General features: G+C 37.7%; 8 protein-coding genes and 1 long non-coding RNA gene across 12 annotated transcripts; 3 read left to right on the top strand and 6 right to left on the bottom strand.

The window, feature by feature from the left end:
* Positions 1 to 1170: 1170 nt before the first annotated feature.
* On the bottom strand, positions 1171 to 2137 carry LOC126624014 (uncharacterized). Its single transcript, XM_050293010.1, has one exon. It carries the CDS (start codon positions 2070 to 2072, stop codon positions 1323 to 1325), a length of 750 nt encoding a protein of 249 aa, XP_050148967.1. The 5' UTR covers positions 2073 to 2137; the 3' UTR covers positions 1171 to 1322.
* A 10168-nt stretch (positions 2138 to 12305) lies between these two features.
* LOC126621572 (uncharacterized) lies at positions 12306 to 13828 on the bottom strand. Its single transcript, XR_007623092.1, has 3 exons — positions 13355 to 13828; positions 13174 to 13271; positions 12306 to 12998 (listed from the first exon to the last, which is right to left on the bottom strand). It is a non-coding gene; the product is annotated as an uncharacterized LOC126621572 (long non-coding RNA).
* Positions 13829 to 17242: 3414 nt separating this feature from the next.
* Positions 17243 to 19228, top strand: LOC126621264 (receptor like protein 29-like). The gene has a single exon (XM_050289662.1). The coding sequence runs from the start codon at positions 17761 to 17763 to the stop codon at positions 19183 to 19185; it is 1425 nt and encodes a 474-aa protein (XP_050145619.1). The 5' UTR covers positions 17243 to 17760; the 3' UTR covers positions 19186 to 19228.
* Positions 19229 to 20628: 1400 nt separating this feature from the next.
* LOC126624026 (glycolate oxidase 1) lies at positions 20629 to 24651 on the top strand. 4 transcript variants are annotated; one of them, XM_050293022.1, is made up of 12 exons: positions 20629 to 20860; positions 21676 to 21836; positions 21980 to 22104; positions 22307 to 22353; positions 22475 to 22552; positions 22947 to 23071; positions 23179 to 23245; positions 23343 to 23405; positions 23490 to 23559; positions 23670 to 23770; positions 23966 to 24070; positions 24283 to 24651. In XM_050293022.1, the coding sequence occupies exons 2-12, from the start codon at positions 21700 to 21702 to the stop codon at positions 24466 to 24468; spliced, it is 1104 nt and encodes a 367-aa protein (XP_050148979.1). In that variant the 5' UTR covers positions 20629 to 20860; positions 21676 to 21699; the 3' UTR covers positions 24469 to 24651. The 4 variants fall into 4 exon arrangements, with proteins under 4 accessions (XP_050148979.1, XP_050148981.1, XP_050148980.1 ...); XM_050293024.1 differs by having other exon boundaries at positions 21682 to 21836; XM_050293023.1 differs by having other exon boundaries at positions 20630 to 20860; positions 21698 to 21836.
* A 994-nt stretch (positions 24652 to 25645) lies between these two features.
* Positions 25646 to 27108, bottom strand: LOC126624789 (protein TIFY 5A-like). The gene is made up of 2 exons (XM_050293898.1): positions 26536 to 27108; positions 25646 to 26117 (listed from the first exon to the last, which is right to left on the bottom strand). The coding sequence occupies exons 1-2, from the start codon at positions 26680 to 26682 to the stop codon at positions 25905 to 25907; spliced, it is 360 nt and encodes a 119-aa protein (XP_050149855.1). The 5' UTR covers positions 26683 to 27108; the 3' UTR covers positions 25646 to 25904.
* Positions 27109 to 27257: 149 nt separating this feature from the next.
* Positions 27258 to 28516, bottom strand: LOC126624791 (protein TIFY 5B-like). Its single transcript, XM_050293899.1, has 2 exons — positions 28263 to 28516; positions 27258 to 27660 (listed from the first exon to the last, which is right to left on the bottom strand). Exons 1-2 carry the CDS (start codon positions 28404 to 28406, stop codon positions 27448 to 27450), a joined length of 357 nt encoding a protein of 118 aa, XP_050149856.1. The 5' UTR covers positions 28407 to 28516; the 3' UTR covers positions 27258 to 27447.
* Positions 28517 to 41098: 12582 nt separating this feature from the next.
* Positions 41099 to 44329, bottom strand: LOC126624822 (uncharacterized). The gene is made up of 5 exons (XM_050293933.1): positions 44000 to 44329; positions 43796 to 43901; positions 43562 to 43654; positions 42205 to 42405; positions 41099 to 41978 (listed from the first exon to the last, which is right to left on the bottom strand). The coding sequence occupies exons 1-5, from the start codon at positions 44293 to 44295 to the stop codon at positions 41748 to 41750; spliced, it is 927 nt and encodes a 308-aa protein (XP_050149890.1). The 5' UTR covers positions 44296 to 44329; the 3' UTR covers positions 41099 to 41747.
* A 687-nt stretch (positions 44330 to 45016) lies between these two features.
* Positions 45017 to 47769, top strand: LOC126623214 (pyruvate dehydrogenase E1 component subunit beta-3, chloroplastic-like). Its single transcript, XM_050292011.1, has 4 exons — positions 45017 to 45320; positions 45420 to 45523; positions 45643 to 45686; positions 46517 to 47769. Exons 1-4 carry the CDS (start codon positions 45221 to 45223, stop codon positions 47487 to 47489), a joined length of 1221 nt encoding a protein of 406 aa, XP_050147968.1. The 5' UTR covers positions 45017 to 45220; the 3' UTR covers positions 47490 to 47769.
* A 14940-nt stretch (positions 47770 to 62709) lies between these two features.
* LOC126624421 (9-cis-epoxycarotenoid dioxygenase NCED2, chloroplastic-like) lies at positions 62710 to 65021 on the bottom strand. Its single transcript, XM_050293483.1, has one exon. It carries the CDS (start codon positions 64884 to 64886, stop codon positions 63066 to 63068), a length of 1821 nt encoding a protein of 606 aa, XP_050149440.1. The 5' UTR covers positions 64887 to 65021; the 3' UTR covers positions 62710 to 63065.
* Between the last annotated feature and the right edge of the window lie 5830 nt (positions 65022 to 70851).

Raw genomic sequence — 70851 nt, forward strand, 5'->3', positions numbered from 1 at the left:
AGAAACACCTTAATCTTAAGGAGCTACGCTCTTCTTTAAAAAAAAAAAAGGAAATTAAGTTGGATTTTTTTTTTCTGTATAAAAAAATCACTTTACCCTTCAATTTGATGGGAAACAAAGGCAAATTTGACAGAATGATTATTTATACAATGCTAAGTTAAGTTGAAAGATGAAAGAAACTAATATAAAAGTTTAAAGACGAAAACTAAACATAAGGTAAACTTGAGTGACCTTTACTGTCATGCACCTAGTAAGCAAAGTAAATCCATATATTGTTGATGTGCTTTGTCTTTTCTTTTCTTTCCGTTAGTGGTCGGACAGAAAATTAGTGGGAGCGGCGCCACACGCATATAACTGAGTAAAGATGAGATCTTATTTGATTTGGTGCTTATAAAGTCAAAAACAATATGGATTTGGAAGGAGGAAATATTATAAAATTCTAACCGACGAACTCAGTTCATTATGATCTTATCATGGCAAAAGTTCATGAAATTAAGATCAGTAAATCATATCATGTCTTAGTCTTTCTCGATTAACAATGTGCTCTGATGAGTAAGAATCATGCCAATCTCAATTCACAAAGGTGTGAAATACTAATCCGAGAGATTTTTCAGTATGTACAGCTTGAAAAGAGATTTTTTATATTTGTGGAATTGTATTCAATGAAAGTCGTATGTACGGTTTGGAGGGAGATCTTTCATATCTTTTGAGATCCATCCGTAACACGGAGTGCTAAACCACATGTAATTGTAAAATTGGAGGGACACTTGAAAAAAAAAATTCTACTAATTATATGATAGCATGTGGTATACCACTTCGTATTTTGAGCATCCTGAAAAATCTCTTTACTAATCGAAAAACAATTGTTGCAATTTTTTCCCTTGTCCCTCGTTCTGATGTTCCAAAACAAAAAATTACTGTTGCAATTTGTTATGTTTTTACTACCAACACAGTGATTAGTTGATGAGTGTTACATAACAAGTGATGTAATATCAATTGAGAAGTGGTATAAAAACAAGTGATGTATTTATATAAGTCCGTTGTTTCATAGCAGTTTTTATTTATCTCATTAGAAGGTTACATGGACAGTCATGTGATGAGAGAAAGAAAAATAAAAAAACGTATGAAGCAAGAGATATGAGACCAAAAGTAAATACATATATGTATTCATACTAAAGTCCAAAGCATTTACATATTATTGAATATTGACAGACGAACTAAAAAAGACAAAAAAAAAGTTGAAGAAAGAAGGCAGCAAAGTTTTGGAAGATCTACTTATACTCTCTTTGATATTCCATATATGCATGGAACAATTTCTAGACTTAGGGGAAGGTTGTAGCTGCTGATTGAAGCCTAATTTGTCTATTGAACCTCTGAATAAACTCTTCAACTCTTCTGTTCAGTTCTTCATCCGACATGGTCGAAAATTCATTGTCTTCATCAGCAGTTCGTTTGCGCTTCTGATCAGTTGTCTCTGACCTCCTTAGAGTGTTCTTGCTCTCATTGATCATCCCTCCTTTCGCTTTTGCAGACTTACTTCGTTGATAAGTTTTTGCGTGAACATTTTCTCTGCCAGTTCCACAACCTTTATTCTGATCATCGCCTTTTGATACGTGGATTACCCTCTTTTCTTGGATAACTTCTGTATTTTGAGCTACGAGGATTACTTCTTCAATCTTTGTTTTCATATTGTTTCCCGCCTCTAATTGCCTTGGACTGCTTTTGTTGACAGTTTGAGGGTATTGAGAAACAAATGAGGAAGCACTTCGAGCTTGGCTATGCATCATGTACTCTTGGTAACATTGGTCTTGTTGGTCTTTGGAAGCCGAAGAGAATGCGCCGTAGTCGGCGGCGATGATGAGGATGAGGGTGTTGGATATGGCAAACCAAAACTTGGAGTTCTTAAAGAGAGTTGAGAGGGAGAGGTTAAAAATATAGAAGATGCAAATATAAATAAGTATAGAGAAGAAAAAGGCTAAGAAGGATATTCCTTTGGCTTTGTGAGGATAATATTCTCTGGAATTGTAGGGTTTCACTAAATCTTGCTGTAGATTTGTTTGAAGTTTGGCCATCTTATGTGGAGGAGGAGAAGTGGTAATGCTTGAGATGCTTGTGGGGTTTATAAAGAAGTGTGGGATTTTATATGGGAACTTTTAGTCTACATCCAGTCAATGACATGGTATTTGAATAAAACCCACCCTGAAATATAATCCACGGAGAAAATTTTCACTGTGTTCGGAATGGGGTTGTACACCACATATCATTATATGATTAGAGGAATTTTTTATTTTTTTTTTCAACTGTCCCTCCAATTTTATAGTAACATATAGCGTATTATCATGTGTTCTGCGCATACTGAAAACTCTACCGCATGTTGTAAGTTACGTATACCATTACAGAAGTAACCCTATTTAGCTAGCTAGCTTGTGGTCTCTTGTACTTATGAGCAATTGATTGGAAATGTAACAAGGAGAGATAGAGAGAGTAGTTTAAACTCTCAAAGTGTTTCCATTCACAGTAGGATACTGAAATCAAGAACATGAAGTTCAGATTACTCATCTTTTACGAAAGTCTACAAATTCTTCGTATCTTAGGCATGCTATGGTGGGTGTGGGCCAATGCTTGACACCTCAGCTTTTTGATAAATAATGGTCCTGAGTTAATTACTTGGCATTTTAAGTTTTGAACTAAGCATGATTAATCATAGTATCACAATGGCAATATAGATCTCACCAACAATGATTACCTACGTTAGATACATTTAACGATAAATTTAATTAAAAATAGTAATATCCTAACATATCTTACTTGAGCTTGCATTGCACTTTTCTGCCCACAAAATTTTCTGGTCTTTGTGAATTGCTTTATTTTAATTAAAATCTGGGGAACAAACACTCATGGAGACCCTAGCATGTCATTTGCTGATTGGTTACTTCAACATCTCTCTCTTTCGTAATCGAATCCATATAATCATACTTTATGTACGTAATTAGATTTTGTAGTGACGAGAGGAACACTCCAAGAACAGAAAAACAAAACGAGTTCGGTTTTGTTTAGTTAAAATATATACTGCGTTCATCTTACGAAAAAAATATATTTATATACTGCTTCGATCACGGAATAAATACCATGATTTGCGGTGCATGCATCTTCTGGAGTTTAACTAGTCAATTTTAAGGGGCTTGCTGATGTTCTCTATGATCGAAGAACGTTACGACGAACTCATGATTTGTGTTGACATGCATACAGAAAATTTAATTAATTTTCATAATTTTTTCTTGAAATTAATACGACCAATTAAACCAGTATGATTGGCTTTGAAACTTTGTTTTTTTTCTCTAATTTATTCAAATCTACAGCCAGCCCTAGCTCACCCCTCTTGAATGCACCCAGGTTCACATTTTTTTTATTCTGCAGGTTGTTTCAAGAAAAAGAAAATCAAGCATAAATGGAGAAACAATGAGTGGACTTGAACGGCTGAGATTTCATTAGAATCCATATTTTCCTCCACACTCAACGACCAAGTATAAATAATACAATGATGGGATGTTTTGAAATAAGTCCAATTTTATAACCTACTTTTAAAACAGGTCTAATTTTTGTGTGATGTTAACTTTTGAAATAGGTCCAATTTTTAGTCCAATTGGACCTGTTTCAAAAGACCCCTACAATGATTAATTGTCAAATATATATATATATATATATATATATATATATATCAATGATTATCAATTTTTTTTTTTGAAAACATTGATTACGGAATTTACCTCTCGGACTTATATAGAGGTGCCAATTTCTCCTGAACTTTAATTTTAGCCGATTACCCTCCTGAACTTTTATAATTAGCCAATTTCCCCTTGAACTTTAATTTTAATCGATTACCCATTGAACTTTAATAAATATCCAATTTTCCCCTTGACGCTAGATTTTAAAAAATTTCATCCATCCAATTTTTTATCTATTTTGATCACATGGACAACACATGACGATGTATTGGGGCAAAAAAAAAATGAAAAATTGGATGGATGAAAAATTTTAAATCTAGCGCCGGGGGGTAAATTGTCTATTTATAATATATTAGGGGGTAATCGGCTAAAGTTAAAGTTCATGGGGGAAATTGGCTAATTATAAAAGTTTAGGGGGTAATCAGCTAAAATTATAGTTTAGGAAGAAAATTGACACATTTATACAAGTTCAAAGGGCAAATCGACAACTATCTCTTTAATTTAAGGGAAATAATTTATTGGCTTCGTGAATCCCGATCCTGTTACCTAATGATTGATTGGTTCTAGTCCAGCCACAATTTATACTAAGATGCGGTCCAAATATAGTAAAGCAGTTGTCATGTAGATTATGGAAGGGGGTTTAGGGTTGTTAATATGTACCCAACACGCCACTACTCCCAAACTGCAAGCACCAAAACCCGGACAAACGTTACAATTTCGCATATATATATATATATATATATATATATATATATATTTTTTTTTTTTTTTTTTTTTTTTTTATTTTTAAATATATTATTATTAATGAGAGAGGGAAGGTTCGAAACTATTACAATAATTTCGCATCACCGTTTGTCAATCTTGAGCCGTTGTTGTTTGAACTATCGCAGTTTTCTTGATTTTTGGGACTTGTCATGCATGAACTGATTCTATATGCTATGATGTATTCACTGGGATTTGCAAATTAAGTCTATAGATTCGTCTGTTAATCACTGATCATATAGACCTTTTGTATATTTCTCTTATTAGTGAAAACTAGGCTTCTGGTTTGGTATATCAGATGAATGAATCTGATACGTAGGTTCAACGTTCAAGTGAACCTGATGAGATAGTGAGCCATCAAGTACTGGACTCTTCATGAGGAGTTATCAATCGACTAATGCCTTTGTAGCTGAAATGATTGCTCCGAGCACTAGAACGGCGTAACAAAAATGGTGTAAGTTCTAATTTGTAATGTCAATGTAATGCGTGTATAATATTTGATGCAAAGGTATATGATTACTTGATGGAAAGTTGAGAAGAACCAGAACGAAAGCAATCAACGTGAAACTCAAAAGGCCATATATAACAAGTAATTGCAGCAACAAAACAGGTCATTAAATCAGATAACGGTATGTTGAACCATTTATTTCAAAAATATACTCTTAAAATTAGGCGGACTCATCGTCACAAAATAGAAATGTTGCTTAGTTGGATTAAAAGTTAATAGACCTAAATTGATAATTAAGATCTTTAAGATTTGTTTGTACCATACTTGACCAATCCCGAAACTACCGAGCACCGGTCAACGCTATACTGTCAAGGACCCAGAAGAGTTCCCCTCCGACCAGGAGACCAATCACTACTCGACACGTGTCAAGATTAGAAGCCAATCAGAGCGCAGCACGTGTCGACATCAAGAACCAATCATAACATGACACATGTCAATGTGACAAAGCTACAAGTTTTTCTATAAATAGGGGTCATTCCCCCACAATATTGCCTAATGCCATTTGTGTTAAATCATTCACAAGAACTCACTAAATTGAGAGCTTGATCCTTTGTACTTATGTAAGCCCTTCACTACTAATAAGAATTCATCTACTCCGTGGACGTAGCCAATCTGGGTGAACCACGTACATCCTGTGTTTGCTTCTCTGTCTCTATTTATTTACGTACTTATCCTCACTAGTGACCGAAGCAACCAAGCGAAGGTCACAAAACCTGACACTTTCTGTTGTACCAAAGTCTTCGCTGATTTTGTGCATCAACATTTGGCGCCGTCTGTGGGAAACGACACTTATTCCTACTCTCTTCAGCTGTGTCAAGCTGGTTTCTATCATTCGTACACTTTCTTTTGACCAGGCATCCCTCTCCAACATGGGAAGCGAAGGAAGCCACAGCACACAGAATGACACCCCCCTTGCACATAGTGCGAAACAACGAAAGAAGGAAGGAAAACGAGTTCTTCTTCAAGCTAAAGTCGATGAGTTGGAAGCTCAGAACAACAAGATAGCAATGAGGAATGAGGTCCTCCAGGAGCAATATGAGAAGCTCTTCGAGACACTCCACGAAGCTAGGCAAGCTCAGACACGCGAGCTTGTTGCCCCCGTGGAAGTCAACCATCAACTGGGTGCCCTCCAACATGGAGGGTCACATGCATTCGACATAGATATCCCTGATAGGGAACAGATTACCCCTCGACTTGATAATCAACATGAGGCTTCTCTTAACCCAGTTGCTTCGACCCGAACCATGAGAAGTGGAGGGAGACACCTCTTTGCTGAAGGGGCAGAAGGATCGAAAGCCGTCTTTCGCCATTGTCGGGATTTCCTGAAGCAACGTCGAGAGAATTCCATCCATATAAGCTCAAAGATTAATGACCCAAGGATTTCTGAGAGACTCGGTCCCCTGCCACGGCCCAAGCCGGCCACCAATTTAGGGAAGGGGCAACAAGTCCTAGAGAGACATGAGGGTACAGGGGACTCAGAGGTGTTCCGACAGACATACCCTGGAAGCCAGTACAGCGAGTCCAGGGAAAAATCACATGCCCTTGATCAAACCTTCCTAATTCCAAGAGGAGATGGAGATTTACGAAAGAAAGCTCCAGTGGCACATAACTCCGCTCAGGACCCCCTTGTCCTACAACTTCTTGAGGAAGTAAACAAGTTGAAGGCTGAACGTCAGGCTGAAATACCTGACTGGAACCAACCCAGGCCTGGCCCTCTTACAAGGAGGATCCTCAACACCCCCCTTCAAGCAAAGACAAAGCAGAAGCTTGGCTTGCAACTTTATACTGGAAAAGAGGACCCGATTGAGCACCTTAACCTCTTTGAGTCCACCATGGCATACCGGATGCACACCGACGAAGAGCGATGTCTTCTCTTCCCCTCCACCCTCTCTGGCGGAGCTCTAAATTGGTATTGTCGTCTTACACCTGAGACGGTAGACTCATTTGAGGAATTGAGGAAACTATTTGTTTCCCAACACATTTTCCAAACCGATCGCTTGCACTCTGCAGATGACCTGTACACTATCCGCCAGAAGCCAGACGAGTCATTACGTATGTATGCTGGCCGCTTCAGCCATGAATACTCCCGGTGTGCCGAGGCAGACGACAAGACTGCCCTCAAAGCCTTCACGGCAGGCCTACGTGATTGTTTCTTTAAATACATGATCAATGCCAATACTTGGAAGACTTACTCTGAGGTGATGGCGCAGGCTTATAACCATGCCTCCGCCGAGGCAAAGACATATCAGGAGAAACCCCCTACAACCATCCTTTATCAACAAGTGGGAGGTGGAAGCCAGACTCACCTAAATGAGAAGACCTCGACTTTCCAAACAGCAGTGGCACCTCCCCATGCCTTGCATAATGCTTCACCGAATCAACAGACATATCAATTTCAAGGCAAGAGGAAGGATTTCCATCCTCACCACTCTCCTTTCAGTAAAAAGAGTAAGGGACACTATCCCGATAACCAAGGGTATCGCCACAATAATGCTCGCCCCCAGGCAGTCAATGCAGTGGGTCAAACCCGCGTCAAGATACCCCCTACCCCAAGGTATGAGACATACACGCCCTTGAATGCCACATGCGCGGCCATTTACCCCAGCATAGCTCACCTGATACCAAAGCCAAAGCCGAGGCACCCAGATTACACGCCCCCGAATAACGCGGGCATGTTTTGTTGCTACCATGAGCATAACGGCCATGATAGCGAGAAATGTATCATCCTCCGTGATCGTATTGAAGCTTTGGCACAAGAAGGAAAAATTGATCAATTCCTCCTTCACCCTCAAAGGGATAACCGTAACCAACGCCAGGTGAATGTCATATATTCCATAAGCGGCGGCACACCCATATCTGAATCTTCCAATAGGGCCATGAAAAACAGTGAACGAATTCTGAGGCCTGGTCACCAAGTGTTTCACGTGGAAGACATCAGGGGAGGGAAGTATCAAAAGCCTAACTGGGATCCGATATGTTTCTACCCTGAGGAAGAAAGAGGCATCATCTACCCTCATAACGACCCATTGATCGTGGAGGCTCACATAGCCAACTTTGATGTTCGACGAATCCTCGTAGACACAGGGGCTTCGGTCAATATCATGTTTGCCGAAGCTTTCAGGGCACTCAGTGTAGCTGAACACTTGCTCGATCGCTCGATTTCTCCTCTGATAAGCTTCTCCGGTGATATCGTGCAACCCTTAGGGAGCATACATTTACCCTTTACTATTGGTACAGGCCCTTACACGGCTACCATTACCACTAACTTCCTAGTGGTTGACTGCCCAACGGCATACAATGTCATCTTTGGGCGCACATGCATCAATGATCTCAAGGCTATGGTATCCACGCATATGCTGTTGATGAAATTTCCAACCCCCCATGGCAACGGCTACATCAGAGGAGATCAGCTTAGTGCACGATCATGTTACAACACTTCAGTTAAGCAACAACACTTGCCCGGACCCAAGGAAACCCTGTCTGTACATGACCAAGTCACAAAGACCAGCCTAGATGAAGCGAACTTGGATCTTCCTGATAGCAACAATCAACCCGATGATCCTCGAGATGACTCTTTCACCCAGCAAGCCCAACCTGCTGAAGAGTTGGAGAAGGTACCTATCTCAAGAGATTATCCAGATCGCATGGTGAAGATTGGCACCACATTGTCACCACCCCTTCGGTTAGCATTGATATCTTTTTTGAAAGAGAACACTGAAGTCTTCGCCTGGTCATACGAGGACATGCCAGGCATCTCTCCCGATGTCATCTGTCATCGTTTGAGTATTGACCCCAAGATCAAGCCGGTGAGACAGAAGCGAAGATCTTATGACGCTGAACGATACGAGGCAATGAAAGCAGAAGTTGAAAAACTCAAAGGCATAGGCTTTGTCCGCGAAGTCAATTACCCGACATGGGTAGCAAATGTGGTCCTTGTTAAGAAAAATCCGACCAAAGAAAGTCTTTTGCTTCAAAAGGTCTTGTGGAGAATGTGTGTTGACTACACCAACCTAAACAAAGGGTGTCCGAAAGATAGCTTCCCTCTTCCTCTTATTGACAGACTTATAGACTCTACGGCCGGGTGTGAACTCCTGAGCTTCATGGATGCTTACTCAGGATACAACCAAATCCTCATGAACCCTTCGGATCAAGAACACACAGCCTTCACTACCGACAGATGACTATACTGCTATAAAGTCATGCCTTTCGGCCTAAAGAATGCAGGAGCGACTTATCAGAGACTAGTAAACTCAATGTTCGCCGAGCAGATTGGGAAGAGCATGGAAGTTTACGTTGATGATATGTTAGTCAAGAGCAAACATGCTGACCAACACATCACCAACCTATCTGAAACTTTCACTATTTTGAAGAGGTATCGAATGAGGTTAAACCCCAACAAATGTGCCTTCGGCGTAGGCTCTGGCAAATTCTTAGGTTTCATGATTAGCCAACGAGGCATTGAAGCTAATCCCGAGAAGATCAAAGCAATCCTCGACATGAAGGAACCGGTAACTTCAAAGGACATCCAGAGCCTTACTGGCAAGGTGGCAGCCTTAACCAGGTTCATTTCTAAGGCCACAGACAAATGTGCTCCCTTTTTTAAAGCACTTAAGGGAAGTAAGAAGTACATTACATGGACTGATGAATGTGCCGAGGCATTCAAAAACCTCAAGGAGTACATGAGTAAAGCCCCTCTACTCTCCAAGCCCGAGGTAGGAGACATTCTCATTATCTACCTATCGGTATCAGCTTCAGCCGTAAGTTCCGTTCTCATTCGAAAGGATGGGAATATTGAGCGACCTGTCTACTACGCTAGCAAAGCCTTACAAGATGCGGAGACACGGTACTCTAACATTGAGAAATTGGCTCTGGCATTGGTCATGTCTGCTCGAAAACTCCGCCCTTACTTCCAAGCGCACTCCATCATCGTGCTTACCAATTATCCTCTTCGACAGATACTCCAAAGTCCTGACACTTCAGGGCGAATGATCAAATGGGCAATAGCGTTGGGTGAGTTTGACATCTCCTACCAACCAAAGCCAGCTGAGAAGGGCCAAGCAGTGGCAGACTTCATTGCCGACTTCACATATCCGGTTGCCATTGCTTCTACACCTGAAGCAGTGGCTTCATTACCCCCGGAAGCTCAGAAGATAGAACCAACAACCCCAGCATGGAGTCTGTATGTTGATGGCTCATCCAACCAACAGGGCTGTGGAGCGGGACTAGTCTTGACTACACCCGACAAAGTAGCAATGGAGTATGCTCTTCGTTTCAAATTCAAGGCATCAAATAATGAGGCCGAGTATGAAGCCCTTCTAGCAGGATTACGTTTGGCCAAACACCTCGGGGTTAAACAAATTGATATTTTCAGTGACTCCCAATTGGTGGTCAACCAGGTTACCAACAACTTTGATGCTAAGGACAGCTCCATAGCAGCATATCTTGCGCAAACACAACTTTTGCTCAAGCACTTCCACTACCAGATCACCCAAGTTCCTCGAGCGGAAAACAGTCATGCAGACGTCCTGGCTCGCCTCGCCTCGGCTGTGGAAGACAAGATTGGAAGAAAAATTCATGTCGAACTGTTGGCAACACCAAGCACCATGGCCGCAGAAGTATGCAACTTACAACAGGGGGATAGTTGGATCACCCCGATCTATAATTTCCTTGCTCATGGCATCCTCCCAAATGATAAAGTCCAGGCTAAGCAAATTCGATACAAGTCTACCCGCTACCTGATCATCAATGATCAACTCTATAAGCGAGGTTTTAGCCTGCCATACTTAAGGTGTCTTACGCCTGCCGAGGCGGAAATCGTCCTTCGGGAAATACATGAGGGAGTCTGTGGAGATCATGCTGGATCTCGGTCCCCAGCACACAAGACTTTTCGCCAAGGATATTACTGGCCAACACTCCACCAGGATGCCATCAAAGTATCCCGCTCATGTGACAAATGTCAACGATATGCGACTATTCCTCATTCCCCTCCAGAGCCTCTTACTCCTATGATCAGCCCTTGGCCCTTCGCCCAGTGGGGACTTGATTTGATCGGCCCAATGCCGGCAGGGAAGGGCAAAGTCTGTTACGCAGTCGTTGCAGTGGACTACTTCACAAAGTGGGCCGAAGTAGAACCCTTGGCAACCATTACTGAGGCAAAGATAGAAGACTTCGTGTGGAAGAACATCCTTTGTAGATTCGGCATTCCCAATGCGATAGTCACTGACAATGGGCGACAGTTTGACAACAAGAGGTTCAGGTTGTTCTGCTCTAAGTTCAACATCAACTTATGTTTTGCCTCTCCAGCTCATCCCCAGTCTAATGGACAAGTTGAGGCCATCAACAAAATAATCAAGCGCACTTTGAAAACCAACTTGGACAAAGCTAAAGGCTGTTGGCCAGAATTTGTACCCCAAGTTCTTTGGTCATATCGGACTTCAACAGGAGAAACTCCATTCTCACTTGCCTTTGGCACAGAGGCGGTTGTCCCTGTTGAGCTCGAGCAAGCAACATTCCGAGTCCAGAACTACATTCAAAGTGAAAATGACAAACAACTCACCCTCAACTTGGATTTAGTCGAGGAACACAGAAACCAAGCTCACTTGAGGAATGTCGCCTACAAGCAGCGCATCTCCAACTATTATGACTCTAGGGTCAAGCCTCGTTCTTTCAAAATAGGAGACTGGGTCTTAAAGAAAAGATTACTCTGCGACAGAGTCCCGAGTGAAGGCACACTTAGTCCAAACTGGGATGGACCGTATGAAGTCATTGGCATCAGTCGCCCTGGCTCTTACACACTTAGAAGCTCCGATGGCAAGACCCTTGGCCATCCATGGAACGCTGATCACTTGAAGTACTACTACAAATAGACTCACGATGTACAAGTGTTGAGCTATAGCCGTTCGGCATCCTATGTAATGAAGGCCATTTGGCAATGAATTCAATAAAGAGGTAATTTAGCCAACTCAGCCCTCACTCTTTTACATTCATAGCAAGCGATGCCGGAACCCTTCTCAATCAGAAAGCAATCCGTCTTCCACAGTCACTACAAAACAAGCAAATGAAGACCGTGTCAAGCGCCAAAAAAAAAAAAAAAAAAAAAAAAAAAACAGCTTCATCCAAAAAGCTTCACCTCCAAAGCTTCACCCACAAAGCTTCACCTAAAAAGCTTCACCCAAAAAGCTTCACCCGAAAAGCTTCACCTCCAAAGCTTCACCCACAAAGCTTCACCTAAAAAGCTTCACCCACAAAGCTTCACCTAAAAAAAAAAACTTCACCCGAAAAGCTTCACTTAAAAAAGCTTCACCTACAAAGCTTCACCTAAAAAAGCTTCACCTAGAAAGCTCCCTCTACATACTTTCACCATCAAAGCTTCACCATCAAAGCTTCACCTAGAAAGCTTCATCTACAAAGCTTCATCTACAAAGCTTCACCATCAAAGCTTCACCTAGAAAGCTTCAACACCAAAGCTTCACCTACAAAGCTTCAACACAAAACCTTGCTCCAAATAAACAAATTTTGTTCACAAAACCCAAGATGCCCTTGAACTTGTACAAAAACACTTGGGTAAACATAAACATTTTTTGTTTTACACCCACAAGGGCCCAAAATTTTCCTTCTTCTTTATTCACTTATATCTGTTCCCAAACATATTATAATAGATCCAACACCAAGCCAAAGTCCCAAGTTTCATAATGGACAAAGGTACAAGCAATTCATCAATAATGAAGGTGCTACAAAAATTGGAATCTGCCCCAAAATAGAAATCCAACCCAAGAGACTTTTTCTCTCTCTCCCTCTTCCGCCTCCTTTCATCTATCAAATTTCTGCAACCTCTGCTCTTCTCCAATGGAGCTGAATTTTAGACACCCTATAGTTCTTGAGCATATGAACAACTTTCAAGAAGGAACCATTTCTGTTTGAGCGACGGAAATTACAGTGTTGAAGCTCCACACATGATAGTCGGCTTCTTGCAGATTTCGAAGCTGTTGTGATGTTTCGAAGATCTGGAAATATTTAACCGTTAGTTCATCCTGAATTTTTGATATGTTATGAAAGAGTCGATGAGGAACAACTTCAATGCAGAAAGCATACCGATCTGAACAAGAGAAAATGGAGTTTCGAAGCTCACAACAAATCTGACGGGTTGACAGAAAAATAATAACCAGTCATTCATCATACCTGGATTTCTGGAGTTATACTGCTCCGAGGGATCTCAAATTTGGATATGTTGTAGTTCACAAGCTGAGGAACAACTTCAATGAAGAAAGCATGCTGATCTGAGCAAGAGAACATAGAGTTTCAAAGCTCACAACAAATCTGACGGGTTGACAGACAAATGATAAACAGTCACTCATCATACCTGAATTTCTGGAGTTATACTGCTCCGAGGGACCTCAAATTTGGATATGTTGTAGTTCACAAGTTAAGGAACAACTTCGATGAAGAAAGTATGTTGATCTGAACAAGAGAAAATGGAGTTTCGAAGCTCACAACAAGTCTGACGGATTAACAGAACATTGATGAACAGTTACTCATCATACTTGAATTTCTGAAGTTGTACTACTCCGATGGATCTCAAATTTGGATATGTTGTAGCTCACAAGATAAGGAAAAACTTTCATGAAGACGACTTTGCAATCTGAGCTATAGAGAAAGGTGTTATCTTGCATCCACTCAGGCTGATTAGTGGAAACGAAAAGCAATTCCACCAAAGAAAAGATGAAAAAGAGAGAAAAGCTACTAATTGCACTTGATCTTGTCTAGTCAATAGCATGTAGCATCAAACACACAAAAGTTGGAAATATTTTTAGATAAAGCATATACGAATGTGTGACATCGAAACAAGGATTCGTTACTTTGACAAATTAGTAACACGCGAGACACCTCTTTCGGCAGATCTCCTAGCTCGGCGACTTGGGGGACTCCTACTATAGGGTTTGTATCACACTTGACTAAGCCCGAAACTACAACTAAGCTTCAAGTGAAATTGATACATTACCTTGTGCGTCAACATCAGCTAAATACACCATTCCCGGATGGAGGAAAGGTACTTCCAGAGAAGGGCAGATGAAGATCAGACCACACTTCGGTACTTAGAAGTTTCGTGATTACTTAAGGGATTGGATCTTGCAAGTCCCCAACCGAGGAGTTTCCCTCACTCGGGAACTTAGGGGAGCACTGTTTGTACCATACTTGACCAATCCCGAAACTACCGAGCACCGGCCAACGCTATACTGTCAAGGACCCAGAAGAGTTCCCCTCCGACCAGGAGACCAATCACTACTCGACACGTGTCAAGATTAGAAGCCAATCAGAGCGCAGCACGTGTCGACATCAAGAACCAATCATAACATGACACATGTCAATGTGACAAAGCTACAAGTTTTTCTATAAATAGGGGTCATTCCCCCACAATATTGCCTAATGCCATTTGTGTTAAATCATTCACAAGAACTCACTAAATTGAGAGCTTGATCCTTTGTACTTATGTAAGCCCTTCACTACTAATAAGAATTCCTCTACTCCGTGGACGTAGCCAATCTGGGTGAACCACGTACATCCTGTGTTTGCTTCTCTGTCTCTATTTATTTACGTACTTATCCTCACTAGTGACCGAAGCAACCAAGCGAAGGTCACAAAACCTGACACTTTCTGTTGTACCAAAGTCTTCGCTGATTTTGTGCATCAACAAGATTAACCTAATAATTGGCTACATATTGGTCTTATATTTAATTATCTCTAGATTAAACCTAATAATCGGCTACCTAAATTGATAATAAAGATCTTTAGGATCAATAACTAATCGATGTTGAAGGAGTTTTTATATGACATCGATGGAGTTTTATACATGTAGGGTGCATTGAGTTTTAAAGAGATTGACACTGATGGAGTTTTAAGAAATTGGCGATCGATGTCATGCCCCAGGTTGTTTAAGCTAATTCTACTCTTTTTCTTTACTACCCTTTGTGTTTTTACCAAATACTTTGTATCCATATTCTTGTTTCCGTAGGCGATTGCACAACTAACTCGTATTTCTACTTCATGCTTTCCTAACTTGAAACTTTGGCAACAAAAGATTTAATAAAAATTTGCTTGGTCGATTAGTCAATCTTTCGTTTCGGATCTTTGGCTGTGACAACTGATGACTGAGAAATCTGTTTGGCTGATTAACTATTCTCAAGCTTCAAATATTTCACCAAAATACCTTTCCCAATTCCAAATACAATGTCAATATATACATGTACATAACCCACCGGCATGAGTTACTTGTCTTCAAGCAACATTTCTAGCATTTTTCAAGTTCTAAACACATCAACACTTGACAGTCCTTAGCTTTCCCCTTTGTATAAACGTGTACGCACATCTTCTAGGTTTAACCTGCCTATTGAGTTGAGATAGACCCTAAAGTCTATACCGTGTCACCAAAATGACGTTATTAGGAGAGATTCTTGTGACTAGCTGTTGACCAAAATATATGAGGTTTTGCGTGTGTTAACAGATGGCTATGTGTTCCAAAAGGACGGACCTAAAATTTTCTACATACATATAACAGCACAAGGATCACTTTTGCTTTCATATGCCCTGCTATGTCTCTCACAGGGTCACCTAGTGTGAGAGGGAGAGAGAGAAAGGAATAAATCACCAATTGCACGAATACCAATGGTCTGCTAATTCAGCAGACTCACGTGAAATATGAATTTGGTTGTCCATAAAAAATGAAAGACAAAGGAAGAATAATGATGGTGTGATGGTCGGTACGTAAAAAAAGAATCAAGCGTTTAGGATTGTGGTATGTTTGGTAACCAAATTGAAAATGCCAAATTAAAAATCGAACCGAAATTTCTGTTAACTAAAATATTAAACAAAAATAACAAATATGCTTTTATTCAGTTTTTGGTTTTGGTGAAACCAAACCTACCAGTTTTGTTGATGAAAACTGAACCGAAAACTTTGGTACTTTTCAGTTTCGGTAAATTTCAGCTTGGTCATTCTCGGTTCGATTTCGGTAATTGGATTCAGAAAATGTCAGCCTTAGTAAGAGTAGTACTTCTAAATATGAAATCAACATATTAGCTTTGATGCGAATCCGAAAATGACAATTTGTTCAAACGAATGTCTAGATGTACATTTTTATCGTTTAATTTTGTGTTCTTTTGGGTTACATTAAAGCAAATTAAACTCTTAACCTTCAATTTGCCTCGCGGGGTCAGGTGTTCCCATGACCCTAGCTAGTTGTGTTCCATTTCTTGTATATTTTCTACGTAGCTCACTTGCGTATCTATGTGAATTCGATATTTGACCTTTTTTTAATGTATAGGTTCATTGGACTTCTATACTTATTGTATCCTAAAACTAAGACAAAAACATCACTCTTATTCGATTATTGAAGTGCACTCAGCCAATACCCCACCATTACCATTTGAAAGGCTTAAATCTGTATATTCTTTATACTAGTATATGAATTTTAACTAACCAATTTACTTTGGTGGACTAGGAGTTTTGTCCATCTTAGAGCATTTACAATGGGAGGGACTTCCACCACCAATTTTAAAGACTCATTTAGAGACTCTAAGGGATTATTCGGGTCTCTAAAGGAATATTGTTTGCAATAGGAGGTCCTTATAGTATAGTCCCTAAATGTAGGGATTAAAATACTAAAAACTTATTGTTTATTCTGTTGGAGTATTGTGGCTGTTGATAAAAACTGAAAAGCTATCTCTACCTTTAGAAGAGAAAGTTCAAAGAAAAAGAAGAAAAGATAAAGAGAAGTTGTTGTGTAGCATTTACCAAAAAGAGAAGGCATTCTCACGTGGGTGAGATTGTTCCTCACTCAAAATCAACAATGAGCCAATTCTTTGAGTCCTTATAAGTTATATACAATCCTAACGTTTGAGGATCTTTTTAAGGTATCGGGTGAATTCCTATATATTGAGATACTTTGAGAATTTATATTCCGACCTATTGAAAACCTTTTCTGTCTATATTTAAAGGTTGTACAGTTGTAAAAACTCCATTTAAGATCCCATTAGAGATACTCTAAAAGTCTAATGTACTTAGTAGATTCGTAACATTTTCGGACAATTGTCGAGTACCAATCGGTATTTAAGTGTCTTATTCAGCAAACATACACAATTAATCACTAACTAGAATCTTTCCTAGAACAACAATTCTTGTCCAACACACACAAATCGATTCCCACGCATGGATTCCCAATCGTATCAAAAGGAGAGAGGGAGACCAGTCACCTGCAAAAGCATGAGAGCCCTTGATCTGTCGGCTTCCTACTGAGATGGATAGACAGATTATAGAAAGAAAGAGCTTAAGTCCCATCGTGTAATTACAATTCTTCCTTTGAGATTCATCAACTCTTCTGACATCTTCTTCTACTTCTAGTGACTGTTTTGCCTTCGCCCATCGCACTCTCACTTTTCCATGCAAAAACCAACACTGTCAGCCTCAAACTTGCACAATGTGGGAAGCAAAGCTGACAACTTTTTTTTTTTATTTCCCAGCAGGCCTCTGCAAGTCCTGCCACTAAAGATCATGATTTTGAATTTTGATAAATATTTGGGAAGTATTTTCTTTACTTTCTCTATCCTTTTTGTCATCGATGCAGTTCGAGAAAAAGTGAAATAAAAAGCAAAGAAAAAACCTTTAGCCAGTACTTTTTTGTTCTAATTAAAAAGCCACATTTTCCTCTGTTTTTCTTCATTTTTCACTTGTGGGTTTTCTTATTTACTTCCAATTGCTCTCCTCTGAACTTTCATGGCTTCTTTGCCTCTTTTCCTTGTTGTGTTTCTTGTTTTGGGAGGGGGGTTGATTTCAGGGCAGCAAAACTCAGATGGGATTATGGAAAGGGAGGAGCTTTTGGGACTTTTTGAAGTTTTGGGTGGCCTTCTGGAGGACCCCAGCTGGGCCCAAGAGCACCCACAGCCATGTGATGAGACTCCATGGCCTGGTATTCAATGTGAAATTGGTGATGAAAATCCTCCAAGTTTTCATGTCACAAAGATTCACATTGGCCCTGATATTCTCACCCCTCCTTGCAAATCCTCTGCTTCCCTTTCAAGTTCCCTCCTCAAATTACCCTACTTGAAAACCCTCTCAATTTTCAATTGCTTTTTAACTACACCGGTCACTCTCTCTCCATCACTATTTGGTGCATTGTCTTCCTTGGAAACCCTAGCCCTTGTTTCCAATCCAGCTCTCTCAGGAGAAATCCCCCCAGAATTGTCAAAAATTACAAACTTAAGGGTCCTCAGCCTCTCACAGAACAACCTACTAGGAAACATCCCTAGGGAAATTGGTGGGCTGGTGAGACTAGAGCAGCTTGACCTAAGCTACAACAACCTAAGTGGTGAAATCCCACAGGAAATTGGAGGGTTGGGGAGTTTGACAATCTTGGATTTGAGCTGGAATGTTCTAGAAGGTCAGGTGCCTAGCTCTGTAGGGCAGCTTCAAGTCCTCCAAAAGATTGATATGAGCTGCAACATGCTCAGAGGATTGATCCCTCCAAATGTAGGGCAGCTCAAGAGGTTGGTGTTGTTTGATCTGAGTCATAACTTGATCAATGGGCCAATCCCAGAAACCCTTTCAGGTTTGGAGAATTTAGAGTATTGGGTAGCTGATAAAAACCCAATCAATTCAGAAATTCCTCAGTTTGTAGGGAAACTTAAGAATCTCATATCTCTGAGCTTTTCAGGGTGTGGGTTGATTGGCAAATTACCCAACTCCCTATCTTCCTTGAAAAATCTCAGTTCCCTCTCCCTAGACAACAACAGTCTCAATGGGACAGTCCCTACAAGTTTAGGGACACTCCCAAAATTGGATCAGCTGAATCTGAGCAACAACCAGCTGAGTGGGGCCCTGTCACTTCCAGAGGATTTCATTGGGAGGCTTGGGAAGAGGTTGGATGTGAGAGGAAATAATGGGCTGTGTGCAATCAATCCATTGTACAAGAAGGGGGGCATCTCTGCAAATCTGATAAGTGCCCCTGTTTGTTTGAATGCAAGTGGAGCAACAAATGACACGGCCTTGGCCGGTGAAGACAAAGAACCAAAAGTGTCCGAGAGAATGAAGCCATTTGGTCAGTACCCTGTTGAGAACAATAGTTCCGGTTCTCCATCGAATTCAAATGCAAAGATGGTTTCTTTTGGTTTTGTTGTGTGTTTCTTGTGCCTCTTGTTGTAAAAACCCACTTCGTTTTTGTTCAATTTTAAGGCAACTTGATGAACTTGTTTTGATTTGAATTAGCTCATTGATAAAACTATCCAAAATTTGCATAATGCGTAATTTGTCCGCATCAAATGCATCTCCTCGTAAATTAATGTAGTTTAAAGTAAAATATTGCCTTTGAGGAAAAACAAAAGATCAAAATAAAGTTTGTCACACATGACTTTTTGTAGCCTATTTTCTTTTTGGATTTTACTGGACTTTATGGTATTTACCATCGAAAGCCGATCAGTCCTGCATGGATGAGAAAAGAAAAGAAGAAAAGCCGATGAGTGTTTGTCAACTTTGTCTAGTCTCAGGTCTCACCACTGAGAGCTGCCTATAATCTGTATATGCTGCAGGCGTTTGCTAAGGAAGCAAAGAGATGCCTTGATTATTTAACGGGATGAGGATTCTCTCTCTTCTTCTTTCCATTCTCTTTCATACCATTCTTTCACATTTTTTATTTTATCCTTCTTTTTTTATAAAAAAAATTAATATAAGATGTTGACGTAGCTTAATCGTGACCGTTCAAATAGGAGAAGAGGAAATATAAAAAAAAAAAAAAAAGAGAGAGAAACGCAAAATAATATACATCGGGTTACAATGGAACTTTGTAATGCAGTTGGGCCCGAATCTGAAAATTATAAGCAATTAAGAAAGGCTTCCCTTTTCTTTTGATAAATTTTGATTAAACATCCAAATCCAAAATCCAAATGTTTAAAATTGTCCAAAAGCTGCAGATATATTCCCTTCCTTATGCAGCTCCTTGTTTCTCATACATGCATCAAAGAAATTAATAAGAACAAGTGGAAAAAAGGAAACAAAAATAGTTCAGTACATGAACCTAATGTGGGCCCACAAAAGAAGAAGAAAATTAATGGTAATTAGAATGATCATCAATGAAATCAATGCAATCTCAAATTCTGATAGTACAGCTGCACAATCATCATCCTAATTAGCAATACTTTTCTTTTAATTAAGGAATAATAATATTATTAGACATGTTTAATCCCACATCCAAAAAATAATAATTTGCCAATGTACTTCTCCACCCCTTAATTTTGTAAAGCAAAATTCTTTTTAGTTACTAATCACATCCTTACGCTGAAAATTTATTTATATTACATTGTGATCAAAATTTGCATAAAATAGAGAATCAAGTTCACTTAATTTAAATCAACGGAAATTGCTTAAAATGCAATTTACGGACGAAAAACCAACCAAAACATGACTTAGGCACACAATTAAACACTTGACGCAAAATAAACACAGTGACGTTTTAAAATTATACGTTGACACCCCTTATTAAGATAAGAGGGTGTCGGGTGTCGTTGATTATTAACCCAGGATAATATTAGGACATTAAATGGGATGAGCATGGAGGAATGATAGATTTGACAATTGCTCTCGCCTTGAGAAACCAAATCCACTCACGTTTCTTCATTTTCTTATCTGGATGCTTACCTCTTTTGTCTTCACCCCTTCCCCATCATTGTTTAATGATTTTTTCTCGAATCACTCCTGTCACTCTGTTTGTTAGCTGAAAAATTGTATATAAGTATCCAAGTGGGACCTTGAGTGTTCATTTTTCTCTCTTTTCTCTTTAGGCACCCTCTTCTGCAGCTCCTCTTTGTTCCTGCAATCAAAAAAGGTGTGTTCTTTGCACTCTTTGATGATTTGTTTAGATTATTTGGTTGAATTTCGACTTGGGTTTTGATCAAAATCATGTATGATGTAATGAAAATGAAATCTTTTCTGATTGTTGTATCGAAATCAATGTTTTTCTTTCTTTTTTGCCAATCATGTGTTTGATTTTTTTTTCTTCTGAAGTGATATGGTAGAATTTGAGACATGAGTGCAACAAAGTTTGATTTTTTGAATCCGATATTGTCTTTGGATTGTTGGGTTATTGTTAGATTTGTTCAAGCTTAATCCTGATTTTTTTTAGACTAATCAGAAGTTTAATGAACATAACAAGCCCCATCAGTCTAGTCTCAGGATATGGATCGCTAGTCATAGCTTATGAGTTTGATCGTTCATAGCCCTACTGCTTTACATCTGTTATTGTAAATGCTTGGGATACCGTCACCTTGGCTTCCCGTTAAATGTAAGTTCCTCTCCAATTTAAGATGTCCCCAGAATGTATTGAAACTGGGGATCAAACCCTGCCGTTAAAATTTCGAGACTTGGAAACTTGGAAGCCACCGGTTTCCGGCTTGACTAGTGCGGGCTTTGGGTTTAAGGGAAATAAGGAATGACGATCCATCCGAGAGTTGATAACTCAAAGCCCAATTATGCAGGGTTTTTTTTTTTCTTAGTCTCCTTTACTAGGTTGCTTTTGTTGGTTCATAGTTTCTATAACTTCAAAATTAGGATTACTTTTTCGGTCAATTGCTTGATTCTCTGAATTCGAAAGAATCCGACATAACATGATATTCAACTGATTTTCATTCACTAATACTGCAGAGATAGCATAAACAAATTGCAGAGATGGAGATAACCAATGTTTCTGAGTATGAAGCAATTGCGAAGGAGAAATTGCCAAAGATGGTTTATGACTACTATGCATCAGGTGCGGAAGATGAATGGACTCTCAAGGAGAACGAACGCGCATTTTCGCGGATTTTGTAAGCCTTATCTTGCTTTTGGGTTTGGCCAATCATCTCAAAAGTAGTTCTTTTTGTTTTTTGATTTTTTCAGGTTAGATTTCATTCATCATAAGAAAATTTTCAATTGAAGCTATGTACTGAACTTGTGTATTTCTGTTCAGATTTCGACCTCGTATTCTTGTAGATGTAAGCAAGATAGACTTGAGAACAACTGTTTTGGGCTTCAATATTTCGATGCCAATTATGATTGCGCCTACAGCCATGCAGAAGATGGCTCATCCTGAAGGTATAAACCCCTTTTGTAAAAGGGTACTCTTCTGTGACATGCAACTATATACGTTGCAACATTTATAATTCAAACAGCAATTGGAATTACCATCAATATCTTTCAGTTTTTGAATCGGCTCAAAGCTCGTTAAAGTTTCTCTTTGTCAAGTTTTTCTTATTAAGCAGAGATTGGTTAAATTTAATTTGTAATTCTCAATCAGGAGAGTTTGCAACGGCAAGAGCAGCGTCTGCAGCTGACACAATTATGGTATGGCTTAGAACCATCCAGTTATTTTTCTAAAACTGAATTCTGTTTTCCTATAACAGTTTCTTTAATATTAGATTGTATCAACAATTTCAACTTATGTATGCAATTTTGGTTGTTGTAGACACTGTCGTCTTGGTCCACTTCCAGTGTCGAAGAGGTTGCCTCAACAGGACCTGGCATTCGCTTTTTCCAACTCTATGTGAGTTTAAAATTTATCCCTCTATTTTTTTCTGCGACTTTCTTTCTTATTCTTTTATTTTCTATTTGGCTAAATTCACTCATTTAACATGCGGTGTTAGATAAGCTCTAGTGCTGAGAGAAATTTGTTTCAGGAAGAAATTTAATTCACGTAACGTTTTTGTTGAAAGCTTGGTTACAATTTAACATACTAAACTTGTTCCTCAAACAGACTTCCTAATAATTTCAAGGTGACTTTAAAAGTTTAAGAGAGTTCTTTGTCCTCCAATTAAGTGACCTCTGTCTCTAATTCGCTATATAGAAGTTAATTAAGGCCTGAAACAAATATTTACTTTCAAGGTTCTCATTTGTCATGTGTTGTTAATCTTATCAGTGATTGATGTGCTTCTTTTTAGGTGTACAAAGACAGAAATATGGTTGCACAGCTTGTAAAAAGAGCTGAGAGGGCCGGTTTTAAGGCAATAGTTCTTACTGTGGACACTCCGAGGCTTGGACGCCGAGAGGCTGATATTAAGAACAGGTGGGCATTGATTCAAGAATGGTATTTGTAAAACTAAGAAAGATAGTTACTAGAAACATTTAGGTTGTTTCATTGCGAATTGAAATCTCATTTAAGGTCTTCAACAGATTTGTATTGCCACCAAACTTAACATTGAAGAACTTTGAGGATTTGGTTCTCGGAAAGATGGATAAGGTGGGTGACTAACCAATAAGACTTTCAATATCAGACAAATACAGGTAACTTCATTTTAACGCATACATTTCTTAATTTTTTGGTGGTCAAATTTTAGACCAATGATTCTGGACTTGCATCATATGTTGCTGGACAAACTGACCAGTCTCTCAGCTGGAAGGTAAGATGGTTGCTTCAATATATGATTATTCAAACAATAAATCTGAAGTAAGATTTCACACGGTTTTCTTCGCCACATTCACAGGATATACAGTGGCTTCAGACAATCACCAAATTACCAATTCTGGTTAAGGGTGTAATTACTGCTGAGGATGGTAAGCAACCATATCCCTTACTCCGCGTTCCAATAGAAATCCAACTCCCCAGCTTGGTCTATTATTGAAAGTTTATGACAAATTAATTATATATGTGCTGAAAACTGTAGCACGACTAGCCATACAATATGGAGCTGCAGGAATTATCGTCTCCAACCATGGAGCTCGTCAACTTGATTATCTCCCTGCAACTATTATGGCTCTGGAAGAGGTACATTTGCTTCATATATTCTGCTTTTTTCAATTTGTTAAATGCTTCCGAGTGTTCTAAAATTGTTGAGTATTCTCTTCAACAGTTCATATTCTTGAAACTTTAGTCATTCTAAATTCCTAGTCACTTTCTTTGGTGTATAGAGCTGTAACTTGTAATTTTCTGAAATTATGGTTTTGTTGTAACGGCTTATAGGTCGTCCAAGCTGCACAAGGCCAAATTCCTGTGTTTATGGATGGTGGAGTAAGGCGAGGAACAGATGTTTTTAAAGCTCTGGCTCTTGGTGCATCCGGCGTATTTGTGAGTAAAGCTTATGTTACTTGACACTAAATAAGATACTGCAACTGTAATTCATTCAGTTGCCTTCAGCCTTTAATATCTGTTTATATTAAAGCAACGAATCTAAAACAATGCCCTTAACCTACAAGCTCTAATCTGATACTTAAGAACCTCAATTTTGCTTATAAGTATTTATTCATTTTGTTTTTGTATTCCCTATGTTCAAATTTCAGATTGGTAGACCGGTGGTGTTCTCATTAGCGGCAGATGGCGAGGCTGGTGTAAGGAAAGTTCTTCAAATGCTTCGTGACGAATTTGAGCTAACCATGGCATTAAGTGGTTGCCGTTCGCTGAAGGAGATCACACGCAACCACATTGTAACTGAATGGGATCGTCCTCGTGTTGCACCTAGATTATAAGAAGGCTGCGATTCTTTTTCGCGGATTGATACGATGAACTACTAAAAGTTTCCTGTCTTGAACGTTTAGGAAAATAATATTTGAGAACTCAAACTTCTGTATTCTTTCAGAAAAATATATCTGAGAACTCAACGTCTGTATTGGGGATCAAATGGTAGTCAATAAAGAGCTTCTACTTGGTTATCTTCAAGCCAATATTAATTGGTTTAAATTCTGCTCCTGAACCGAATCTATCATGCTTGGTCATGTGTTTTATTTCTCTGCTTCCACATGACACCGTGTGATTAGTTTCAGTTCTTTGCTTCCACATGACATTGCATGGTTGATTTGAGATTTCCCGTCATTAACATGAAATATCCTGTCATTAACATTTGAGTTGCATGTAAGTTTGTCTACTTTCCTCTTCTTTTTGCCGTGATGGTATTATAAGTAAAAAAGGAGAGACATATAGTAAGAATCCCTTATTTGAATGCTGGTGGTAGGAAGCTAAGAATCCCCATTACCATGTAACTTAACAAAAACTGCCAGGAAACTACCCAAGCAATTTCGTGCGAAAGACACCCATTTCCATCTTTTCTTTAGCTCCAATACCATTTGACCATTTTTTTTTCATTTAGCTTATAAGGAAAGATTTTTCAATGTTAGGCCAAAATTGACATGATCTTGTTCAAGACGATAGGTCAAATTACAACTACATATATGCAACATCCATCTTTGATTGTTAAAAAAAGCGTTGGAGGGTGTCAAGTCTCCACACAAAAATCTGTAGAATATAAGTTTCACGTCGGGAATTTGAGAAAATAAAATACTATATATAAGTGTATGACTTCATTCTTATTAACACCGAACTATTTTGTGATAAAATTCAACACCTAGCTAGTAATAAGTGGTTAAGTTGGAACAATGTCAGTGTAGTTAGGGGTGACAAAATAAAATCTAACTTATATTCATCGTTACATTACTACTTAGTACTTACGTCAAGGCCTTTATATAAAAACATGTTAATTGTGCTTATTTTCTTATTTGGTTATCATCCAGCGAAATTAGTGAACCATTTGAAATTGGTATAGCTTTTGAATTTTTCAAAACATGTACTCCAATAGTTGATTTATTTGTATCAACGAAAAAAGGTTTATTTGCCATAATGTAGGTAATCTTCTCTCCCGCATCAACAAAAGAACAAAAAAGTCATGTCATAATTCGATAGCAAAATAACACCATATGGCAACAAAGACCTAAATCAACAAAAAACAACCAACATATGATGTCTCCCACATGATGATTTGAAGTGCTTAAAATGAAACAATTTACAAAAAGCTCTCATAAATCGATGATCAACCTCTAAGCAAAAACAAAAAAATACCAATCAGATTAATTCAAAAAAATACCAATCAGATTAATTAAGTGGCCATAAATAATACATTCTAGTGCCATTCCTAGTGATGGTATGGAGATGTTGCTTGAGTCCGATGCTTTCTCTTCTGCAAAAACCTTTGGAGTGATTTCTTCATAGACATACCAGCAACGGGGCTACACAGTGGAGACATCACATTTGGTGAAGGTGGTTCTGCTGATCCACTTGGAGGAGTAAAGAGACTATTCACCCCTTCCTCCATTTCTTTGTTTGCAAGAAAAAGGATGGATCTGGGCTGCAAAACCCCAACAAATGAATTTAATAATTTATTAGTAATTATTTCTTCATATGATTAATATCCATTTGGTTGGTAGATTCTCTTAAACTTCAAAAGAAGGAGAACGTGGATCAAATTGGAATGTTATATATATTCGGAAAAACAAGCATGTGTCATGTGTGGTGTAACTATTCATTTCATATTAGGATTTTCTTTATAGGCTTTCAGATTAGGGTTAGAGGTATTAGTTGATTTGCCCTTAAACTTGTACACAGATGCTAATTTTCCCTCAAAACTTTACAATGAGTTCAAATCTACGAACAACAGTTGAATATAAAAAGAAGTTAAACGGAGAAATCTTTATACGAGCAACGAGCCATAATAATTAAGAATCTAAGAAAAAGTAGAGTACTTAATAAACAAACACACGACGTACCTGAAGCTCTGTAACATCACAAACGCACACCATTCCGTTGTAGAAAATGGTCAGCCGCTGCTGTTGTTCTTGTTGCTGGGTTTCATTAGGGTTAGGGAAGCGTGAATCAGCAGAAGGATGATGAAGCTCCAGATTGCTGTTTCTCATGGTAATTTAGGGTTTGGAACTCAAATTATCAAAAAACCAAGAAAGACCAAGAGACTGAAGGATGATGATGAAGATTGAAGAGAGAACAAACGAAGATTTGGAGTAGGTTTATATATGAAACTGTCATATGCATGTCGAATAAGAAGGTCCCCACATAAATGTGACTAGAAACGCTCCTAACACGAATCGCACGCACTTTTTACACCAACATAGTGTTTAGCGGCGAAAAAGATTCCCTTTTCATTTAAACACGCGTATCATGATTCTTAAACTTGGTTTTTTCTTTCTTTTCTTATTTTTTGAATTAAACTGTATTTTACACCACATGATTTGGGATCATTTATAAATAAGCCACAAAATTTCAGATTCCAAATATTGACCAAGTGATTTTTGAATTGAACCAATTTAACCTCTCTGTCAATTTTAGAGTCTCTTTAAATTGTGCTTCAAATGTGACACATACTATGCCACGTCAACACTTAACTCTAATTAGATGGTGAAATTGGTAAAGAGGTTAAATTGGTGCAATTTAGAAATTACGAGTGTAATATCTGGAAATTGAAATCCAATAGATCTAAAATCAATCAAACAATGGATATAAATGAATATATGATATGTCTCTCCCACACGATGATTTGAAGCGCTTAGAATTAACTAATTTACAAAAAGCTCACCTCGATCGATCGATCACCCTCTAACCGAAAACAAAAATACCAATCAAATTAATTAATTGGCCACAAATAATAAATTCAAGTGCCTTAATTCCTAGCGATGGTATGGAGATGTTGCTTGAGTCCGATGCTTTCTCTTCTGCAAAAACCTTTGGAGTGATCTCTTCATTGACACACCAGCAACGGTGCTACACAGCGGAGACACCACATTTGGTGAAGGTGGTTCTGATGATCCACTTGGAGGAGTAAATGGACTCTTTACCCTTTCTTCCATTCCTTTGTTCGCAAGAAAAAGGATGGATCTGGCCTGCAAAATCCCAACAAATCAATTTAATAATTTATTAGAGGATAATTATTTCATTATAATATGACTAATAGTTATTAGCGTTGGTAAACCATCTTAAACATTAAAAGGAGAACGTGGAACAAAATGGTTATATATATTTGGAAAAACAAGCATGTGTCATGTGCGGTCTTAGAACTTTTAAATCATATTTGGATTAATTAGGTCAAACATATAGTTCTGTTCTTTATTTGTACTAATGGGGGAGGGCGGAATGCATCTTTAAATAAAAATGTGAAAATTTGTGACCAAAGGCATGGAACGAAATCAAAGTGTTTGTAAAAATTACATAATTCAAATCATGAACTGTTTTCTGGGAAATGGAGAGTCAACACTGGCAACACTACAGAGTACAGACACAGCTCACTACAGCACTTTTATCTCTGCAATTCTAAACCTACTTTGATCTTTCTATATTTCATTTGCAATAAACTCCTAGATTATGAACGACAGTTGTTGAATAAAATTGAAACTTAACCAGAGAAATCTAAATGCACGAAACTGATCTTCTTGTGTTTTTAGGTTACAGAATAAGAAACAAAGAATTAAACAAACTCATGACATACCTGAAGCTCTGTAACATCTCGAACGCACATCATTCCGTTGTAAAATATGGTCAGCTGCTGCTGCTGCTGCTGGTGTTCTTGTTGCTGGGTTTCATTAGAACCTGGAGAATATAACTGAAGCTCCAAATTGCAGTTCCTCCTCATGTTGGTTTAGGGTTTAGACTCAAAATTATCAAAAAAACCCAGAGACTGAAGAAGGATGAAGAATGAAGATCCAAGAGAATTGAAGATGAATTGTGAGTTCTGGAGAATGATATGAATATATGGCTTTATATATACCTTACACTTTAAACCATAATAGTATACGTATTTTAAACGTGGTTTTAAAAATTGCTCTGCTGCTGCCACCGTTTATTTTCCGTGTGCAGTTTTTTCTTTTAAAACTCTTTCTTCGTTTTTTCTGAATTTTACACCGCTTTTTTTTTTCACTCACGTGCTCGGAGTCGGCACCACCTTTCTCCATCAGCAACAGCTTGCCTTTCCATTTAAAAAAAAAAATATTTTAATCATTTTGTGCAAAATTACAAGAAATTAACTTGGCCCATCAATGATTGAGTGGAGTTTTTCCTTAATTTACTTCGTCACCAATTCACGCAATTTCACTGATGATTGGAATTATTAATAATCTCTATTAATTAATAAAATATTCTTTGTCAACTAAAAGATTAAAAGATGGTGAAAAGATAAATTAGTCTTCTATGACAAAAAAAAAAAATGATGGGCAATAATGTAATTTTACAGGTCCAAATTTTACTGCTTTTTATTGAAGCCTCACCTACAAATGATGTTAAAATACCTCCAATATTAGAAAAAAAAAATAAACAAAAACCTTCCACTCCCCCCACCTTCTCTCTCCCCCTCTCTCATTCTCATTTTCTAAAAAAATATGTCTATACACAAAAAATGTGTAGGCAAATACTGGTATTAAATAAAAATAAAAATAAAACAAAGCAATAGTAAATTTTTACTGTTTTGTCAACAAGCGATCAATAGACAATAACCTTTAAATTTAAAAGGGGTTTACTTTAGAAATAGATGGCCTTTTTCAACTCTAAAGTTAGCGGGGGCATCATCTTTAAGTAATCTCCTTTTTTTTCTTTTCAATTGGTACCGTTTGGTACGTGCCGTCCCATGTTTGATGCGCCTAAAAACTGTGGAACGGGTTGTCCCATGGGACGAAATTTGGCTGATTTTTCGTTCCACCTCTTCCCCCTGAAACGACCCGTTCCACATTCGTGGAACACAAATTTATAACATTTTATGACAAAATTTCTTCTTATCTTTTTCAATATTTACATCATCTATTCCGTTCTGTTCCGTCCCGTATGCGTACCAAACGGTACCAAAGGGACCAGTTGGGGACTTTGCCTCGATAGTTTACTCTTTTAGGGGCCGAAAAGACTCACATAAGTATGTTAGCCTCCCCTTGACCACCATCGTGCGATTCACTAGCAATAAGAATCGAACCAAAGACATGTCGTGGGGAATACGGGCCTGAAATTTGTCCTCAACCACTGAAGCAGCCTGTAATGATTATCTCTTAATCCTTAATTAATTAGCAATATTATCTACAAATACCAAAATCTGAAGAAAATAGAACAAAGACTTGGTCTTTGGGGCGAACCCTAGTATAAATTATATTAGGAGAAATTAAGTTATCATCCTTATTTCTTCTATTGCACTGATTAAAATCTTATTTCTTTTTCATTTTTTATCAAGGTCCCTAGCTTTTAATGAATGTCATTATTTCATTTATAAATTATTTACATATCAACATAATTAAATTTTATTTCTAAAATATAGTGTTAGAAACATTACATTTGGTATATTTATATTTATGATTAAACTTTGTATCATATATTTCTATTTTTTGTTTGTACCATTTTTAACTGGCAACCCTTTTTTAATTTGTACCAATTTTCTTTTTAGTTTTAATTTGTACCCATATATTGTAACATCCCACATTGCACAGGGGAGTGGATCATGTAAGCCTTATATGTATATTCTCATCTTTACCCAACACGAGGCCTTTTGGGAGCTCAATGGCTTCGGGTTTCGTCATAACTCCGAAGTTAAGCGAGTTTCCGCGAGAGCAATCCCATGATAGGTAACCCACTGGGAAGTTCTCGTGTGAGTTCTCATAAACAAAACCGTGAGGGCGTGGTCAGGGCCCAAAGCGGACAATATCGTGCTATGATGGAGTCGAGCCAGGGATGTGGTGGGGACCCAGGCCGGGATGTGATAATTTGGCATCAGAGCCAATCCCTGACCGGAAGTGTCCATATGAGGACGTTGGGCCCCTAAGGGGGGTGGATTGTCACATCCCACATCGCTCAGGGGAGTGGATCTTGTAAGCCTTATATGTATATTCTCATCTCTACCCAATATGAGACCTTTTGAGAGCTCACTGACTTCGGGTTCGGTCGGAACTCCGAAGTTAAGCGAGTTCGCGTGAGAGCAATCCCATAATGGGTGACCCACTGGGAAGTTCTCGTGTGAGTTCCCAGAAACAAAACCGTGAGGGCGTGGTTGGGGCCCAAAGCGGACAATATCGTGCTACGGTGGAGATGAGCCCGGGATGTGGTGGGGGCCCGGGCCGGGATGTGACATATATTAATTTCATTTTGTGCCCACATTTTCTAAATTTTTATTTATACTCATAATTTATTTATAATGTACCCAATTTTCTTTATAAATGTACGACTTCGTTATATGTAAAATGTACCAACTTTTTTTTTTTTTTTTTTTTTTTTTGTAAATGCACCATTTTTTTAATGTAAAATGTACCCATTTTTTAATGTAGAATCTATTTATTTTTTATTTATAATGTATACATATTTATAATAAAATGTACCCTTTTTCAATTTTTTTGAACACTATGGGTACATTCGTTTGACATTTATTATTTCAAAGTTATATAGTTACATATTTTTATCTATTTATTCAATCAAATTTTTTGAGTATTTTCTTTTTTATATTTTTAATTTATATGCCATATAATATGGGATTTTAAATCCCATAACATGTCAAGTAATTAATATCAAACATATGGAAATATATATTAACAGCAATAATGAGGTGTATAAAGTCAAGGGACATTGATAAAAAATTGAATACCATTAAAGTTTTAGTCAAAGAATGTTGGTGGCTAGAGACCGAATCCAAAGTCTCCCTTTGTATTTCGTCAAATGTGAAGAAGGTAATGTCATGCCGTAGTGTGCCATGATAAAGATAAAAAGTTTATGTGCATGTTCTACATGATAAGAACTATTGACTACAATATACAATAATTGTGGAACGCATTGGTCTTCAATTATCTTTCTAATTTTATGCCTATCAAATTGTTTATGCTTTTTCTTCAATCCTAGCAATATCAAACAAAATTATTTAAAATAGAAATAGAAATTTTGTAAGTTACACCTGACGTGTCACATCTCGCCCCGGGTCCCTACCACATTCCAAGCTCGACTCTATCGTAGCACGATATTGTCCGCTTTGGATTCCCGACCACGTCCTCACAGTTTTATTTATGGGAACTCACACAAGAACTTCCCAGTGGGTCACCCATCATGGGATTGCTCTCGCGGGAACTCGCTTAATTTCGGAATTCCTATGGAATCCGAAGCTAGTGAGCTCCCAAAAGGCTTCGTGCTAAGTAGAGATGAGAATATACATATAAGGCTTAGAGGATCCACTCCCCTGGGCGATGTGAGATGTTACAATCCACCCCCTTAGGGACACGACGTCCTTGTCGTCACACTTCCGGCCAGGGATTGGCTCTGATACCAAATTGTCACATCTCGGCCCGGGCCCCCATCACATCCCTAGCTCGACTCCGCCATAGCACGATATTGTCCGCTTTGAGCCCCGACCACACCCTCACGGTTTTGTTTTTGGAAACTCACACGAGAACTTCTTAGTGGGTCACCCATCATGGGATTGCTCACGCACGAACTCGCTTAACTTCGGAGTTCCTACGGAATCCGAAGCCAGTGAGCTTCCAAAAGGCCTCATGCTAAATAGAGATGAGAATATACATATAAAGCTTATAGGATCCACTCCCCTAGGCGATTTGGGATGTTACATGGCGCACGTGATTGAAAAATCTGTAACTAGTGCATAATGCACGGTCTTCGCACCTATGTAAGTAACGCGTAGGGTGCCAGATTAAAAAAGTATTGATATCATATGACATGTGGTTTCAATTTACATAAAATATTTTAAGGTCACGTAGTGCTCGTGATAATAAAAATGTTTATCACATGCGCGTAAACACGTGTGAAAAGGCTAGTATAATTATATATTTGTTGACCCTACCATGACTGACCCGCACTTATGATATCCAGTGATTGTGTCTCCAAATTTACGATGTACAAAATCAAGCTCGTGATTCTGAATAAGGGCACACTTTTCTCTTTCTTGAATACTATATTTGTTATTTGTCTGTTTTTATTAAATAGTTTCAATTTTTTGAGATTTTCTAATATGCTATGGAGTACGTTATATACCAAGATATTTTATCATATTCTTGATTTATTCAAGGTTCAATTATTGTTATGGAGTATCTTATATACCAAGATATTTTAGCATTACATTCTTGATTTATTCAAGGTTCAATTATTAAATCTCACAACTAAACTTACACTTATATAGAATACATCCGAGCATAGAATTTTCGTTATTTTTAAGATACTTTTGTCCACCGCAACTTTAAGATACCAAAAAGTTAATATTAGTCAAAAGATAAAAATGAAAAAAAAAATATTCTACCCGTGATCATGTTGATGAGGAGAAGTAGTTGTGTTTACTAAAATGTCGTGATTCTTTTCCACTTTCCGCTTCAGCAATCGAAAAGCAGAACTACTACTGCTGTAACCGATTATTGGTAACAAGTTTTAATCACAAACTAAACAGATCTATGCAACTAAAATGACGAACATATATATCATGTGTTTCGCACTATCCCACCACCATCTCGACATCAGTATCAATTGCAGCGGGAATTTCGTTTCGTTAAAAATACGATTTGACATTACATATATTTTCACATGAATCTACGTACTAAAATTTGGAATGCATTTCTAGAAGAGGGTTTTAGGTTTAGGGTTTAGGGCAGGTACAGTATTATAAGACAACCAAACTTTCGAGGGATCAAGTTTTAGGGTTCCACATAAGATTTTGAGTTTGTGGAGACACAAATTAACCATATTTAATGATAGAAGGACATTCTTACCCTTGATGTCGTGAGCATAGCACAAAGTACTCCAAGGAACGTGGCATCTGTCTGCCTTTCCAGAGGGAGCGTGGCATATGTCTATCCCGTGGGTACAAGGCCTATAGGTCATTAACGTATCAAAGGTTCTTCGAGCCGATGATATGCCCTGCCACCCGGCCATACCTGTCAATGGTGGCTGGAAGTCAACTCTTAGGAGTCTCGTCTTGGGTGTCTAGCATGCGCTCCTACCAAGAGGGACCTCTGGGACTACTAGTAGGCAAGACTACAGAGACTGCTCACCATCACTGGCAAAACACTAAGGTCTGTCTAGTATGGTCTACAACCTCCCATCCCGACTGCCTATTAGGGGTCATGTCTATAATTAAATAACTAAGTCAAATGGGCAAAAAAACAAATCGCCACTTACTACTCAAAACTCCCTCAATTACATGGTTTCTCCCAAACTATCTATCTGACTTAGGAATTAGAGGCCCTTTGGCGGACGACCTCCCCTTTTTCTTGGGCATTTGTCATTTAAGCTAATGAGGTTTGTTATTTTGTAGGTTTGATTTCGTCTATCTAGACTTGTACGAAATCTGCATTCACATGGCCAACGCCCTCAAGGTTAGGCACCGAGGGAGAATAAAATGGCTAAATAAGTTACATGGATGAAGGTTGTGCGAAGAAATAAGAAGAAGAAGACTATTACCTAGCTAGGTCTTATATTTTTGGGTGTTTTAGATTTTGGCCCCTACAATTCGTGATTCCTAAATAAAAACCCATCTAAATATAAACGTCCAATAAAAACCCAAATTTAAAATCTGCGGCCACATCGATGCACTATTGACCTACTAATGCAATTTATTTACACACATGCCACTTTCCCAAATCCCTAAATTTATTCCAAATTAAAAGTTGTAGAAAAAGTGAAATAAAATATATAAACTGTTGTATTGCATTAATTGTATCCATATCATACCAAAAATTTACCTTTTTGTGATATACATATTTTGCATTAATTGGGAAGTAAATTAATTTGTTCCAATTATTAAAAAAAATTATACTAAATCCGTATTATATATTTTGAATCAAATAACACTTATCTAACTTGTAGGTAAATTATTTTTCATGTACTGTTAATATATTAGGCACGTTTTATTGTTGTATAAATATAGGTATGGCATAATATTTTTCAATATAATACATCAAATTATATTTCTTCTTGTTATGGGTAAATTATTCTCCATGTATTAGTGAAAAAAAGATATTTACACACGGGGTATAATTTTTTGTAGGTAAATTATTAGAAATTAATTCGTAGGTAGGTAAATTAATTTGTTCCAATTATATAATATATACACACACACACACACACTACACCTAGATTATATATATATATATATATATATATTTTTTTTTTTTGAGAAAACCTAGATTATATATTTTGAATCAAATAACATTTTTGTATACATGGTAGGTAAATTATTTTTCATGTATTATTACATATATTAGCCTATTAGGGACCTTTTTTGGTAAAAATATATAAAGTAATATGTATATGATTGTTTGTAGGTAAAAGATAAAATCAAAAGCATGATCCAATTCCTAAGTTTATGCAATATTTTGTTCTTGGTATACAATATTTTGCATCATTGGAAATGAACATTTCAAATAGTAGGTAGGTAAATTAATATGGTCTAATTATATAAATATAATTACACATACATAAATATATATGTATATATACACAGACACATTTTGAATCAAATAACATTTTTGTACATGGTAGGTAAATTACTTTTTTTTTATGTATTATTACACATATTAGGTTTTTTTTTTGTAAAAATATATATATGAACTCATAATGCCAGATACATAGAATTAAGCCACCAATTCTCATATTTGATATTAATATGCAATGAATTTTTTAAACATTAATGTCTTATTTTCCTTTTTGCAAAATCATTAACTCTCTCCTTACAATCCGCATAGAATTAATTGTGCACATCAAATATGCAATAGGGGTATTTTAGGCATCTAAAAAATGTAAAATGTGTAAAGTAATATGTAATTAATGAATTCACTTAGGTGGATCCTAGTCACTGGGTTTTTTTTTTAGTAAAAACATTATGTCAGGTTTTATATGGAAAATTTTAAATTTTAGGGGTTAAAGTAATATTTCCAGTATATTTTTCTTCGGAATCTATACTGGGCTATAGCCCACCCAAGCCAAGTCTAGATTCGTCCTGAAACTATGTTAATAAATGACAAACACATATGACATTATATCAACAGTAAGTGTTATAGACACAATCATATATTACGGGTTGTTACCTTTGTATCTACAGTCATGGGTTGTAACCTTCGTAACTAACTATACATGAAGTTGTCCAATATTATTGATATTCTCTTTGAGAATGGATACTACCGGGGTAATCTTACTTGATAGAATGGCGTTAGACTAAGCCAAGGTAGGTAGCCAAAAGAGAGAGAGATATATGTGTGTGTGTATATATATATATATTATATATGTGTGTGTGTGTGTGTGTGTGTGTGTGTATATATATATGTTGAATATAAGTCTCACATTGAAGAATTAAGGAAAAATAAGTGATTAAATTGGGACAATATTAAAGCAGTAGGAAGCGAGTCAGTTGTCTGTCTATCTGAATATCTAACTTTAAAAGCTTCAACCTTAAAGCCAAACTACAAGTTTAATAAAGAAAATAAAGAAAGTTGATGCTAACGGTTTCGTTAATAACACTTATACAATGAAATTTTTTTTTTAACCGCTATTGGGTGCATATTGAATGTTATATTTGAGGTTTTTTTTTTTTTTTTTTTTAATCACGAATGATCTTTGAAATTGATCATCACTATCAAGATGGTCCTTAAAATTGAAAATCAGTCAATGTAGTCCCTGAAAATATGTGTCGCAAATCAATATGGTCATTCCGTCACAATTCTATTAAAAATTCTGTTAAATACTGATATGATACATAAATAGACCCTATGAATCATTTTTTCTCACAAATAGTCCTCGAAATTGACTCATGACATCAAAATGGTCCTTGAAATTTACCCTCGAATCAAAATGGTCTCTGAAATTGAAAATTGATCAATGTAGTTCTGCAAGTAAGTATCTCAAATCAATGTAGTCATTCCGTCACAATCCTGTCAAAAATTCTGTTATATGCTGATGTGACACATAAATGGGTCACACAAGTCTAATTAAATTATAAAAATTACAAATAGGCTTAATAATTTAATAGTTAATAAAAAAAAAATTGTCAACCCAAAATCCCAGTCCTGCAATCACCTCCAATCCTAGTCCACATTTCTCAATCTCATTCGCTCTCTATTCTCTAAAAAGAATCTAATACATTCATCTTTACACACTTCGACACTCTTCACCTAATTGGACTTGAATCAAGATCACCTTTGGTGACGGCTTGGCCCATTGGCAACTATTATTGGGACATTACCGTTAACATTTAGGTGATTAACATCCTCACAACCTTAATCTTAGAGAGCTTGTTCGGCGCTTCCTTGGTGGTCTGGTGATGCAAAGAACGACAAGGTATGCCTTGAGATAATAAGGTTATAACCGTGGTGCATCCATTGTTGGTTGAAAACTATTTCCACATCCCCTCTGAGGCCTTGGTTAAGCCTTGTGCCTTTGAGAATTTATGGAAATGATCTCTCTTCAGAGTAGGCTCTACTATAAGAAAAAAAAATCATTGTGGAAAAAGGTATTTAGACAACTTTTTTCAATTAATTATTAAATTCACATCAGCACTTACCAAATTTTTTTACTTAATTGTGGCAGAATGATCATATTGATTTGCGACACCTATTTTCAATGACTATATTGATTGATTTTCAATTTCGGGGACCATATTGATGATCTGGGTCAATTTCAAGAACCATCTTGATGGTGTCAATTTCAGAGACCATTTTTGATAAAAACCTGTAAATCTTGTGGGACCTATTTATGTGTCACATCAACACTTAACAAAAAATTTAACAGAATTGTGACGGAATGACCATATTGATTTGCAATACCTATTTTCAGGGACTATATTAATTGATTTTTAATTTCAATGACCATCTTGATATTGGTGGTCAAATTCAAAGACCATTTATGATAAAAACTCTATATTTGATGAATAAATTTAACGAGTCTAATTTGTTACATGATTCCGAATTCTTACAACTTTGTATGGTTGGTAGAGTGTAACAACTCTTGGTAAAGTCTAAAAATGAAAAGGTTGTAGGTATATTTTCTGGTCAACCTTTTGGGCAGGTGGGTATGGACCATTCGTCGGCGGGGGTGCAGGTTTTCCAGCATTGGTGACCAATCATGGCGGTTCCGGTTTCTGGTCACCTAAGAAAAGGGCAACTTCCACTTGTTATTTTCAAGCACGTGATCAATGCCTCGATGAAACGAGCATGGTGCGCGCAGCCGGAACTCCTCGGCGGATATTTTTTCCTCACTGCATCCGTTTACACACCAAAGAATGGGGGCTCCGTATAAAATCGCCGACGTGGCATCATCATATTCCTCTGTACACATCAAGTTATTACAACTCGGATTTTCCCATGAAAATTGTGGAAGCTATTTTTTTAAGGGAATTTTAATGAAAAGCTCCTGGTATTGTTAATTTTAACGAATTTTAACGAAAAATCATATTTTTACACTAAAAAGTCAATTCTTGTACTATTCACTTTACTCTTTATTTCATCCTTATTGTTAAAACTCAAAGTTTTCAAGCCCGTTTAATTAGTTTTCCTATTTTTTTTAATGGCTTTTTAGCCAAATGGTCCACTAGATTGACATAATTCCTCATTTTTGTCATTAAGATTTAAAGTCAATAGAATTAGTCCCCGAGTTTATCCACTGTTGATCATTTTGGTAATTCCGTGAAAAATATCCATTGAATAAGGAAAATGACAAAAATACCCTCCATTTTTGTCAAATCATTTTGGTCCATTGTTATTAAATTGAGGGTGTTTTTGTTATTTTGGTCTTATTAACAGAGATTTTGTATAATGACCAAAATGATTGACGATGGTCTAACTCAGGGGTCAGTTATATTGATTGTAAATCTCAGGAATCAAAGTAAGAAATTATGTCAATCTCATAAACCATTCTAACTAAAATGTCTTTTTCAATTTCCATCATTTAAAATGACAGAAAAGAGAATATTTTTGTGGTGGGATTTAAAATTGGCATGGTTTGGCATATGTTTATAGGGCATGGCCGCAATGGGACCCGACATTAAAAATTACAATTATTTTTTGGTACGACTTAATTTAATGAATTAAAGGGCCTTTTGCTTAAACTTTAATTAATAATCTGCAGAAACTTGTTAATTTGTTTAATATATAAGATTAGAATATTTGACAACCATATTGTGTAACTAGAACGAGGAGTACGTGAATGGAATTGTTTTTAGTCACATTATTACCATAATATAAGATTTTCAACACTAGTTCAATTATGTATTCTACTCATTCTATTACGTGATGAGTGCTAGAGGCGGAACACTGAGCAGTATATGACAAGGACCTGACTTCTCTGCCTTCCCAGTTCTCATACATTCCCATATTCTCTTATTTGTGCGGGTACGGTTAAGCCACGTCAACATTTTATATTACTATTGCTTTTTGTCTTATTATCCTTATAAAAAAATTAAGGAGTAATTAGGTTTTCATCCTTATTTTTACTACTCTATTGATTAAAACCTTATTACTTTTCAATTTTTGATCAAGGTCCTTTGTATTAATAATATCATTAATTATTTCAATAATAAAATATTTTTTATTTATAAATATATTCATTTAATATTAAAAATGTTACAATTAGTATATTTATATTTATGGCTAAATTTTTTATCATAAATTTTTATTTTTAGTTTGTACCCATTTTTAATTTGCAACCCTTTTTTAATTTGTACCAATTTTCCTTTCAATTTTAATTTGTACCCATATATTAATTTCTTTTTGTGCCCATATTTTTTAAAGTTTTATTTGTATTGTACCCATATTTTTTTATTTATTTGTACCCATTTTTATTTTTGCTAAATGTGCCCATTTTGAAGAATGTACCCATGTTTTGATACAATAATTTTTTGGTTATTTTTTATGAATGTACCCATGTTTACACACACACACACAATAGTATATTTATATTTTAATATTTTTAATCCCACAAATTATGTTTTTTATTTAAAATATCATTAATATAAACAACTATAAATTTTAATTTTTAATTTAAAAAAGATAGTAACGTACATAGAAATAAATTATCAATTAATTTTAGGGACTTGGATCAAAAATTGAAAACCAACAAAGTTTCAGTCAAAGATTGTTCATAACTAGGGACCGCATCCAAAGTCTCCCAAAAATTAATATAAAATGTTGACGTGGCTTAACCGTGACCGCATAAAATAGGAGAGGATGTGAATGTATGAAAACTGGGAGAGCAGAGAAGCCAGGTCCATATGACAAAACATTGACAAGAGTAGAGAGAATACTATAGTTTACTTGTTTCTAGAGAAAGCCTAATCAGTTAATCATGCGGTGGTAGGAAGTTCCTTAGCTCAACCGAAACGAGTTGAAATGACAGCAATTTATGGGAGCCCGTATCGGCCTGGAGCTAGAACCGCAACAACCCGATGGTTGACGTTGGATACAATTAGCTTCAAAATCTGGTGCTTAATTATGTTAATTCTAAATTTCTTTGACCTTCGCCTCATCGTTAGCCAACTAATACATTGGTGAATGCATGCATGTTTAGTGGTGCATGCATGTATGTTAAGTCTCTAATTCATAATTTGCTTGTATTATTTTCTTCATTTGTGTACTAACTCGCACCACGAAGAATATAATTTATTAGTTAAAAGCAGCCCGCCTGAAAAAGCAGAGGATCCGAATACAATGTTTCTTTCTATTCACAATTGATACTCATTTCAAGCAAAGAAAAAACAAATGGATAGATATATTTATTTTAATTTTCATTAAACCTCGAGGTTTCCTTCAATAATTATAAGTGGAAATAATGATTATTTTAAGCCAAAAACACAACTAACATTCTTGTAGGACTCTTAAACTAAATATTAAACATAAATGAGCATCATAAAAAAGAGAAAGGGTGTGATCCTCGTGGCACTATGTGATTCTTAATTTAAGTGTTATTATATAAGCATATGTTAAAATTTAGGGCTCGTTTGAAAGTGCTTTTAAAATGACTGAAATTGTTTTTGATAAAAATATTTTTTAAACCAATATTCAGTAAAAATCCAATTAGATTATGTAAAATCACTTGATATGTTTTTGAAACCAAAATCAATTTCACCAAAGCGCTTTCAGTTATTTTAAAAATACTTCCAAACGAGCTCTTATATTTTATAAAATATTACTTAATAGTTGTATGTATTATGATTTTAGTACATTTGTAACACAACGTTGCTATGTGGTAGGTATACTGAAAATTTTCTAAATGTCATATACTATTTGGCTCCTTTACATGAGCCATTCATCGTTGCATGTCAACCACAATTTGACACTTATAGAAAATGAATCAGTAAAAATACTAAATGATAAGTTTATGAACACATATTAAACTGTAGTTTGCATATAAAGAGAAATAAATTCCGTACATACAAGCAACCAAATATTTTCATCACGAGAATAAACTCTTCTGCTTGAGTATTTCTTTTTGTTGTTTGTTGCTCTGAAGAATTAAGGCCCTTGATTTCTAAGGCATTTTAGGCTGCCCATAGCATGTGAAGTGGATTGGCCTTGATTTGATATCCCACAACTTGAATATCACTCAAAACTAAAAGTAGTTACCATTCCATCACATATAGAAACAAAATTACATGAAAAAATATAAAAAAATGAAAGACGAATCCGACGTTTTCGACAAGTAGTGTGAGTATGAAGCAGCTCATGTTCAGGAGGGAGCTGAACTAATCCAAAAAGCTAGGCAGATACAGAGAAACCAAACTTCTTTGCCACGATTTGTGTCCCAAACCGAGACATAAACAAGATTGCAGCCTAAGCTTTGAGCTTAACCTAAAACCTAACTGCAACCTAAGATAGAACATGCATTATTATGTCCCTTCCAAGGCCTTGCCTACCGGACCGACGTAGTTCCCACGAATCCAAACTTCAGGAAGAACAAAAATAAACAAGAATGACCGAATTCCGCTGCTTGCTTCCCATGTTAACATAGAGGACAAAGCGAGTCCTACCTTTTGGAGTCAACACCAAGGCCACTTAGCATCTCTCCATGTACAAAAACGATCCCTGCTGTTAGCTATACATCCTTGACCATTTCCTTCAAGTTGCAGATGCCGTTTATCTTCACCAAATCCAACAGCCGGACAGCATTGTAGTTTTCTATCACGTACCAAAGCTTCCTCCCTATATGCAGGGTTGGAGAACCTTGGATGTTGGACAAATGACACATTTTTCCACCACAGTTTGAAGGCCTGAGATAGAAATGGGAATAGAAAAACATCAGTTGATTCAATGTTTGACGGATACGCATCCTGCTGACATAATCTCAACTTGGACGAGTCAATTACATCTTGAATTAGTTCCTAAGTTTAGCAACTGCATTTAGTAACTGAGCTTACTGCAAGTAGTTACTCATGAAGGTTTTTTCTTTTAGTTAGATTACCAAGAACAAGTAAAGCAGTATCTAACTATACTTACATGCCAATAAATCCACACTGCAACTTTATGCGGCATCAACCAGAAAAACAGTGCGTGATCAGATGCCGAAGTTGAGGATACCCTTTTGGCTTTTAGGGTAGCTGTGAAATAATTGCCAAGGTTTGGGTGTTGAACCGAAATTGAAACAAATAGATCATCTTCGGGAGCATTTGCTCTGATACTCCAATTCCCCAACATATCCTGCAAATGTCATAAGCGGTTTCTCAAAAGAGTCAAATTCTTTTTGCTGCTTAGATTTTCGATTAAGTTAATATCTGCAGAATGAGCTAAGCATACAAACCATAAAAAATGCATTACTTTTCAGTAAAACTCAGTTAAAATGGTTGATCACTACAGTTTGTCAAGTCAATTAACCAGAGCTTTTAGAACACTTTTTTCCTATTGATGAGAATGGAATGTGTGAAATTCCTAAATTTTGACCAAGTACCAGCAAGAAAACATCCATCAGAAGCCAGGAATTACAACCCCGTTTTTTCGGGAATTCCAAAAACCGCTCCTAGCTTTCCTTATCCATCTGGCTTCAAAATGCATAACACGTTCCCTCTCCGGTCACAACACGGGAAGATCTTACTTCAATGTACCCTCAAAGATTCATTTTCTTTATTGTTTGCTACAATACATAACAATATGGTATGACATTTCCCATAACCAATGTTTCTTTCTGAAACCTCATATGCTTCCCCTTCATCTACTGGGCATCTAACCATCCGAATCAGGACGCTGTCTTTCCCATCAATAAACGCAACCACCAAACCACTGTTCTAAAAATCCCCGTCTAAGCGCTAGGCGGCTGACCACCGTCCCGATTAATGCTTAGGCGTTTGAAAATTAAGAAAAAGGCACCTAGACCGCATAGGCACCCGCCTAGCCCCCTTAGACCCTCCTAGGTTACGATATGACTCACTTAGAAAGAAAATAAATAACTTTAATTTTACATTTTATTTTTTCAATAAATTGTAACTTGTAAGAGACTTGTTGAATACTGAAATGAGCACACATTATATGCTTGTTCCCCATGTTTTCATTATGTTCTAATACTTAATATAAATGTCATTCTATTTTGTAGTTTATGATGATATTATATATATTTTTTAAGTATAAATAGACACTTACTTACACGAAATATAATAGATTTACTTAAGTCCGCCTAGTTCGCCTAGGCGCTAGGCTCCAGCTCATCGCCTGACTAGCACCTAGTGTCTTTTAGAACCTTGCACCAAATGAATGACGTAACATTTTAACAAGGCTATAAACGAATTCATCCATTTCAAAACAGAATCAGTTCAAATTAATCCCACTATGGCACATCAAATTACTACTAAAAACAGTAACATACCATGAAAGGGCTGACATGTAATGGTTTTGCCACTAAATCAGAATTTGGGTTGAACACAAATGTCACTCTTTCTCCCCATGGTGTGTTGGTTACCTAAATTCAGATATATATCAGCATTCAACAGTAGGGTCAGCAGCGAATACATAAATCCACACGCGTGTCAAACTGTGATTCGCAGGTAAGTTTTCCGATGTCTAATTAAACATAATCAAGCAGCAAAGTAAAAAAGCAAACCTCAGCAATGCACTTTTTCAAAAGCTGCTCACCAACATCATAACAGTAGTACAAGCTCAGTGGGTTCTGCTCATATCCCACGCTTTGCGGAATTGTCAAAAGCAAGCTGTTCATCAAACACCAAATTAATCAGCAAACGCAGAAATTATGAACTGTTTAATTAACCAAAAGCAAAACCCAAATGATAGTTAAGCTAATAATTACGTTCGGCCACCGGTGCCGGCAATTCGGCGAGCTTCGTCGGAGGAGAGGTGGTTGGGGAGGGGTTGCGGCGTGTGATCGAGGTCAATGAGCGCGTAGCGGACGGCATAGCGAAAAGAGTGGTGAACAGGACGGCGGCGCTCGTGCCAGACGGTGCCTTCGTAGAGGGAGGTGGAAGAGGAAGAGGCGCCGCGTGAAGAGAAACGGCGGAGGAGGGTGTGGAACGGGAGGAGGAGGGAGAGAGTGAGGGAAGTGAGAAAGGTGGAGAGGATTGAGCATAACAGATAGAATACCTCCATTGTCCCACGCGCCCTTTTTTCTCCGGATTTCTCCTTTATTTCCGTTCCACTGGATTAATTTGTCTGAAAATAATTATTTTTCTATTTTTTTTATTGGACGAATGTGACGAGACGTATTAACAATGGAATTGAATCTCAATCCACAAACACATCTTAGTTATTTCATCATGTATTGTACGTTTAGAAATCATTTAACTTTTTTTTATTTAAAATTAAACACAAATAATATCTGACTAAAATTAACCGTATAATTTATAATAAACAGTATGATGTGAAGACCTCTTGAATCCTTGAACTAGGATTCTCTTCCATTAACAATAACCAGCACATGTAAGGATGCTTTAATCTATCAAATGGATGGGCCCAAGCACAATTAATCTATTAAGTGGGCCGACCGAAATCCAAAAGTCCAGTACCAAGGCGGGCCGGCCCATTTAAACCCAATAAATTTTGAGCCGTCCGATTCCTTCAAGAAACGTATCTTCAGTTGGTTAACCAACAAGTGCCCCACACAGCAACACCTTCAACGGCAACTTTAATTCACACCATACGACCACCTCCCCCGACAACCCGCACATCCACTCACAACCATCCACGTAATCGCATTGCCCTAATATCGTAATTTCACTGACCTTTTATCTTACGTGGCTGATTCTCTACAACTCTACTCCAGCGCCCGCATGCAGGGGATCATAAACCTAGATGGAGGCGATGAAAACTAAGCGGGACACACTGTGAATGCACGAGTGACGAGTCTCTCTAAATTAAATCGCCGAACCAATTTCTCAATCCCTCCGCCCAAATCCTTCATATAAGCTTCCTCTCCCGCTCCGGTTCCACTCCATTCGCTCCAATTTCCCCAATCGGTTCGGGATTTCTCGGAATTTCAGCGTCGGATTTCGAGAACGAATTCCGAATTTTCCCGATGGCCACCGTCTCTCAGTGCTTCGGAGCCGCTGCCGCTCTGTCGGTCTCCTCCGTCAATTCCAGGAAGCTCCACCTACCTTCCCGCAGATCCCTCCCAGGTCGGCCGCCGTACTCCGCTTTCTTTGCCTTTCCGTCTCCGGCGCCGTTGATTTTTCTTTTTAAAATTTTGCTAATTTTTGTGTTTTGATTTGATTCAGGGAGGAAAGCGAGCTTCTTTGTTGTCAGATCTGACGCCGGGGTCAGCTCGGGTTCGAATTCGAAGGCTCGCCGGGCTGATCAGCTGATTACCAATGCTGTTGCAGTTAATCATCTCCTTTTCCTTTCTCTCTTTAACTTTTGGAATTGATTTCGGATTTTGTTGTTATCTGTAATGCCTGGAGTTCTGAATTTAGCTGTTGGGTTTTTCTTTTTTCTTTTTAGACCAAAGCTGATGGCGCTGCAGCTTCGACCGCATCGAAACCTGGGTATGTTTTTGTGTTTGCTAATTTTTGAGCTCAGTTTTAGCTATAAACTCGATACTCGTACATAAAAAGTTCACATTTTACCACTATTAACGTGTGGGTTATGCATGTAATTCAATGTTGAGGAATGTTAGAATAGGATTCGACCTCGGGTGACTGTTGTTTCCAATTCAACATCGGAAAATTTTCGAGTATATTTGGATGAATTGTGTGATTAATTTGTGTTTTGTATGCAATCAATTTTTAATTTTTTTCGAGTAAAATAGAAGCTATTGTGGAAACAGGGTCTGTAGATATAAGATGTGAATCGCATTTATACTGCACGCAATCGTGAAAATTTGAATTTTTTGCATCAAGGCTTTGCTTGCCATGTAGTGAACTGTAATTGCAAGATTCAGAATGAAACCATGAATTTGTATTTAGAATTCACGATATTGTTGAGTTAGTGCAGCTTTGAATTTCCTTAATTAGATGAAAAGGACGGGTAGATACACGTCATATCGGATGTTTCTTATCCGTTGATATCCTTTGAATTGGAATGTATTGAATTTGTTGATAAAAAAGAAATGTATTGAATTCACTTTTGGTTTTTCTCTTTCCCCTGCATATAGTCCTATTCATTACGCGCTCTAACAGTTTCTTGTGAGTTGTCACCGTATAGTACTTGCATATTCTCTGCAGTTTTCTTTGCTTGAAATTGATAAGTGGTTTATAGCTGAAGTGATATACTTGGACAAGAGAATCGCATAGATCGTACTATAGTTTTGATAGTTATATAGTTCCTCTTATACTCATTGAGGTGTGAATTAACAAGACAAACATTCTTTCCTCAGGCATGAACTTCTGCTTTTCGAAGCCTTGCGAGAAGGATTGGAAGAAGAGATGGCCAGGGATCCCACTGTATGTGTAATGGGTGAAGATGTGGGCCACTATGGAGGATCGTACAAGGTGACCAAGGGCCTGGCCGATAAGTATGGGGATCTCAGGGTTCTTGATACTCCTATCGCTGAGAACTCCTTTACGGGTATGGGTATTGGAGCTGCCATGACTGGTCTAAGACCAATTATTGAGGGCATGAACATGGGATTTCTTCTGCTGGCTTTTAACCAGATCTCCAACAACTGTGGTATGCTCCACTACACTTCTGGTGGTCAGTTTAAAATCCCAGTGGTTATCCGAGGTCCTGGTGGAGTGGGAAGGCAACTTGGGGCGGAGCACTCGCAACGTCTTGAGTCCTATTTTCAATCTATTCCCGGAATTCAAATGGTTGCATGCTCAACCCCTTACAATGCCAAAGGTTTGATGAAAGCTGCCATTCGAAGTGATAACCCAGTGATTCTGTTTGAGCATGTGTTGCTGTACAATCTCAAGGAGAGAATTCCAGACGAAGAGTATGTGTGCAATCTTGAAGAAGCTGAGATGGTCAGGCCTGGGGAGCATGTCACTATCTTGACATATTCTCGGATGAGGTATCATGTGATGCAGGCTGCCAAAACTTTGGTGAACAAGGGTTATGATCCCGAAGTGATTGATATTAGGTCGTTGAAGCCATTTGATCTTCACACCATTGGGAACTCAGTGAAGAAAACACACCGCGTGCTGATTGTGGAGGAGTGCATGCGGACAGGTGGAATTGGTGCTAGTTTGACTGCCGCAATCACCGAGAACTTCCATGATTATTTAGATGCCCCTATCATATGCCTGTCTTCACAGGATGTGCCCACTCCGTATGCTGCAACGTTGGAGGAAGTGACTGTTGTTCAACCTGCCCAGATTGTGACGGCGGTTGAGAAACTCTGCCAGTAAGTAATTGCAGCAGCATTAAGTTACCTCTCTTTCTGAGCAGCTTTTCTAGCAATCTCCAGTTAATTTCAGATTTCTTTAGCAGTTTTGTGTTGTCCGAATTTGCAACTGTTCAAAGTGGTACAAGCTTGTTTGTTTTTATTAATCATAATCGCATGTAAGATCACGTTTATCCTGTAGAACGGTGCGAATAAGGATTATCGATTTAAATTTACCCATGTAATAGATAGGTCAAATTGCTAAATTGAGTGTGAGGTTCCAATCGTTTGTCTGTTTTTCATGACTTCTTGGTTTTATCTTTTTGTACTTTGCTGTTTGGAACAATTGGTAAATCCCAGGGACGGTTTTATTCAAGCACTTGGAAATATTTCCTGAAAAAAGCACCATTCAGAAAGCACTCGTAGAAGCGCTTTTGATTTTTTCTGTTCGAGTAAACGTTCTTCATCCTTGAGTTTTTGAACTTGATGGGCTTTCTGATAATTTGATTGATAATATGGTAGCCCAAACTAGCTGTAAGATCTACTGACCCCAATTGTAGATGGGCCAAGGAAGAGGCCTACTATGTCCTGCTGTGTGCCATTTGACTTGCCCATTAGCTCAGCTGAGTCCCCAAGAAGAGAGAATGGTTTAGACTTTTAAACCCCGTTTGTTAGGCCCCCCCCTTAGGGGGACTGGCTTAGTTGGGATAGCAATCACATGTTTGGAAGACTAGAAAACATGACGCGAAGTCTGACTCGTGTTGACTAAACGCCTCGCTAAGTTGTGTTATCTAATCCTGAGTGAATGCTTGGTATTAGGTAGGAGTATCCTCACTTACAACTTCATGCTCTCGCAGAGAGCAGCGTTCGGCGTAGCCCCCTGCCATCGACACCCCAAATTTGAAACCCATCAGCCATCTACATTTTTTTTCTTTCTCGTTACTGACTCTGAAACCCATCGATCAAATATTGCGAATTGAATTTATGGGTTTGGCTGGGTTCTTCATGTTGCTCAATTGAATTTATGACTTTGGGTTTGATTAATATGCTATGTTCTCTCCCATTTGTTCCATAGTAGTCAAATATTTTCATGGGTTTTGCATTCCAAAGAAGAACGGCTTTGAGAAAGAAACAAATGGTCTTGCTTGCTTGATGGACATATTTTGTCTCTCTGCGAGGAAGAAGGGTTGATGACTGTTGTTAATTTATTTTTTTCTTACTTTCTTAGTCTGGTGCTACCTCAAACGTTTCACAATTCATATACCGGCTAGTCCATGCCAAGCAAATCCAACTTAGTTCTTGAAGTCAGTCTAGTACAACAAACACACCCTTAAGAACTAAAAAGCTAAGAACCACTTTGAGAAGCTGAATCCCCAAGAAGTAACATAACAATATTGTAGATATTATGTTTTGAGTGTGGTTTGGATTTCGTTCTACAAATAAAGCGTACAAAATATATTTTGGTAAAGTTTTAAATGTAAGAAGTGTTCTCCTGGTCACTAAGGGATCAAATAACGCACAATTCTTCACTCTCGATTTTGATCTTAACAGTTAACAGTTGGAATTAAATCATAAAAAAAATTCATTTATAACATAGGATGTCAATTCCAAACATAAATGACCAAGAAAACAAGACTCTTGTAAGTTGTCACAGTTTAAACTAGTTTTAACCGAAAGAACTACATAAGGATGTTCATGTTGATGATGAAGAGTTTAGGGGGGAGAGACTACCCCATCTTAGGGCTAAGGCATATCACAAGCCTCTTTGAGGACTTACAGAGGGGGTCTTAGTACTTTTTTGGTTTTTACAGATTGCCCACAAAGAATGGTTACCCACTTGCTGGTAGTGGGACTCAAATCTAAGCTTTGGTCTAGTAAAGAAAATGATCATTACTAACTCAACCAACCATTGTTGGCTACACAAGAATATTCTCTTACTTTTTATTTCGGATTTGTATTAAAGTTGTCAATGATATCATGCATGTATGTGAATTTGTTTCTTAATTAACATACCAAATTGACAACTGGGGATTATGCTTCTCATGTGGATTTTCATACCCAAAATCCGGGAAATGAATCCTTCGACAAAATTGTCGTTAATTAATTGTATTATAATTTATAAATCCGCAAGAAGATCCACCCATGTGGAAAGGTTGGAACAAAATCAGACTTGCCTAGATTTGTAGCAGTATTATTATTCTTATCATTCATAACAATGCCATATTGTAATGCCTAACCAATGGGGATTACATTAATGGTATTGCTAGCTATTCAATTTGTTTGTTTCTATATTCTACTTATCTCAACTAATCTCCAACATACTCATATAAATAGAGAAGAAAAAAAAAAAAAAAAAAAAAAATATATATATATATATATATATATATAATCTACCGACGTGAAGATAAAATAGTCAGTTTAATTTCCAAACTAATGAAAATCAATTTTAAAATTGCCACTAGCACTACAGTTTAGTTATATTTATTCTTCACTTGTAACTAGCTAACGCTACATTTTATTGATGTTATTCTCCATTTATAAGTGATAGGTCTCAAGTTCACTTGTTATTGACACACCAAAATAGTACTCACTCGTTCATTTATTATTTTTTTCATTTAAAAAAAAAGTGAAAGATAGTCGTGTTAGAGTGCTAATAACAATTCGCCAAATCTAATACAGTGCCAATATATTAGTGGAACTGAGTATGCCCTTAGAGGCAAAGAAGAGTGGAGAGTGATTGGTTTTCCTACAGAACAATTGACAGACATTTCAGCCAACTTGTATATGATGATGTTGATCCTTATAAAAACATGCTTAAACATGTCCTCGTGGAACTTGTCACACATGAACATGGGAATGCTGTGTTATCTGCTAACATGTAAATTCCATGCCTAGCCAGTAGTGTGATTAATCTTTGCATATTAGTTTCCTGCATAGGCAGATCAAGGAAACAAAAGAGCAAAGACCGTTAAGTTGAACCATATGCATTCATGAACATATCGATCAGTATATACAATAAATAAATGAATAATATATATATATATATATATATATATATATATATATATATATATATCTGTGTGTGTGTATATGGTGGGTGCATGGCATGCAATTTGTTGGGATCAAATGTTTTATTTTGTCTTCGAGTACACAAAATGGCTGTTCCTTCAGACATGGCGCCGTCTAAATTTTCATTTAATTACAACCATGTGGAGGAGGAATCGAAGTTGGAATGTGGGGTGAGATGGCATTAGATTTTTGGATATATGATATGTTCGTTGTGCCAACTTTTGGCATTAATCTGTAGATATTATCATAATTATTGGATATGATTTGTTCTTTGGCATAACTTTTGGCATTTTTCATCCGTTCGTATCTTAGTAAACGTGTTTCTTTTTCTGCCTTAATTTTGGGATCTGCTTATATACATGCTCGTTAAAGAACCATAGTTTTCAGACATCATGCATGCATGCTTGCTTTCCACACCTTGTAAATGTCCTGCAACCTGCATTATTCGATCTTTCACTTTGCCCTGCTGCCCGTAATGATCAACATATGCGCACCAATTAGTTTTGTCAATAATTGAAACCTGACTTGTTATTTGAACTGAATATACATATGAAAATTAATATTCTATCTTCTTTATCAAGCAACTGTGGTCCATGCGACCTTAATGGATCATAACTTTTTCCAACAAAGTAAAGACCGTGGGGCACTACATCGAAGTCACTAATATTCTATCTGTGTAGGGGTATGGTATATATGAGGACTTATGAAAGTTGTAGTGAATGTTGGATGCATGTGGCTCTACGTGGAGGAGTACATATAGTGCATTACACAGTGGGGCAATGTCACATTGTGGATCTGGGGAACCAATTGGAGTGTAACACCTTGACCCTCCCTTCATGAAAACGACTCTAAATATCCATCTTGTCCCTCTTTCTGCATGTAGTCTCGCATTATTCTCTTGTAGTTGACAATAGTGGCCCCGCAGATAGCAATCGGGATATAGATGGAGTCACTCACTGGCCGGAAAGCAACGTGATCAATTATTCTTTTGTAAGTTTCGAATAAATTTTCTGGGGATTATACATTGAATTGATAAATGAGTGGCCTGGTATGTGACAAGTGATGTACACGTTTGTGGATGTGAGAGAAATTGGGACATCAAAATTGATAATTTGGTAGCATTTCCAGATGGTGATTGTCCTTTACAACATATGTAGCAACTGACTAAGCTTGTTACTGTTCGTTTTCTGGCTCTGTTGTGGATGCTACGATGAATGATCATAGTAGAATCTATTTCAGAACATGTAGATGCCAAGTACACGATCGTTTCTCCGAAACCCTAGACAAATATTTATTCTAGCTTGTTCAACACGTCACCCCGAAAAATTATTTACGTAGCCTTAGCTAGTAAGAGGCAATAGTTAATGTTAGGACATACATGTTCGAGTGCTTATGCCTAGCCTGGCAACAGAAATCCCACTTGTGCACAAGATCTGTTAATTCCTCTGATCATGGAGATGACTATATATATATAACACAAATTCATCTTATCATATGCTCCTTGACCCTGTTGAAAAAAAAAAAAAAAAAACTCTTATGCGCTTGAAGGGGCAAACTAGCTATGATTATCATGTTTGCTTGGCTCTCCAAGGTACTAGGAGACTTCTGAAATTGTTTATGTTTTCGCTCTTCTATATTTATTAGTCCCTTTTTTTCTCCTTCTTGTGTGTGTGTCTATAGATACAGACACATACACAAGTCCTGATGTGTATATATAAAGCTTGTGGAAATCCGCATTGCTAGGATCTGCAATCACTTTTCCAACAAAACATGCATGTTTTCATAGTTGTAACTAATGACAATGATGATGATGCTGGTTGTGACCAGGATAAAAACATTCACACTAGCTCATGTTTAGAATTGAACTGACTTTAAACTAGAACTACATACTGTAACATATATATGCCCTTTCGATGTACTCTGGAGCTAATGCCAAAGTCTTCAACGACGTAAATTACATATGACTGTAGAACTCAAAATCAATTAGTACTAAAAAGAGAGACTGGGTGGCTTATATACTGTTAAAGAAGACTTAATTTTTTTTATGTGGAATATATGACTCGATCTCAATATGACGCATGCATGCAGACCATGCAAGAAGGCTTATAAATAATTGAATGCTAGACTTAACAAAAACATTTTGAAGAGGCTTCTACTGCGAACACATGTCTCTAGCTGATCATGAGTCATCGAGCCATTGAGTCATGACTCGTATATAATCACCAATTAATTTCCCAGATCCTTAGGTTTTTTGGTGACATGCAAGGGGTTTCATTTTCCTGGACCTTCTGGTTTGATCTTATTATATTATTCGGTGAAGGTATTTGGTCTACAAGAGAGAACCGATACCAGATATGTTGATGATGAAATAATGATGGACGTATACCTCAACACTATACATATATATATAGTGATGATCAATCTGTTATGTCTCACGCTGGAAACCTGGAAATGGATGGCCATGCAGCAGCCGTCTTCGATTTCAGGCAAGAATTAAAATACACATGGCTGAATGTTTGCTTCACACGTAGATTTCATGTTATTATTCTCCAAACCAATGGGACTGATTTCATTGAAGATTGAAGATAATGTGCGTCGTGTATATATATTCTCTTTGTCACCTAATTATCAATAATTCACGCTCATTCATCTTTAGATTGATATGAAGAATTGAGAGTAAAACATAAAAAACACATCTATTTATTGTTTACCCTTAATATTTACATATATGTATAATAACGAGTGATCATACATTTTCCTATCACCTAGGACCATATATATACCATTTATGCATCTATTTATTATATACACACAAACATGAAACATTGATACAGCTAAGGAGGAAGCAGGTGCGAGTTGAATTATACATCTTATTAGTTCAATATTGACCATACAAAATAAATTGTTGTTGTGGACCTGTGGTGGTGAGCGATCGATGGATGATGATGGTGGTGACAATACTGCTCGTACGTATGCAGTATGCTATATATATATATATATATATATATATATATATATATATATATATGATGCCTCTTGTGATCTCATCAGAGGCTTAAGTTTGTGGAGGCTAAGAACCGTATGATAGAAAAATCAAAGTTGAATGTATACAACGTTTCATGAAATCTTGGAAGGGATCCCAGTCAACTTGAATGGTGGGACGTTTTTGTTTTCTGATTGAATCGGAACTTGGGAAGTTCGGATGTTAATCGAATCCTGTGGCCTAGACCTAGCTGCCAGACTTGGCTAGGAAAACAGAAGGGAAGATAAATAAAGATTTATATGCCCACCGCCCTGAAGCGATAAAAGAATATGAGGCTGAGTGTTTCGTATCTTATCATTTTTGTAATGTGTATATACAGTATAGCCAGTGATCACTACGCAAGTTTTTTAGTGTATGAGGGTAATTACATTAGTATTTGACCGACCGCAAGAAGGGCACACTTTGTTAATACTTTTGGGTTTTATAATCGTTTAGTGTTTTTTGTCAATGGTCATTACTTGATAAGGATATGAGGGGGTCCATGGAATTAAGGTTTCTTTTTTATCCTTATTTTTGCTTATCCTTTGAAACACATCAGAAAAGTTGGATAATGGAAGTGACGAAGTAGAGAGTGGCCATTTCCCCACTTCTCTCGATCAGTTCCGATCCCCTGCTCCAATTATCTTAAAAAATGCCACATGCAACAAAACACTCAAGTCTAGTCGATATACCAAACGTGAAAAACACATACCTGTACTGTATCTGATAATCGAAATAATTTCTCAAACCTTTCAAATTTAAAATTTAAAACAACAATGCTCAGTCACACTAAATTAGTAATTAACAAAAGAGATAGAGCAAGTTATAGTTGAACATGACATAGGAAAGAGGGCTGCTCTTGTTAACTCTATATATAATTGAACATGACACTGGAAAGATCGGTCATTATATAACACCATATAGATATGTATAAATAATGATCACGATTAAGACATATTTACCTATAAAATATGTGTCTATCTATATAATACTAATGAAATGATAATATACATTCCTTTTAGCTTTTCACACATTATGTTTGATTTTAACTATTACTTCTGTTATTCAATCCGATAACCAAAAATAAAGAATGATCTATGAAAAGCTAATTAAAATGGTGCGCAAAAATCAGTACCCTAACACTATCATAGAAGTATACAAAACACCATCATAGAAGTATACATCAAAGTAATCACACAGTTCGTCATAGTCCACCCAACCCTCATACCGCTCATGACTAATTGGCTCTTTGTTTCTACTCCCACATGAATCCTTGACCTTTTGAGCTCTCAGTCTACAATTTTTTACGTACATAAATAGGAAAGGAGGGACGTGTATGCTGCAGCTACACATATAGGTAAGGGTTGTGAGTTGAGAGAGAGAGGGAAAGAGATTACAATCACTGAGATGTCGGCCTTTGTCAGGGCCAAGCAACACCTGCCTACCAATGGCGGCCATTGTGGGACTCATACGCGACCACAAGCTTACGGTCTTCTTCTTCTTCTTCTTTATTTATGTTTATTTTACTTATTTTCAGTGAACTTTTTCGATTTTCTTCTTTCTTTACAATTTTATTTATTTGTTTGCTAAGTTTGACCCATTTTTATTCATCTTGATGACTCCTTTTCCTTGGATGTTTGCTCATTGATTTTCGGCTTCTAGTCTTTGTATCACGTGGTTTCACATGTTCTGCATGTGTGCACAGAGGGAAGAAAACGTTCCAAATTTGGTCATTTTCCTAAAATGTAATTTGAGTTGTCGTTTCTGTCTTTTCTTATCAGAATTTTGTTTGTATTTTCTGTCCAAATGTGGGCCATGTAGCTTATAGAGGGTCTCAAGTTCACCACGCAACATAAATTCATACAATCAATTAAACCAAGGTGTAAATTGAGAGAATCTCAATACTTTAAGACTGACGTGAAAAAATAAAATTTCGTGACCTGAAGCATGAAAAGTGTAAAATGTTTAATGACACTATATTCTAATTACACTATAAAAATATTCTTCTTTTTTATCAATGAGGTGTGAGGTTTGAACTATAAACTTCTTTCGCATTAATGCAATTAATGGGACTGTTTTTACCCTTGGCATCTCTCTACTTTGGTGTTTAAGATTCAACAGATTGCTCTCAAATTTTAGAATATTTTCTTTCATCATATTTATCGGGAAACTAATTTCGTAACCAAGGCATTAGATTTGGTTATATGTCTTACGATTGTCAGTCGTGGTGATTCACTCTTCCTTCTGAGGCCCGGGCTGCTTGGTCTCGAGACTTCTGTTTTACGTCCAGAGGCTTTCTTTGTAATCGTTTCTTTCCTACAGAAAGAACATTCTTTCAATATTAAAATACAATTAAGTACCACTGAATCAATGATTAGTAGGTTCTAGACACTAGCCTTGTCACTTTGTTAACAAATTTGAGTTTTTGATTTGGCCAAATAAAACTACTTTGATTACACCTTTCACCTTTTCAAAAGGAAAATAGTTTTGTTTTATCTCTTGATTAACTATCTTTAGACATTGGGAGATAATCATTCAGACTTTTACCTCTGGACTTTAATTTTTTTTCAAGAAAATGCTAAAATATCTCCTTTTTGCAAAGTTACATTTGTTGTGGATACAGGGGGCTGGGGGATCCAAGATGTCAAAATGTTCTGAAAAGTATCCAATATAAAAAAGAAAAGGGAAAACCCCAACACAATTGCCAGTATTTTGTATTACGGACATAGTTGCATGTACTGAGTAATTTAAGTTAGCTTCCTGTTGTTGGAAATGGCACACATAACCCGTCCACCATGACGACAGTCCACCAGCAAAATCACACTGCAAGCAGGCTGGAGTTTTGCAGATTAGAGTCAGATGATGAAGAAGCCCACTGTAAAATTAATTGCCGACAAAGAAAAGAATCCCAAGAAAAGAGAGACAATCACCTTGAAATTTCAATCTAGCCAGCTAACTAGCTTCCATACGACTACTGGCTAAAGCTAGCAAAAGGATTATAATGCAACGTAATTTTTTTGGTGTCAATAATATTATATAAGTGTAAGTTCTTTTTACTCGGTGTTGTTAATTTTCTTTTTTACTTAGTGTTCTAAATTAGGAGAAAAGAGATTCGTACATGGAATCTCGAGTGCAAGGAAAAAACTCTTAATCAACTGAGCTCTAAGACACTTGTATTTATTAGTACACTGCATCAATGACCGGTAACATATAAGCTGCTATCCAAAACTAAGGATTACTCGACAACCAACATGTGTCTAACGTGAAGCTGGTCATCTTTTTGAAAGTTCATAAGTTCATGCATACGACAACAAATGAAACTAAGTTATTATTGCACGATCAAGATTTTGACATTAGCATGAGATCTTGTAGTTTTGCTTGGGTATGTCCACAGCCAATAAAATTGTTCCCTGGTGTGCGATTATTATTGCCTCAATTATTTTCCCTTGATAGACGTTGATTTATACCTTTAATCGACTAATAATACAGATAGTGGAATTGGATTAGAATCAAAGTAGCTAATATAAAGGTCGGCTATCCGCCCAAGCGTATTAAGCAGAGGGGTCAATTATATATGACAAATTTTCCTTAAAATGTTTAATCATAGCCTTTTGATTTTTCTCCTAGGCCATACATAGCTTCATAGAGAACACAATTTCGTAATCAGAACTTGTCAACAAAAAAGAAAAGTCCAATTAGAAAAGAAAATTAAGAAAAGTAGAACGAAAAATCATATAGTTAATACCAGGTCCACAGCCCCACATCAAAAATACAAAAACAAAACACCTTTGATATAAAACGGCCCTATAGCTGTCTACTACAAAACATAACATTTTAATAATTGCTAGCTACCCCGTGGTGTTCTAGTGCGGCTAGATATTTCGGAAGAAAATTAATGAAAATGACTTGAAAACTTTGAGTTTTAACAATAAGAATAAAATAGAGGGTAAAGTGAATAGTACCATAATTGACTTTTTAGTGTAAAAATGTGATTTTTCATTAAAATGAATAGTATCAGAAGTTTTTCGATAAAATTCTCATATTTCGATGCTCAGAATACAAGTACATACATTATATGTTAATATAAAAATAGAAAACACTTAAAAAATATAATTTTTCTTTACTTACATAATAACAAATGACGTACCCCTCGTGTTCTTGACTCGTCAATCTTCTTTCTTTCATTATTTTTTTCAAGAGCCTGTGGTAGAGTGGCTCTTGTTTTTTCTGGGGATTATAATCGCGTGCTGTGGTCGGTTGAGTTTTCTTCGTTAGGTGACAAGTCTTCTCTCTTCAACATCCACTTTCCATCTACATTCACCATATTTATTCATGTTACACGTGTCATGATGTTGTACGGGACAATTGCCAAAGTCTTGTGATATAAGTGATTGAGTTAGTTAGTGGATTGCTTAACTTATAATCTAGTACTTATAGTTAATGGTTAGCATAGTGGACAATACGTCCCAACATGTTTCACTAGTTATTAGTCTACACACACCAGAAATCGGAGTAATGTTTTTTTTACTTGTTACTACACTTGTTCGACTTTCGCAAGAATTGACCTAATCGGTGTTTCAAATTATTACATTTTCATATAATTAAAGACGGATTTTAATAAAGCGAATATATCAACAATAACTTGTAAAATAAATTTGAATTTTAATATAAAATATAAAAAAGAAAATCTCAAGTTTATTAGTTAAAGGATATGAAAGATTACAGACTCTAGTATCCTGAAGGTTGTTTATATAATGCCTCTTAGCCCTAGACTTTAGATCAAATAGGAAACGAATTAGAGAAATAAAAAACTTAACAATATTCTAAAACCTTAAAACGTTAATAAAACATAGTAAACGATGGCTTTTGGCCTAAAAAGCCATATATCACAACAACACATTGAGTTGCACTTCTGATAATATTCACTTCCAAGTAGCAACTCATTGCTCAAATCAAACGCTAAAATCCCAATCTACAAAGTTTGGATTTTGCTGCCAAACTTGCGCATTTCAATTTGATCTTCGATCCACTGCGCTATATATGTAATCTGCCTTTGTTAATCCATCAAGAAAACATTTCTTTATAATTCAAATACAAGAAAACATTACTTTATAATTCAAATTTAACATGAAACTTAATTCATGATGCCAAAATTCTTATTGTAGTTCAAATAATTGTATATTAATCCCATGGAACCAAATATATGTGATGAATAATGAATAATTTTGCCATATATATTTGGAGAGTAATGCTGGTGAGACCCAACTATTTAGACCAGATATTGTAAATCATATGATGGTGATTATGTTATTACTTAAGTATTGATTAATATGCTTATTTCTTGTTACTGATACATCACATAACTTGTAAATTTAATCTAAAATTTTGATCTACCTAACATTACTCATATTTGTCACTCAAACCCTAGCTAGCTAGTGTCATTGTCTATTGCCTTCCCCAACATTACAATAGTCAACTCCACCGCCACCTACTTTTAGTATTTGGACGTTGGTGCGTCATAACATCACTAACTAGTTACACTATATTTGAAGTTAATTAATCATAAGGAGGACTCACCATTGCACGAAGTTTGGTACATTAATCGATCATATGAAGCACGCTAGGGGCATTTCGAAGAACTATATATATCTAGAAAATAAAGTGTCCATTGTATTTTAAACCTGGATCAAGTTCATGAGATGATATCATGGTCATTAATTTAAAAAAATAAAGTAGGCTTCCAACTTTTTATCAGTTATAAATTTTGAAGTTGTACTATATTTCAAGTTATTATTCATTTGATGATACTGCCAATTATAATGGGTAATGTTAGATAAACTAAATTTGAAGACAAAATTTGCAAACTAAATGATTTTTACCAATAGGAATGAGCACATTTATCAACATTTAAGTAATAATCCAATCATCAACTTCCATGTCATTTAGTTTACAAATTTTTTTTTACAAATTTAGTCTCCTTAGCGTTACCTAATTATAATTATTGGCTTCCTATAAAGGTACTATATATTTTATGTAGTGTATCTCTCCATCCATTGCAAATAATTAAGAGTTCGTTTTTAAGCAATTAGAAGAAGAGCAACCATGCATATATATAGAAAAGTAAAAGGTGACCTTTGTTAGTCTATTTCCAACTGATATAAGAAGAAAATAAATATAAGAAGATTCTCTTAAAATTGGACCTTTTTGTGGACTCTTTGTCCTAGTTTGGTATTGAGGTGATTCTGAAAAAAGTGGGTATAAAAAAAGTTGGGAGCTTTTTTATGTTTGGTAAACATTCAACTTCAGTTTTTTTTTCTTCACATTTTTGGATGAAAAAAAGCCAAAAACACAAAGCTGCAAAACCCAGCTTTGAAAAACAGCTTTTTTTACTTACCCAGCTTCTACGCAAACCAAGAGGCGCTGAGGCTTTAATGAAATTTTCCAATGCCAGCATCTCTGTATTCGTCTCTCTCTCTCTCTCTCCACTGAGAAATGAATTTGCGGCACTTGATTTTCAGGCAAGTAGTAACTAATGCTTCAATTATCAAGGGAAGGTTACGATCGCTCTATGCTTTCATTACCATAGCAGCAAACCCAGCCTCTGACGTCGTTTCGTCCACCGAGCTATGACAACTCCAAACCCATCAAGAACCCTAATTTCCCAAAACCCGTTTCTCCATTCACCGATACATTCACTTAGCTCAAGCTCAGGTGGTTGATTCCCAGGATTCCGAGCAGGAGGAAGACAGAGCCGTTAATGAACGATTTCTTGTCCCAGTTCGTGTGGATCATGAAGCAGAAGCTCTCTGAATCGTACTCGGATTCCGATAAGGCAACCGTCAACGACATGATGTTGATTATTGTATAGAGGGTTCTGGCAGAGATGGAGAAGGGCGGCATTAAGCAGATGCTGGGCACGTCAGGGTCGACATCATTGGATAAAAGAAAAGATAAAAAAATTATTATATAATATTCAACAACATATCTTTTTTAGTCATTTTACACAGTCGCATCAACATTTTAACATTGTTTTTTTTGTTAAAAGCACTTTTACAAAAAAGTTTACGAAACACTCTACTGTTTTATTTTACAGCTGTTTATTCTTGCAGCACAGGAAAAACAGTTTTTTTTTTTTCTAAGCACAACAATACCAAACCAGCCCCTTATCACCTTATATTTTTTGCACAATATTTTATAATATTAACACATGAATTAATATTAAAATATAAAATGACAAATTATCCATGAAAAGTTTCATTTGTAAAAGAATCTCATCATCATTTGAGAAGAAACGCCTGGACCGCTTAGCCTTTTAGACAAACCTCTCTGCGATAAAGTCAAGTGGGACTTTTTGTATCCCCACCCCACTTTGCTGTAACTGTCACTGCCCATAAACATGTTTTTGCAAAGTTATGGCCACCATTGATTCGGCGGCAAATAAGAATAAAATGTCTTAATTTTAAAAAATTTGAACACATATATGCATATGTTTTGTATTGAACTAATTAGGGACTTAGAGCTGCATGTGGGGGTTTCACTATCATTATCACGACTTCTCATATGATAAGCAACATATGTGCAAATACATAAATCATATGTTCAATACGTATAAGTGGAGGATCATGTCATAAACGTCTTGTGATCATCATCTTTATAATATAACAGTACCGTTAAGTTGTTTTAACTTGGTAATTTGACGCATTATATGGCCTATAAAATGTATTGTTCTTATTTATCGTGTACATATGTGTTGCTAGCGATAATTCATGTTATACGTAATCTTATCAAATAAGATATTTTCTATACTTTGTCATTATGTGATGAAGAGAATACTCATACAGTATTGCTAACATAATTGTCTTGTAAATTGGATAATGTTCATCCATATTAGTCATATAAGTCATCTTTGATATGATTTTTATCCTTTTATGTATGGCCTAGGCCGCAAGAATGCATCTATGAAAGCAAAGTTGTATACCGACATGAAATTCAAGAAATCAGGAATCTTTACCAGTATAAGACTAGAAAATGTGATGAATATTCTAAATTTTTTTAGTATAAATGATATTTTATACTAATTTATGCTTTAAAAAAAAAAAAATCGAACTCGTACCTACGTAGCACAATGTGACTTCTTTCTCGGATCCTAAATCTATCACCCACTTACTAAAGGTTAGGCGTTAATGTTGGCTTTGACCGTGGTTAATTGGTCAGGGAGGAAAAAGCTTTGCAACCGACCGTTGGTGGGTATTTAGGGTTATGTGCCGACAATGATTCAAAAGGTTTCTGAGTTGGCCCATTCAACAGAGAAAAATCCAGTGGAGTAAATAATTTTAATTGCAACCACGGTCCCCAATCTTTTTTAATATTGTAAATTTAGCTAATTGAATTCCAACCTCACAGATTTACGCTATGAATTTTCCTTTTGTCAAGGGAAAGACTCATACCATTGCACAAGTGATGTAATGAACACGTGACAGATTAATGAACCATTCTTCGTGGGTGCAAAATAAAGCACGCATGTCGCTTTACCTAGTATGCACCGACTCCAAAATTTACCTCAGTTCGTGAGAGACCTTTTACTAAGTGTTAGGGAGAGCTGAAAATGTAGTTCTCGTCTCGATAGAGAGGTTGTACAATATGGTTTATCAAAATGTAGTCTCCAAATTAACCCTTTACTAAATATTGCATGAACTTTGAATAACATTATGAATAACAATAAAAAAATGAGGGGTAATGGATTCATATGGCTTGAGTGATACTATTCGGACATATAACATTGACATATTTGTTTCTCAATAGCCTTTTTGAAAAAAGTTTTAGTACTTGAATTTCCTTAATTTTCATGTATCACGTTTTTCTTAATTCACGAAAACATCCGCGCTTCAGATTCTTAATTCACGTTTTCTTAATTTTTGTGAGTGCTGGAAACGTTTGCGAAAATAATAATTGCATATGGTGCAAATTCGTAAAATAAAATTCTCAGATGTGTAAATATATAGTTATCTCATCATTTACAACAGAGAAACGACAAAGATAACGAAAAGCTGCCGTACTGTTTACTTTAACGAAAAATCACATTTTTACTCTAAAAAGTCAATTCATGTACTATTCACTTACAACATATTTTTGTTATTTTCGTTAAAACTCAAAGTTTTGAAGTCATTTTCATTAATTTTTCTTTAAAATACAACACAGAAAGAAGAAAGAAGAAACATAAACCAGCTGAGCTCGAAAGGCTACCTACAATCCAAAAGCTACAAGCTGGTCTCCGATCATCATCGTCAAAACCTAATTACAGTACCCAAAGATGACTGTAAAAAGAACTGTCTGCCTGCCTAACAAAACCAAAAAAGTTGGTAGGGTTAAAAAATATTCCAGGATAAAATCCGGGGACCTTGTGTGCTTCTCTGCAAATCCCTCTGGTAATTTCTCCCTTCCGTAATTTAACCCACCACCAACAACAACAGTAACAACATCTCTCTTTATTTTATTTTTTTACCGTTCTCTCTATGCTTGATTTACCAAGTCCTTCGATTCTATAAACGTCCCATGAAACCCGTAGGGCACCCTTGAAGGTAATTTTACCGTAGCCTCCAACTTCATATTGACCGCGTTAACAATCTGAAGCTCCGACTTCCAGTTCTTCTCGTCGTGAACGAACGTCAGAATATAACCGTCGTCCTCCGACGCGCCCTCTTCCGTGCTCGGCACGAAAAAGGGCTCACCGCCGTACATTTTCTCGCCGTAAAAAAACTTTTTCACCTCCCCGGTAAAAAGATCAACTTTAGCAAAACCCGAAACTTTGGGCCAGGGTTCGGCAATTGCGAGGTAAGCGAACCGCGTTTTCCTCCCGAGTAAGTTCCGATTTACCATTCCCGCCTCCAAATTCACATCATCCGATTCAGACAAGATAGCCCGCCGACTCGACTCGCCGGTTTTCAAATTGAGCCGGATTTCGGACAGCACGCTCTTTAAGTTCTCGTCGCACTCGTTGAAGATCGAGTCGGGCGGCGTCATGCAGGAGCCGATCACGACGACCTCAGCGGACTCGGGCTCCTCCCACGCGTTCCAGAGGTGGAAGCAGAACGTGTCGGGAGAGTCGACCCAGATGATGTCGTCGGCGTTGACGTCATTCTTCTTAAGAATTCCGAACCGCGACATCTTGCTCTTGTCGTAGATCACGGGGGACCCACCCGTGATCATCTCTCCGAGCTTGAACACGACCTGCTGGTCCGGGATCACCACGTAGTTCTCGGTGATCGCAAAGTCATGCATCATGGTGGGCCCTGCCAATGGGATCTCCACGTCCGGGGATTTCGAGCCGTTGGGGCTGAAGTGGAAGTATTTTAAATACGGCTTCTGAACAACATCGTAGCTGAGCGCGTGGAGGGAGCCGGATTCCGGGTCAACCTTCGGGTGTGCGATCATTGTGGTCCCCAACTGGCTGTCGAAATCGTAACGACCCACCGTTTCGAGGTCCCCGGATTTAGTGACCCGGACATGGTACGGCAAGTCGTCTTCCGACATGGCTAAGAGCCGGCCGTTGTGGTAGACGAGGCCGGCGTTTGCGACGCCAGTGCCGTGGTTTTTGTCGAGGAGGCCTAAAGCCCCACGTGCGAAAAATAGGAGGAGGCGAGCGATGCCGGAGTGGCCGTGGAGCTCGCCGATGGCTTTGGGGAAAACGGGTCGCCCCATTTCCCTTTCTTGGACGAGCCTCTGGGTCTCCGTGAACCGGCAGGCGTAGCTGGCCGAGCCGGAATCGATGCTGACGGCGTGAACCATGCCGTCGCCGTCGAAAAGGTGGTGTCCGGCCACGGGCTCGTGTAAAGGGTTGGCGCCGTTGCGGAGGTAGACGCCGTTAATGCAGTCAGGTATGGTGCCGGTAATTGGTAAGCAGTGGCGGACGGCTTGTTCCGGCACCGGAGCGTAGTTTCCGGCGATTTGGACACGTGGGTCTGATGTTTTGGGAAGTGGGTTTTGGCGCTCGCGTGAGACTAACGCTCCTTCGACCATGTCGATCGCCATGGCAGCTGCTTTCTGTAGTAAGTTCCACTGTGGAAGCTGATGTGTTTTGGGTTTTGCAGGAGTGGCTTCCTTGGTAACTACTGGTGTGTTGCAGGGTTGTTTTGGGAAGTGAAGAACCGAGGGAGATTGCAAAGCACAGTGAATGCTACTAGAACTTCTGCGGTTTTTGCTGCTCTTCAAGAAGATGGACCTTTTTGGGAAGCCCATAGGATCCAATACTGATGAGGAAGAAGAAGAAGAAGAGAAAGAGTGATGCATTTTTGCCCAACTGTTACAGTTGGGTGCTTTTGGAAGAGTTGTCATAGTTTTGTGTATGTTCGCGGTGGTTTTTGCGTTTTTGCTTCTGTCAAAACCTCTGGATGGTTTTGATTATGAAAGCAAAGAGAAGAGAGAGAGAAGAGAGGGAGTGAGAGGTTTGAGGAGAAAGTGAGAAATGTGGAGTATAAATAGAGTTGGGAAGGTGGTGAAAAGAGTAGTTTGTGAGGAAGGGAGTTCCTGTCCACCTCAGACATCTTGAGAGAAGACCACGTATTGTGTTGGATTAGTGGAAAAGGCCTTTGGGATGGACATTCGAATGAGAGGGTCCAATTCCAATTTTTCTTCCTCATACAAAATGAAAATGAAAAGGAAATGGTAATGCTAGGAAGACTAAAACTTTTAAATTAAATTTGTAAATCAAATGATATGGTGATTGATTATTGAATTATTACTTAAGTGTTGATTAATGTGCTTATTTCTTATTGATGACACATCATTTAATTTACAAATTTGATTTAAAGATTTGGTTTCTCTAACATTATCTAAAAAGAAATGTATTGCAGGACATAATCCTAACTATACATAAACTAAAGGAGAGTAACTTACATAATTTAAGACGCTAAAGTAATTGTGCACTTAAGTCGTGTATGTTGAGTTTGATATTTCTGTATATTCATACTGCTGCAATGGCAGCATTGCTTTATACATTGGATACGTACACGCATGCATTAAACTAAGTATAAATGAAGGTGGAGTCCTCTCTGCCCATAGTGCAGAAACTGCCCATAAAGCACAAACACAGATGCACAGCCCACGTGGGCAGTTTAGCTGTCAAGGCATGGGTTGAAACCATGTGCAATATTCCTCTGACAGGTTTGCTCTTTAACATTCCCCCTCAAGTTGGAATGGATGTTGATTATTCCTAACTTGTGGAGCAAAGTCGTAAACTGATGTAAGCTCAGTGGCTTTGTGAAGATGTCAGCTGGTTGCTTCATGGTTGAAATATGAGACGTCCTGATCATACCACTTTGAATCCTTTCTCGTACAAGGTGGCAGTCAATTTCTATGTGTTTGGTTCTTTCGTGAAAGACCGGATTCGAAGCGATGTGAAGTGCTGCTTGATTATCGCAATACAACTTGACTGGATGTTTATGTTTGATACCCAAGTCTTGTAAAACATATTTCAGCCAAGTGACTTCACAACAAGATGCTGCCATTGAGCGATACTCCGCCTCCGCACTAGAACGTGACACAGTGTTTTGTTTCTTGCTTTTCCAGGAGATTAAGGATTCTCCAAGGAATACACAATATCCGGTGGTAGAACGTCGTGTGTCACGACATCTGGCCCAATCTGCATCACAAAAGGCATTCAGTTGGATTGGACTTCTTGCAGAGAGAAAGATACCTTGCCCTGGTGTATGCTTAATGTATCGTAAGACTCGGTGGGCTGCCTCCAAGTGTGGAGTTCGAGGCTTCTCCATAAATTGACTAAGAATGTGGACAGCATAGACCAAATCAGGGCGCGTGATTGTCAGGTAGATTAGTCTCCCAATAAGCCGTCGATAAGAAGAAGGATCAGTGATGCATTGTCCTTCGTCCTTTCTGAGTGATAAGTTTTGCTCCATAGGAGAGGTGGCTATTTTTGCACCAAGGTAACCTGCATCCTCAAGTATTTCAAGGGCATATTTTCGCTGTGAGAGAGTGATCCCCTTACTAGAGCGAGCAATTTCGATGCCCAAAAAATATTTTAGTTGGCCAAGGTCTTTCAACTTGAATTGCTTCGTAAGGAAAGACTTGATATCCTCAATTGCTTGTATGTTATTTCCTGCCAGGATAATATCGTCAACATATACAAGGAGAGCAGTGAATTTACCATCATGGTTTCGGACGAACAATGAATAGTCTGCCTTGGATTGTTGATAACCAGCTTTGCTCAGAGCACAAGAGAGTTTGATAAACCATTGACGAGAGGCTTGCTTAAGCCCATACAAAGATTTATGAAGTTTACAAACTCGTGTTTCCCCCTTTCGTCCGAAACCAGGGGGCAAGGACATGTAGACATCTTCTTCAAGGTCACCATGAAGGAAGGCATTGTGAACATCAAGTTGGTGAAGGTGCCATTGTTGGACTGAGGCAACGGCAAGAAGTAGGCGGACTGTAGTCAGTTTTGCAACCGGAGCAAAAGTCTCACGATAGTCTAAGCCTTCAATTTGGCTATAACCTTTGGCAACCAAGCGTGCTTTATACCGCTCAACTGATCCATCAGAACGAAATTTGATTTTGTAGACCCACTTACATCCAACCGGCTGCTTTCCAGGGGGCAATGGTTGAAGAGACCATGTCCTATTTGCAGCAAGGGCTGCCAGTTCTTCTTCCATGGCTAAACGCCATTGGGGGTCGCGTACGGCCTGTGAGAATGAACTGGGTTCTATGGCAGCTGAAATGGAAGTGGTGAAAGCACGATGGCGAGCAGATAAGCGATCATATGTGAGTACATCAGACAAAGGATAAGAAGTACCTACCACTGTGGTCAATGCTGAGTGAGATGAAGGGACGGACCGAGAAGGAAGGTTGATGCCAACGTGATATTGTTGAAGATAACCAGGTGCATGAGTGAGGCGTTTAAGACGAGGTGGTGAAGGGGATTGGTCGACTGAAGAGGATGGATCGACTGAAGTGGATTGGGCTACTGAATCTTGTTCTAGTGGAAGGGACGGATGAATGATGGTGTCATCACAGTCAATATCTTGAGTATATGGAAACACAACAGGTGAGATGGCAACGGAAGAAGAAAAAGGGAACACATTTTCATGAAAAATAACATCACGGGAAATAAAAATTTTACCCGTTTGAAGGTCGTAAACTCGATATCCTTTTGTGCCGTATGGATAGCCAAGAAAAATACAACGTGTGGCTCTTGCATCAAATTTGGTTGGTCTATGGTGGTGTGTGGAAGAGAAACATAAACAACCAAACACTCGCAAATGTGCATATGTTGGCTGTTTGTGATGAAGGATTTCATAGGGTGATTTTCCGTGAAGAAGAGGAGTGGGAGTCCTATTAATGAGATAAGTGGCAGTTAGGATTGCATTACCCCAAAATTTCTTGGGAAGATGAGATTGAAAAAGCAAGGCTCTAGCAACGTTAAGTAAGTGGCGGTGTTTACGCTCTGCTACCCCGTTTTGTTGGGGAGTAGAGACACAACTTGTTTGATGTAGAATGCCTTTAGATGAAAAAAAATGGGTCATAAAAAATTCTGGACCATTATCACTACGAAGAACCTTAACTCGTGTGGAAAATTGTGTTTCAACAAGGTGGATGAATGTGATGAGATATGATCGTGCATCTGATTTGTGATTCATTAAATAAACCCATGTGCATCGTGTGAAATCATCTACAATGGTCAAGAAATATTGTGCCCCTGTGATAGTGGGAACATGGTAACCTCCCCAAATGTCAACATGAATTAATTCAAAAGGAGCTTTTGTATTAATAGAACTCAAAGGAAAAGGAGCACGTGTTTGTTTGGCTAAGGGGCAGATCAAACAATCATCAATGCTACAAAAATTCAAATTTTTAATGCAAGGAGAGATAGCCCGTAAGGTTTTGTTGGAAAGATGGCCAAGGCGTTGATGCCAAAGCTGAGAAGCAGAAAGAGTAACAACTGACACTGAATTGCACCTGGTTTTTGTCACATTATCAAGGTAGTAGAGGCCTCCTTGTTCAGTTCCCGTCCCAATCATCTTCCCCGATCGTTGGCCCTGAAGTAGACACTTTTTATCAGTGAAGATGACAAAGCAAGATGAGGTATTAGTGATTTTGCTGACAGAAATTAAATTCAGTTTAAATGATGGAACACAAAGCACGTTGTAAAGGACGAGATCGTTCGAGAGACGAACTGTGCCAATATGTGTGATATCGGCAAGTGCATGATTGGGTAGGTGCACTTGTCGACTGTATACCGGAACGCTTGTGGTCATCAAACTTGGTGAGCAAACCATGTGGTCTGTGGCGCCAGTATCGAAAATCCAGTTCCTTCCCTTATTGAGAGGAGAAGCACAAAGAACTCTACCTGATAAATCATTCATAGTAGAGGTGGTACCGACATGGTTAGATGTGGATTTAGATTGGCTCTTATCAAGGAGTGCAAGCAGGTTGTGGTATTGCTCGGGAGTGAGGCTGTAGGATGAAGGAGATGTTGCTGGAGGCGTTGGTTTGATGTCAACGTGATTAGCCTTGGAGTTGAACCCCTGCGAGTTGGAACCCCTGCGATCTTGATAATCTCCCTTATCGCTGTTGTCCTTTGCCTTTTTCAATTTGCGGCATTGGTCTATGGTGTGACCTCTCCAATTACAGTAGTCGCACTTGAGGTGTGCACGACAGGTTTCTGAAGTATGTCCGGTTGCATCACAACGGCCACATTTTAAATGGGAATTTCTAGGAGAAAAATTCCTACCAGAGTTTCGCATGTTGTCCCGCACGGCGAAAGCTGCGGCATCAGTGATTGAAGACCTTCCAGGAGCATGTATTGAGACTGCTCTCTGTTTCTCATCTTGAATAATGAGTGAGAAAGCTTTGTTGACAGCAGGGAGAGGATCCATAAGTAAGAGTTGCCCACGAACTGCAGCGTAGGATTCATTGAGACCCATGAGAAACTTCATGGTTTTCTGACTTTGTTGAAACTGCATCAATTCTTTCGCAGCTCCACATGCACAGGTTGGGAGAGCGCACAAGGCATCACGTTCATCCCAAAAACTTTTCAGTTTGGTATAATATGCACCAATGTTCAAATTTCCTTGAACACTTCCATGTATCTCTTGTTCGATATGGAAGAGATGGACACTGTTTGTGTGAGAGAAGCGTTCCTTCAACTCATTCCAAATATCAGCTGCAACATTGTTGTAGATGACACTTGCACCAATATCTTTTGAGACAGAGTTGAGCAGCCAAGATTTCACGAGGTTGTTGCAACGAGTCCACTGTTGGTATTCAATTGTGGACGTCGACTCAGGCCTTTGAATGGTTCCATTGATGAATCCTTCCTTGTTCTTGGCATTGAGGGCCATGGTCATGGCTCGGCTCCAAGTGGAGTAATTTTCGTCATTCAATGGTTGTGTGACGAGAATCGCTCCAGGCTGATCGGAGTGATGAAGATAAAGAGGATCGCTGGGATCTTCGTATTTGGTGTGTTTGCTGGAAGAGTCAGTTGCCATGTTCACAGACAGTGTGCAGTGGCTGTGCTTAGCTGTGCTCTGCGGCTGTGCTTAATGGCTGTGACAGGTAGAGCAGCGATGGCAAGGCAGCGAGTGTGCAGCTTGCAGTGCACTGGTTGCTGCAGTAGCAGATGTCGCTGTTCACAGTATAGCAGCGAAAGAGTGAAGGCAGAGCAGAGCAAAGGATTACCTGCGCTCTGATACCATGTTGAGTTTGATATTTCTGTATATTCATACTGCTGCAATGGCAGCATTGCTTTATACATTGGATACGTACACGCATGCATTAAACTAAGTATAAATGAAGGTGGAGTCCTCTCTGCCCATAGTGCAGAAACTGCCCATAAAGCACAAACACAGATGCACAGCCCACGTGGGCAGTTTAGCTGTCAAGGCATGGGTTGAAACCATGTGCAATATTCCTCTGACAGGTTTGCTCTTTAACAGTGTAAGTCATGTAAAAAAACATGATCGAACGCAAAATAACAATGAATATTAATTTTAACTAACTGAACTATAAATTTTTTATACGTTTGTAATTTGAAACAAAAGGGAATTGAATAATTGGGTTTTTATTCAATTGGGGTTCTAGAATTAGGGACCAATAAAATAAGAGTAAGAGAGAAGGAACACAATGACACATGCATGCCCACAAAGGGGGAAAGGATGATCAAGTACAGAGGATTTGGGACCAGTCCCCCCTCCAAGTTCAAGTGATTAGTGATGGAGCAATGCTAGGGAGATTAAATTTGAAGATTAAATATACAAACTAAATGATGTGTTATCAATAAAAATAT

The sequence above is a fragment of the Malus sylvestris genome, chromosome 5 (assembly GCF_916048215.2).
Source record: "Malus sylvestris chromosome 5, drMalSylv7.2, whole genome shotgun sequence".
NCBI classification, from domain to species: Eukaryota; Viridiplantae; Streptophyta; class Magnoliopsida; order Rosales; family Rosaceae; genus Malus; species Malus sylvestris.

What these genes read in the sequence shown, in the direction of transcription:
- LOC126623214 (XM_050292011.1), top strand. Translation starts at nt 45,221, where the DNA reads ATGGCCACCGTCTCTCAGTGCTTCGGAGCCGCTGCCGCTCTGTCGGTC. An exon ending in TTCCCGCAGATCCCTCCCAG is followed by an intron (nt 45,321 to 45,419) that starts GTCGGCCGCCGT and finishes GATTTGATTCAG; the next exon opens with GGAGGAAAGCGAGCTTCTTT. An exon ending in TGATTACCAATGCTGTTGCA is followed by an intron (nt 45,524 to 45,642) that starts GTTAATCATCTC and finishes TTTTCTTTTTAG; the next exon opens with ACCAAAGCTGATGGCGCTGC.
- LOC126624789 (XM_050293898.1), bottom strand. Translation starts at nt 26,682, where the DNA reads ATGAGAAACAGCAATCTGGAGCTTCATCATCCTTCTGCTGATTCACGC. An exon ending in GTGATGTTACAGAGCTTCAG is followed by an intron (nt 26,118 to 26,535) that starts GTACGTCGTGTG and finishes GGGGTTTTGCAG; the next exon opens with CCCAGATCCATCCTTTTTCT.
- LOC126624421 (XM_050293483.1), bottom strand. Translation starts at nt 64,886, where the DNA reads ATGACAACTCTTCCAAAAGCACCCAACTGTAACAGTTGGGCAAAAATG.
- LOC126624014 (XM_050293010.1), bottom strand. Translation starts at nt 2,072, where the DNA reads ATGGCCAAACTTCAAACAAATCTACAGCAAGATTTAGTGAAACCCTAC.
- LOC126624791 (XM_050293899.1), bottom strand. Translation starts at nt 28,406, where the DNA reads ATGAGGAGGAACTGCAATTTGGAGCTTCAGTTATATTCTCCAGGTTCT. An exon ending in GAGATGTTACAGAGCTTCAG is followed by an intron (nt 27,661 to 28,262) that starts GTATGTCATGAG and finishes GGGATTTTGCAG; the next exon opens with GCCAGATCCATCCTTTTTCT.
- LOC126624822 (XM_050293933.1), bottom strand. Translation starts at nt 44,295, where the DNA reads ATGGAGGTATTCTATCTGTTATGCTCAATCCTCTCCACCTTTCTCACT. An exon ending in GCCGGCACCGGTGGCCGAAC is followed by an intron (nt 43,902 to 43,999) that starts GTAATTATTAGC and finishes TTTGATGAACAG; the next exon opens with CTTGCTTTTGACAATTCCGC. An exon ending in TGAAAAAGTGCATTGCTGAG is followed by an intron (nt 43,655 to 43,795) that starts GTTTGCTTTTTT and finishes ATCTGAATTTAG; the next exon opens with GTAACCAACACACCATGGGG.
- LOC126621264 (XM_050289662.1), top strand. Translation starts at nt 17,761, where the DNA reads ATGGCTTCTTTGCCTCTTTTCCTTGTTGTGTTTCTTGTTTTGGGAGGG.
- LOC126624026 (XM_050293022.1), top strand. Translation starts at nt 21,700, where the DNA reads ATGGAGATAACCAATGTTTCTGAGTATGAAGCAATTGCGAAGGAGAAA. An exon ending in CTGCAGCTGACACAATTATG is followed by an intron (nt 22,354 to 22,474) that starts GTATGGCTTAGA and finishes TGGTTGTTGTAG; the next exon opens with ACACTGTCGTCTTGGTCCAC. An exon ending in TTCTCGGAAAGATGGATAAG is followed by an intron (nt 23,246 to 23,342) that starts GTGGGTGACTAA and finishes GTCAAATTTTAG; the next exon opens with ACCAATGATTCTGGACTTGC.